Source organism: Anguilla anguilla, chromosome 4 (genome assembly GCF_013347855.1).
Source record: "Anguilla anguilla isolate fAngAng1 chromosome 4, fAngAng1.pri, whole genome shotgun sequence".
NCBI classification, from domain to species: domain Eukaryota; kingdom Metazoa; phylum Chordata; class Actinopteri; order Anguilliformes; family Anguillidae; genus Anguilla; species Anguilla anguilla.
In genome coordinates this window covers 4,365,241-4,430,015 of record NC_049204.1, presented here as the reverse complement: position 1 = coordinate 4,430,015, position 64,775 = coordinate 4,365,241, and the positions used below count along the sequence as shown (strand labels likewise).

Below are 64,775 nucleotides of genomic sequence, written 5' to 3'. Positions count from 1 at the left end.
GACACAGCAGGGACACGCTAGGGGACACAGCAGGGACATGGCAGGGACACGCTAGGGGACACAGCAGGGGACATGGCAGGGACACGCTAGGGGACACGGCAGGGACATGGCAGGGACACGCTAGGGGACATGGCAGGGACACGCTAGGGGACACAGCAGGGACACGCTAGGGGACACAGCAGGGACATGGCAGGGACACACTAGGGGACACTGCAGGGACATGGCAGGGGACACAGCAGGGACACACTAGGGGACGTGGCAGGGACACGCTAGAGGACACAGCAGGGACACACTAGGGGACGTGGCAGGGACACGCTAGAGGACACAGCAGGGACACACTAGGGGACGTGGCAGGGACACGCTAGAGGACACAGCAGGGACATGGCAGGGACACGCTAGGGGACACAGCAGGGACATGGCAGGGACACACTAGGGGACACAGCAGGGACATGGCAGGGACACGCTAGGGGACACAGCAGGGACATGGCAGGGGACACAGCAGGGACACACTAGGGGACACTGCAGGGACACGCTAGGGGACACGCCAGCATTCCAGAGTGTCAGTCACAGTTCATCTACAGGAAGGCCATGCTCTGGTTTTCCGTTAGGCCATCGCTCAACGCCACAGCTCCAGCCCAGCGAGAGCACAGATCAGCCTCCACCTTAACAGAGCTACACCTCTGCCGCCCCGTCCAGTAACAGGGTGTCCTGCAGGTTTCACCACAACTAATCTGGGAGAGTTAAGAAAAGCCATAGAAATGGGTATAAGGCATGGGGGGGGGGGGTGGGGGTATAGGGAGAGGGTAAGGGGGGGGGCACAGGGCATGGGTAAGGGGGCTATAGGGTATGGGTAAGGGGGAGGGGTATAGGGTGTGGGTAAGGGGGCTATAGGATGCGGGTAACGGTGGATATAGTGTGTGTACACACACACACACGCACACGTATGGTCACCCACAAACATTCACACAGGCACGTGCTCAGCGGTACATCGGAGGGGAGGGGAAAAAAAGATGTAATTGTAGAAAAGGACGATGTTTAGCGCTGACACGGGGAAAACCAGGCAGCACAAACTGTTTCATCACACACACACACACACACCTTCCGCTCACTCTTCTTTTATCTCACACACACACACACACACACTTTCCACTCACTCTTTTCTTTCATCTCTCACACACACACACACACACCTTCCACTGTTCTTTTCCCCTTGGAAAGAGTGGGCAATGCCTGGTGTCCTGACGGACTGGCCGGTATGCTAAACCCCACGTCTGCAGTCTGCATCGATTAGACAGGCGACTGATGTGATGAAGACGTCCTGAGACACACACACAACGCTGGGGCATTAAAACACAATCAGACGGCTGTTTCCCCCTGTTCTTTTCCCACATAATGCACATACTGAATGAGAGGGAAACATACAAAAACATTGGGAAAATTTTTTTATTAAAATCATAACCGCTATCATAACAATCATAACTGAAGCTGCTGGACTAAAGCACCACACATACAGGATAGCAGCTGAGCCAGTAGGTGTGGTACCATGGCAACTGGAGCTCAGGTTTGATGTCACGGCTGATCACCATAGCAACCGGCCCAGATTGCCTGTCACAGCATGAGGTCAGTGTTGCCATGGAGATCGACCAGCTGAGCCATAAGCTTTTTTTTTTTTTTTTTTTTGCTTGTGCATGTATGTGTGTGTGTGTGTGTGTGAAAGAGAGACAGAGGGGAAGGAGCGTGTCGTAGCTCTATATTTCAAACTGCCCCTCTGGGTCCCCAGTCTTCTTTAATGGCGCTCAAATCCCAACCGAAACGGGGACTCGCTCGGCAGTGCACGGGCAGTGTACGGCAACACAGAGCCCGTAAAAACATTCACAAAACGAGGCTGAGAAAAATGAACCGACCACCTCTCCGATGTTCTACACTCAGGGAACAGGAAGCAAAGAACATCCTCAGTGTGATTTACGAGAGTGCCAAATCAATGATTGCAGTTCTCTCTCTTTTTCTATTGTTTTTTTACCGAGCACACGCTGTTCCGTCTGCACCACACACGAAACATACGTGCCAGAACCACAAAGGCACACGGTGTTGGTTACACATTAGGACCAGCTCTCGCCCCAAAGCCCCTCTGCAGCAGAAGCAAGCTGCATTAGGCTCGATCTGAACGCTTTGAAGGGACGGACGCGCATCCTCTGTGCTGAGCTGCAGCAGCGTGCTGGCGGGTACAGGAGGGTGGGGGTGGGGTGGTTTGGGCGAGGGGGGGGGGGGGGTGAGCACTTTGTAACCCCCCCCCCATTCCAAGTGTGCTCTAGACAGCAGACGTGCGCCCCACCCTCATGAATATCCATAACACAGACCCCCCAAGCCCCGCCCCCCAGCCTGGCCGCATTCAGAACAGAGGATTATGCTGTGTGCCTGATGCAGCCCTTCACACTGTGAAAGCCACACACGCACGCACACGCACACACACACACACGCATGCACGCAAGCGCACACACACACACACACACGCATGCACGCAAACGCACACACACACACACACGCACGCATAAATGTACATGCACATCACAGACACACACACACACACAGGCACAAGTCACAGACTCTCTCACACCCACATACACACGTGCAGGCACGCACAGACTCATAAATATACATACACATCACAGACTCTCACAGAGGCGCACACACACACGCAAACACACACACACACACACACACACACACACACGCACGTACTCACTCTCAGACAAACACGTACGTACGCGCACGCACACACACACACACACACACACACAGGCACACAGACACATACACACAGACACATACAGACACGCACTCACTCTCAGACAAACACGCACCTCAAACACCTGACACAGCCACAGTACGGGTCAGGATTAAGGTTGTGTTGGCTGGTCTCGGATCAGTTGGTACCAGCTATCTATAGCCTACACAAACAACCCCCCAGCTCCCCCTCCCTCTGTGGGTCCTCTAAGAGTAGCAGGCTATAGCTTTGCATTTGGCGCCACCTAGTGGGAGACATCACGAATAGCTTCCTGAGTACAAACGAGCCCCTCCAAACAATTTATATACAGTGAATATAGCATATGTTTATTGTATTCATTTATTTGTTTAATAGAAATTGATTCTTGAACTAACATTTATATGAACTGAGGAACACTAATGTCTTGTGAGACATAATGGGATGGTGGGATTATGATCAAAACTGCACACACCAATATTTACATGCCATTGAGCAGATGGTCTCATTCAGAATGGCTTACATTTCGTACAAACATACACAGCTGAAGCGAAGCTGGCATTTGTTGCATTCTGGGATACAGAGCTAGCGGAAGGAGATGGCGTGGGCTGACTGGCCAGAGCACCCAGGGACTACTACTAATAAAGAGGCTGTATTATATATTGGTGTTATATTACCTTGCTTTTACGACTGGAAGCAGGGCAATATAATATATATATATATATATATGAGAAAATGGACTGCACAGACCCAGGAAACTACATGCCTGTCAGTTCTGCTTGCATCACAAGTATAATAAGCTAGAATTATTTCTTGGAAATAACAACATCCTAAGGGATAACCAACATGCTTTTCGCAAGGGAAGGTCATGGCTCACAAACATTTGGCATTCCTTGGGGAAGCTACCTTGGGGAAGTGTTTTGTTTGTAGCGAGGATGAGGATATTATATATTTATATTTCCAAAAAGCATCTGATAAGGTACCACATGAGAGACTCATTATCAAAATGAAGACAGTTGGAATTACAGGAGGTGTTTCAGAACTGGCTACAGAATAGAACACAAATAGTATTAGTAGGAGGGATCTTATCTGAGCAAAGTTGAGTCCCACAAGGATCTTTGCTGGGACCACTGCTCTTCCTCATTTACATAAGCAACAATGACAGGAACATTAAAAGCACATTAGTTAAATTTGCAGATGATGCAAAACTGGGAGGCCCAGCTAATAGTTTAGAATCTACTACAGCAATCCAAGAAGTTTTAAACAGAATCCCCAAGTGGGCGGAAAACTGGCAAATGACACTCGATATAGATAAATGTAAAGTTCTACTCGTGGGAAATAAAAACATAAGACAGGATTACTTTATGGGAAGAACAAAATTGGAATGTGCTCAGTTTAAAAAAGACTTGGGAGTAGTAGCTGATTAAAGCAGTTAAAAGGCAGCTGATTAAATGCACTGAGCTGCAGCAGTTTTAAAAGGCCAACAGGATGCAGAGGTATACAGCCAAAAGTACTGAGTATAAATCCAAGGAAGTTACACTTATAACAATACCTTTGCAGGACCAAATGTAAGAGTATTGGATGCAGTTCTGGGGACTCTACTACGACAACACAGATATAGAGGCTCTGGAAAAGGTTCAAAGAAGGGCAACTAAATTGCTTACTGGTATGAAAGATAAAAGTTACGAGGAAAAACTTAAGATGCTTAGGAAAAGGAGACTAATGGACAAATCGATTGAGGGTTTTAAATTTATTAAAAGGGATTTATAAAATTAACTACTGCAGAGACTTCAGGTTGAGTTATGTTAGTAGAACAAGGGGACATAAATGGAAATTGGTAAACTCCGCACATTAAGAATTATTTTTTCCACAGAGAGACCAGTTACCTGTGTCGAATATCTTTCCAGGTCATTTAGTCGAGACAGAAATTCTGGGGGGTTTTCAAGACCAGGCTCGATATGGCGCTAGATCCTATCTAGATTGTAACAGTAGGTACCCTTCAGTGGTAGGAAAATGGCAAGCCTTATTGGACTAAACGGCCTGTTTTCATCATCATGCCATGCAACGTTATGTATGCTGTGCTATTCATAAAGCATCTCCCAGCAGGAGAGCTAATCTTGTTTCAGTGGTCAAACTCAAAGCGCCTCAGAATAATCCTGCATACCAGGATGAGGACGAATGAGGTCAGGACGTGAACATCTACACCTTGATCCAAGATCAGCACCCAAGAAGCTTTATGAATACAACTGTGGGTTTCAACTGTCAGCACTGTAACCGATTATGTGCTGAAAGGCAACACACTGACCCAAGATCAGGATACTACTCTGAGACCATTCTGGAATATGTGGACCCAGTCTCTATAAATGCCAAGGACGTAAATTACATTTGGCTGGCTGTTTTACCAACCGTTTTACCAACATCGGGACGGAAGGAACAGTGGGAATGGACATGGAAATGGACATTTTTGTGCACACGCCTGAACAAACGAGGTACAAGCAAGCCCTCCCGAATCCTAATGATGCCCCCTCCCCCCCAGCCCCCCCCGAAATCCCACGTCCTGCTGAGGAAAAGAGCAGCTCAAACACTTCGGAAACTGGAAAAAAAAAACATTTTTATTGTGTTGTCCTTTTTGAAGCCACGTTTCACACAGAGAGAGAGAAGCCAAGCTAAAATGCTCAGCAGAACCTGTTTCTTCCCCTCCAATCAGACACCAGCTCTTATGTTTCCCGGATGACCTCAGTCCCACTGACTGTTCATAAATCGCTTGCGCCTGTGAGCTCATGCTGGTCTGCCCAACAGCAATGATAAATCAACATAAAAAAAAAAAACACATCTGGACCAATGCAAAGGTGGTTTACAGCGACTAATTGAGGCATTCAAGTCCGGACTTCAGATTTAAATTAAATTTTTAAAAAAAGGAAAAATATATATAGAAATTTTATGGTTTTCCACAATCTCTACAACATCTGGTACATTTCACTATCCTGATACAGCAACAAAAAGGGGAGTCTCAAATGCAAAATCGTAAAATTCCTTCAAATTAACATCGACTCAACAACTAGTTCATGGAGAAGGAACCAGGGAACTGCAGCCTAAACTCAAGAGTGAATCAGGGACTGTTTCACTCTTAAGTGAGTCTCAACTGAGTGTTAATTGAGTCTTAACTGAGATGGTACGTCATCCTCAAACAAAACCGGAAACTGGCACATAAGAGACAGAAACTTGTTTACGGTTGATGGATATATGTGTATACGTCTCAGAAACGTGGAATGAAAGAGCTGTCTGAAAAGGTTACTTCTTCATATCCCCCAGTGATAAACTGCAATGGAAAAAAAAAAAAAAAAAAGATTTATTCAGGCTGCACACACACACAACAGGAACCATTATCACATAATGAATAAGAACTGCACAAACGTGGTAAAACTTGAATGTTTCGGGGGGGGAAAAAAAGAACACTTGAGTCACGGTGACCCAGGAGACGATAGTCAGACAGAGTCAGAGCTCGACTGCTCCAAACACACTTTCATCGCTATGAGATGGCACCTCTGGCTCTCCGTAACCACGCTGGAAAAACTCTCAAACTGTCATCCTGCTCCCGGGATGTCCCAGCTCGCTCTGTATTAGCGATCGACCGACCGGTCGTGGAGCGAGCTCGTGGACCGGGCCGGGGCGCGGTCGGTTCGAGAGCGAGAGAAGGCCGGAAGGGTTCCGTCTCTCACCGACGCTCCTTTAAGCTCCGCCCCCTTCAGGGCGTGCGGTGCAGTGCCGTTAGGTGGCAGCGAGACACAGCCGCCCATCTCTCAGGCAACCGGCCCACTCACTCCATTCCAAATCAACGGCTAGACCCAGAAATCACGGACACCCCGAGATCAGGCTGACGTCGCGGACACCCCGAGATCAGGCTGACATCGCGGACACCCCAAAATCAGGCTGACATCAAGAGCAATGGAGGTGAGTACTGCATAGGGCTGCTGAAAGCCACCTCTCAGAGTTAAAGGACGTCCACTATTTTATAGTTTGGCAACAAAATCGTTTATTTCTTTTGTTCGAGTGCTTTTTTTTTTTTTTTAAGGCTTGGCAGCAATGAAGGAATTTAATTTTCTTGAGGGGATAATTTTGGCACAATTCACCATCTCGTTCACTTTTATACACACGTTGGGCTAAACGTCATCGGCGCAGAACATCGCTCATCGCGCATTAAAGAGTACGGCGCAGAGCGACCGCGTTTGCGCTTCACACGAGAGGACGTACAGTCAGAATCCTTCGCAGCGTTAAAGCAGAGAAAGAGAGAGACCGGTTTCAGTGGAGCGCACACATGAACGCTTCTTTAAAAAGCAGAAACAGGAAGCGCATGCAACTGCCACCGTATGTCACATCCTGTTTACCGCGCAAAAGGCACGCTTCGCCCCCCAGACCGCAGCAGGTGTCGCCGAACGAGCGCGAACGTGACTTCGCGCATCTGCTCGAGCCGAAGCTCTCTTTTCCCGCCAAAAATAAAAGCGAAGCCAATTACTGCGGAGTTTATTTCCAGAGGAAGCCCCTCAGGGCTCCGGCTAAATTAGCCAGCGTTTCCCCTGGAAACCGTAAGTTAATTTTCGGGGGGGGGGAGAAAAAAATCACTGACGGATTCTCGTCCTTGTCCTTAACGTGCAATAGGAGAAGGCCAGACTGAAAGTTGCTAATTTAAAATAAAAAATAAATAAATAAATAAAAACAGAACAGAAACAGAACAGGGACTTACTTGTTAAATGATTCGTCCTGGAGGTTCAGAACCAAACTGTCTGCGCTCAGGTACACCTTGTTCTGTGATGCCGCCACCTGGAATGTACACACACACACACACACACACACACTTAATACACCACCTGCTAGGGACATTAAACCAGGTCTGCAGTTCCAAGCACTGCCTGACACAAGCGGGACAAGACTAGCTCCAACAGCAACACAAACACGCCAAGTCTAATACATCCGGAGAGCAGGTGCAATCCCAAAATAAACAATGAATATGAAATGGGGTTCTGTCACACTGCCGCCTGCCTTCTTAAACGGAACTCGAGAGGCATTCATCCCGATTGCCTGGTTCCTTCGTCCTCATCGCCTCGATCCTCACGTGACCCAGAAAGCATTCGAGTCTCGCCATCTTCAAGGACTTTCCAAATCCTTTCCAAATCTTTCAAATGCTCCTTGGAGGAGCGAGGAGGCTCCTGGAGGATGCTTCAGTGAGGAAACACGAGCGGGAGTGTATTTTTGTCAGAACGCGTGACGTGTAAATGATCCACTTGTGGATCCGCCTGTCCACACATGCGACTGACGTTTCTTCAGACTGACACTCGACTAAGCAGGGACGTTCCATTTCACTAACACCCGTCGCCTCGATTCCACCGTCCTCTTCACATCTCGTCCTCCATTGGGCGGAGCGAAGGAGCGAAGGAACGAGGAGGAGACGCAACGAGGTAAAATAAGCGACGGGAACGAACCCAAGCGGGTCGAAAAGCTTTACAAAATGGCCGCCTTCCTCTGGGGCCCTCCAACGGCGTCAGCAAAGGGACTGCACTTGCAGGCGTCCCGTTCGCGTAGCTTCTCACCGCTTCAGAGAGGAGGACGAGGATGAGATTTACGGAAGAAAGGAATAGAGTCGTCCCTTTTTCCCCCTCCTCTTCCAGTACTCGCCTCCTTCGCCCTTTCGCTCTCTCCACATTGCTACACGCGGCCTCGTTTCCGCCGTGACGGGCGTCGTTGAAAGCCGTGTAATCCACTCCGCCGCGTCACGTCAAGGCCCGGTCATGAGGCCTTGAGTTACGGCCTTCCGACGCGCTTCACGCGCCAGCCGGCGCTGAGGACACCCGGGCCCTCGCAACAGAGCCGCGAAATTCCGCAGGGAATCGCATCGCAATCCCTCGCCCCTCGCCCCCCCCCCCCCGAAGAAGAAGAAAACAGCTGGAGAGAGCCGGAACAGCTGGAGAAAGGTTACGCCGACTCACCGTGCGCATTTCCGACGGGACTAGTTAAAGGGAAACGAACCGTGACGGAGAACGCTACCCCCCCCCTTGCGCAAAACTGCAGCCCGCTCAGGTCGACAACTTCACAGGGCCGAGAAAAAAGTGAAGGTTGGTATTTTAAGGAGCAAAAAATAAATAAATAAATAAATTTGAATGACAAAAGAACCGATCTGTTGACAGCACGAGCTCGGAAATAAAAAGACCCGTTTTCATAAATGCCTTTAAATAACAACAAAGCGTTCTGCGGATAAAAGAGGGAAAGAAAACGAGAGAAGGAGAGCCATGAAAGGAGAGAGAGGCCGGGTCTGAACAATGACACACACACACCCGGGGGCCGTCAAGCTTTCAGGCACCAAAGCAATTAATGAAAGTCATTTCAATCTAATCTCATCTCATCTAATTCAGCGCAGGCAGAGGGACAGCCCTCACACGCGTCCTCCTGTCTCTCGCTCTGCGGGAAACGCAGACGACAGCGGCCCCAGTTTCCAAACGAACGTTTGTTTGTTTTTTTTTTTACTGGCAGAGCCAGCGGAACTACATCCACACTTTAATTCGCCCACTTTTTACTTCTTAGCGGGACTGGCTTGAGGGGGAGCGAACAATCTACGGCTAAAGTCCCCCCCCCCCCCCCCCCCCCCCCACCACTCCCCGGATTCCTGCTCAAAATCAAACGGGCCCTGGAAAATGCAGCCCGGCTGGGATTAGTCCGGGCCAGCCGAAATTAAGCTGACCCTCGGCGTTCCTTACTGGCCAAGGAAGCCTGGCAGAGCGTCTTTCACCCGTACCTCAAACAGGAAGCTCAATTTGATTTCTAAATGTACATGCCCGCCCCGTAACTCCATCTGCGATTAACTCCACCGCTGAACTGCTGACTGCAGATTTAGATGCGCTGTTTGTTTAAGAGAAAATGCATTATAAAGAGTGATATATAAAAAAACAGCATGGACAACCTAAGCGACAACATTCAAATGCACTTCAGCAAGCAAAACACAACATACTGACTACAGCAAGAGAAATTTACACAGATCCACCCCAGCAATTGGTGAACTGCTCTGTCTTTGAGTAAAAATGATTGGACTGCTGCTCTGTCAGTCACTCTGCGATATCAGCGGATGTAAAGCAGAGTTGGAGGCCAGCTCCAGAGGCGGTCCCTACGTACCGTCTTGGCGATGTTCTGGGCCGCTCTGATTCGTCGGAGTTTCAGGTAGCCGGGGTTCTTGGTCACGGCCTCTCCCAACTGTCAGTCAAAAGAAGAAGAAAAAAAAAAAGAAGCTTTAATTAAACTCATTAACTCATTTCCACATCGAATATAAACCGTCAACGTCCAATAAGGGACCGGTGTTGGTAATGAGCCCTGTCTGTAAATACATAGACAATCGATATGTGCAATGACAAAAGCTTGTCTCAGACACATGAAATAATGATCAACATAATTTCTGAAAGTTATTGTTATTGACTGGAACAGCTCCGGGGGGGGGGTTGGTTTGGGGGGGTAGGGGCATTTACCATTTTGGCAGCTTCAGCCTCTCCCTCAGCCTGGATGATCTTCTGCCGCTGGTCCTGCTTGGCCTTCTCCACATAGAACTGAGCCCTCTGGGCCTCCTGCTGGGCTGTGGACACACAAACATGCAGTCTCACACAAAGACGAATGAGCGAACACACACACACACACACACGCATGTACACACACATGCATGCACACACACACACACACAAGCGCACGCACACAAGTAGACACGCGGACGTGTGCACGCACGCACACACAAACACACTCTCTCACACGCACGCATGCACACACAAACGCTCTCTCACACACGCACACACGCGCGCACACACGCACACACACACACAGCTGGGGGAAGCCTGGCGTGTGTGTGCCAGGTCTCTGAGCTCCAAGAGAGCTCCAATCACGCACCTTTCATCCTCTTCAGAATGCTGTGCAAAATCACTGGGCTAATCTGCCATACAAAACACCTGATTCAGTTATTATAGCGTTACAAAACCATTACTGTGCTCCTTTTACTGCTCGTTTTGCAACCCTTTTTGCTCAACCAAAACCTTCATTTTAAGGTTCCATTGTAATCTCCTTTTCAAAAGAAATTCTACAAAAAAAAAAAAAAAAAAAAAACCATTAAATTGCATGGTGCTAACAATGCCCTATCAAGGGCAAAGCTCTTTGTAAAGGCAACACAAGTTTACCTAAAATGACAGGAATCGAGGCAGAAATTTTACTCCCACCGATTAGCATTATCGTCAAAAAATACACAAAAGAAAAAGCCGCTGAAAGACGAGCCATCCTGAAGCTGCTGGGTGGCTCATTCGGTTAAGGTGCCATGCTGTGGCGCATGAACAAACCCCACAGATTCATATCTAAACCGGACTGCGCCAGAGCCGACTGCGGCCGGTAGATCCACAAGGGCAACCCGCAGTTGGCGACTGGCTTGCCTAAGGTACGGGAGGGTTCAGGTGGTTAGGGGGTCCACGTTTCGTTGCTCTCTAGCGACCCCCGCTGGTCGATGGGGCGCCTGTGGACTGCATGCTAGAGCAGCATATTGAAAGTCTTCCTCTGGCTCCACTCTGCGAGAGCTTAGCTGTAGTCTGCGATGTGCAAAGAAGCAGACTGACAACACCACGTGTTTCGGCAGAGAACCGCGAACGCCTACACTCTTCCAAATCGGGTGGGAACTGCACATACTCAGCCCTGCGTTGGCACCAAATCAATTTTTTTTTTTAAATTAATAAATCCAAGCCATCCAATTAAAATATATATTATAGACTGAGGACATGGCATACACACAAGTTCAGAGCACCTGATCACTGGACAAATCAACTTCTAACATAAATTTATGTTTGATGCATGCCTCCAACAAAGCACACCGTTTCAGAGAAACAGCGACCTCTACTGGTCAGAAATATTATCTGCACCCTAAATCTCAAGACCTGGTTTTCACAGTTACAATCAAACACAAACATATCTGTATTAATTCAACTTAATCGAAACATAAATAATTTAGTTTTAGTTCATTCTGGAATTAAATATTTTATGCTTCATATATTGCCCATTTCTTGTTAAAGGGGCGACATAGCTCAGGAGGTAAGACCGATTGTCTGGCAATCGGAGGGTTGCCGGTTCAAACCCCGCCCTGGGCATGTCGAAGTGTCCTTGAGCAAGACACCTAACCCCTAACTGCTCTGGCGAATGAGAGGCATCAATTGTAAAGCGCTTTGGATAAAAGCGCTATATAAATGCAGTCCATTTACCATTTACCATTTAAATAAGCCATTTGTTCACTGCAACACAACAGAAGGTGCACATGTAAACTATCTTTTTTCTTTTTGCATTTTTAATTGTTAAGGGGGTTGTTTTATAGCTTGTTTCAAAATGGATTGTTATTTTTTGCAAAGGAAATTAAAAATGGTGAGAATTCTTTGAAAACTCTTTCAAAGAATTCTCTTCTTGTAAATACTTTTACTTCTTGTAAAAAAAAAAAACCCCAAAAAACCTTTGCTATCAGTTTGTAAATATTTACATTGAAAAATACACAGACCAAGTCCAAAAAGAAGGAATGTCTTGTATTTTGCAGAGGAGAAGAGCACCTGCACTTCTACAGAAATGTTTTAACCCTTTTAAAGAATTTTCATTTGTACATGAATGCATTTGCATTTGTATATACGAATGCATCTGAGGCCAAGGCAGCTCTAGAGAGGAGCAGGTAGAGAGTACAGAACACTGCACCACTGATCTAATTTCACATGCTGTTCATGGCCTAAAGTAATCTGAAAAGAAACTTGATTTAACCTTGACTTAATAGATGCTTGAGTAAACTCCAGTAATTCTTACCAGATCTGTGTTAATCCACTCAGTAAAATTGTTTCATGTTCTTGTTTGAATTGATGACTATGAACTGATCACTATCTTGTGTTATAAACAGGAACAACAGGGCATCATCCAGGGCATCATCCTAGTATATGAATGTAGGGCTAGCAAGGTGCTAACAGAAACACTATTACATGAATGCAGGGCTAGCGAGGTGCTAACAGAAGCACAGTCCTATATGAATGCAGGGCTAGCGAGGGGCTAACAGTAGCACTGGTCCATATGAATGTAGGGCTAGCGAGGGGCTAACAGTAGCACTGGTCTATATGAATGTAGGGCTAGTGAGGTGCTAACAGTAGCACTGGTCTATATGAATGTAGGGCTAGCGAGGGGCTAACAGTAGCACCGTGCGCGGTTAGCATAAGCGAGAGAGAGAGAGAGAGACGCGGTCTCACACACCGACTTGCTTGGCCTCCACGGCGGCCGTGTACTCCCTGCTGAAGCTCAGCTCGGTGATGGCCACGTCGTCCAGGATGATGTTGAAGTCCTTGGCCCGCTCGAACAGCTCCCGGCGAATCAGCAAGGACACCTGGGGGGGGGGGGGGAGGGGGAGGAGGGAGAGTGAAGGACTGTGGGCCGGCCATACAAACCCAGCCCCGCGCCTCCACGGCTCGATAGAGCCGTCTGCAAGCGGGAAAACAGAACAGCGAAAATACAAACGCCAGGGACCAAACTGGGTGGATATCTGCCTTAGAAAACACCACCAACATTCGTCACCAGACAGACGAGCCTTACAAACATCAGGAGGATTAGGATGGGAGAGATCCAAGCAACACTTGTAAACCCCCTTTCTTCACATCTTTTAAGTATGATGCCACAGTACAGCACACTGTGGCTTTTCCATATTATACTCATGGCTTTTTTTTATTATTCTTTTTTTCACCTCTGTGGCTGGCTTTTTGGAGTTGTTCTTTTGCATTTCCACTGTAAAGCATCTTTGTGACAGTGCCTCTGTCAAATGAGCTATACAAATGAAGTTGGACTGAATTGAACTTAAGGCGCCTAGAGAAGGTATGCTAACACAAAGTTAGCGGATACATTTTTACTTTCACTTGCACACAATAAAGCCACTTTGGCTCCCCCCGAGCAACCTCCTACTACAGGCTACCACCTACACGTAACTCCAAGCTATCCTGAATTTAACTTTTTTCCCCCCCCTTTTACTTTCTAAGGGGACTGCACTTTGCTATTTTTAAATGTGTTTAACCAGCTCTGGTTGGACTTGAAACTGTGTGCTTGTGTCGTTATTGAGTAACAAGCATTGGCGGGTGCGGTTCGAGTAGACTCCATAATGTTTGCCGTCATTTCACAACACTCACTTGGCCCAACTACAATGGACCCTTGGGGGAAAAACAAATGTGTATTTTGTTGAGCTGAATTACACCACAGGGGCAGGATTGCTTGGACAGAAATCCAAGTTTTGCCAAAGTCCAGGAAAAACAGCAGCCTAAGATGGCGGCAGTGTGGCTGCATTTTCACAGTCAGGTCAGCCAGGTAGAGCAGACAGCTCTGGCAGGTCTGTGTATAAAACTGAGTGCCCAAAGCTCTTGACTCCTGGCCCAGTTTGGGCCTTGGAGGTGCCAGTCGGTCTAAATCCCTCCTGATGGTGCATTCTCTCAGCGAAACAGCCACGTCCCACAGTAAAACGGCAGCTAACTTACCCCACCCTTGGCCATAACCACGCCCCTTAAAACCCCGAATGGCCCGGAAGAGGACCCAGTGGATTAAAAAAAATGCCATGCATTTGCCGTGGTGGACCCACAGCTAGCCCTGGTGTTGCAGCCCAGCTAGCCTCACCCCCGCCCCCCCGCCCCCCCCCGTTTACCTGGGCTCTCTGCGTGATGAGCTGCGAGGCGTTGAACTTGGCCACCACGCTCTTCAGCACCTCGTTGACGATGGAGGGCAGCACGCGCTCGTCGTAGTCCTTCCCCAGCTGCTGGTACATGGCGGGCAGGTTGGAGGCCACCGGCCGGGACAGCACGCGGAGGGCGATGTTCACCATCTGCAGATCTGCGTCAAACACCGCCAGCGTTCAGCGCTCGGCGCCCGCGCTCGTCCCTCAACGCCCACACAACTTACATTTCTAACACAAGATCCGTCTGCACAGCTGGGTCAACCAGCAACCCCAAAACCCCCCCAGCTTTCTACATAACACCACATTACTTTTAGCACTTACTATTACCCGAACCCCTAACCATTATATTACACCACACTCACCTTTGCTTCCAGTGAGGGAGGAGATCTTCCTGGGCTTGGCCCTGATGTCATAAATGATGGGATACTGGAACCATGGTATCCTAACAGGCAAAAATAAAGCACAACACAAACACTTATCCCAAGTTATTTTGCCTGTGTACAGTCACTGCTGATGTGGCTGAAGTGTAATGTCAACCTATGTGAAACATACAGGCCTAAATCCTGCATCTCTCACCAACAAAATAATATATAACTTAAGGTTTTCAGAACAAATGTGTAGAAAAGATGGTTTACAGTCGGTAAATGCAATATTAATTTAAGTGAAATATTAATTTTATTTTGAATTTTCACGTGTGAAAATTTGAATTCTGCACTTAGGACCTCCACAGCCAATGCATGAGAAATCCAAATCCATACCTGAAGTGCAGCCCTTCAGCAAGGACAGTGTCCATCTGCATCCCGCCGATTCTGTTGAAGATAATCGCCCGCTGCCCACCTTCCACTGGGAACAAATCAAAAACAGCCGTCAGTATTCCAGACCCCACTGGGAACCAATCAAAAACAGCCGTCAGTATTCCAGACCCCAGAGCCAACGGTGGAGCGGCCCTACCGAGAGTCCACCCCCTGAACAACGCGTCTGTTTCAGCACATTACATTACATAAATGGTAAAATGGTAAATGGACTGCATTTATATAGCGCTTTTATCCAAAGCGCTTTACAATTGATGCCTCTCATTCGCCAGAGCAGTTAGGGGTTAGGTGTCTTGCTCAGGGACACTTCGACACGCCCAGGGCAGGGTTTGAACCGGCAACCCTCCGACTGCCAGACAATCGGTCTTACCTCCTGAGCTATGTCGCCCCCTTACATTACAGGCATTTAGCAGGCGCTCTTATCCAGAGCGACATGCGTTGTATCCAGTTATACAGCTGGATATATATACTGGAGCAATGCAGGTTAAGAACCTTTAGCTCACGGGTACAACGGCAGTGCCCTAACCGAGGGAATCGAACCTGCGACCTTTCGGTTACAAGACCAACTCCTTACCCATAATGCTACACTGCTGCCCACAGATTGGACTGGGGGGTCAATTCCTGTCCACTGACGTGGCTCAAGGGATTAAATAAAATCACTTTATACTGGGGGGGGGGGGGGGCAACCAGCAAGAGCGTCTCCACTACTTTGTGCTTCGTCCCCGAAAGTCATGATTTTGTGCCAGACCCTTCGGAGTCGGGAAAGTGAATTTAATTTAAGCAAAACTGGTTTCCTGCAATTTGATTGGTTCATGTGAGTCTCAGCCAGTGCTGCAATGTTAGGTCAATGGTTAGCCTCAACGGCTGTCTCCAGACAGATTTCCACCAACAGAGGATTCTGATTTGTCAAAACAGGTAACCAACGGATCGTTATTAAATAAGCACATCCCACATTTCTCTCTCAGCAATGTCAATAGTCAGGCTCATAATACCCAAGGTCAAGTAAAGGCAAGCAGGACCATTACTGGTGTACTTCCTCCCTTTAGAACAAGACTACGCTTTGTGTACCATTGTGTGCTCGGAACACTAGTGCCTTTTCTTTCACTGACAGCTGAACATCAGGTGCATGAAGTGGCAGCTGGCAGCATACTGCTTGCGCGGATGTTGCAAAGCAATAGTGTGCGCAATTAGCAATCATTTTATAACCTTATTTTATAACTTTACTTTTACCGTGCCAGGTCTGTCTGAGTCACAGAGAGCAGCTTTACACACGCACAATTTCCCTAAACCTGGATTTCTAAAATGTACTTTTTTTTTTTTTTTTTAATGCTTTACCCTCATCATCCTCCAAATTTGGAAAGCCCAGTTTGTGGGTCCTTGCCCTTTGCATTGCTCCTCTGCCGATGCGGGAACGGTCGGAAAATAAAGCTTTCGTCTCCCTTGACGACGAGACACTGCTTATTTTCAGTCTACGGTCCACCAGCTCAGCTCACACATACACTGAGGAAGAGGAAGGTACTACCCCCTGGCGTACCCAGGACAGGCCGACCGCGGGCGCCTAATCTACCAGAGGGGTGTCGCTGGTGTTTCACGAGATAAGGGCGTCTGGTGGACAGAGATCTCTCTGTTACCCGGGCGATGCCACAGCCAGCCGGCGGAACAGTCTGGATTCAATACCAGACCCTGGGCACCACCCACACACTACAACAGGGCCTTCAATCAATCAATCAAATTTTATTTATATAGTGTATTTCACAGCAATCGTCACAATATGCTTCACAGACAACCCCGACCTAGACCCCCACAGGAGCAAGCCTAAAGCAACAGAGGCAAGGACAAACTCCCATCTGTGGCAGATGGGGAAAAAACCTCTGAAGAAGGGCTACCCCAGAAACCACAACCTTTTTAATCTCCTGTAGAAAAAGAAATAAAATTTAATAACCAAAACCAAACGGCGCACTGGCCATTACCTGTATACGTGGCTTCTTTGACCCCATATGCAAGCGCGCCGGCCCCAATGAGCAGCTTGGCTCCAAGGCCAGCTCCCCGCGAGCCGGAGGACATCCTGCTGGCAATGTCCCGCAGGTGCTGCAAAAATCTCTAACAGGGAGGAAGAAGGTCTTTAGTCACCAATCCTTATACACTTGACATCTGTCCAATAATTAACTAAAGTGATCACAGTCCCTCCTATGCTCATTAATTTACCTCTAATTTACCTCTTTCACTAGACAGTACGGGGAAGCAATATTATTCCAATTCAATTAAGTATTCACTGATGAAATCAACGATTTCAATAAGTGATAAATCGTTCTATAAGGTTTTGTTTCAGCGATGACCTGGAACTATTACCGAACTACAAGAAACACTGGCGTGACCGAGTACCCCATCTTGCGGTCATTATTTATACTGAAGAACCAGTTGCTAGTGGCCATCTCGAACTTTCTGCTATCTGTCCTCTAACACTGGTTATGAAAATTTGGATTACATTATTAGAGGCACAGTAAAATATAAGTCAATATAAACGTCAGACACACAATTTAAGTCCGTTGGGTACGCTAATTCAAGTTAATACTAAGCCATTCTATGCTGTCACTGAAATGCGCCAGTTAGCTATGCGTTTTGTGCAGCTAGCTAAAGCTGATAAACACGCGTTCTCGGTCATACAGTAATCAATCACTATGAGACGAGGTACTGCTAAAGGCTGTCAACAACAGCTTGCTATGTTAATTATAATGTACAAACATCTACTCATCAGGTAATGAAAGATTACACAATGTCAGTCTGCCGGCTAGCAGTAGCTATCTTGCTAACGTTAGCTGTCTAGAAAGAAATGATTATTAGAGAAATAACGGGTCCCTCCAAACAACAGAACATGCCAGCACAGGTCCGTTTCTACATACACAGACAAATGTTTCCAAGAAGACCCCAGAACTAACATGTAATATTTCCAATTAGAGATCAATTTAAACACTTACACTGGGCTCCTTATTCGCCATGCTGGTCCATGCAGTAATGAAAAAAAGATCCAAGGTCGTAAAGGACTTCCTGTACTAGACGAAATGCTTCCTGGGACTTGTAGTTTCCACTTGTAACATCGTTCTCAAGTTCGCAACTAAAACCTTTCCGTGGTCCGCTTTCTCTAGATTGAAATATAAATACCGAGACATTTTACAATAGTTTGTGATTATTTTAGTGGAACATAATTTACCTTTTTTTTATGTGTATAGACATTTCCTACTCTAAATTCGACATTTAACTTCAAAAGGGAAACAAATACCTGGCTGCAATAGCAGGTTTGAAAGGTTTTGTATTTTTCAGGTAGTGATCTTAACTTCTTAACTTTCATGTCTATGAGGTTTTTCTCATGAGTGTTGAGCACCCATATGGTATCTGTATTCAGGGTGTGAATGATTAAAATTCAGCAGTTAAATTATCAATCCAATACCGATGCAATAAACTGCCAGATGCCTTCAGAAACATAGGGTCAAATTTAAACCATCAGTAATGCCACCTAGCATCATTAAATTTGTTTCCATTCTACCCTTACCTTACATCTGGCTGGCCAGCGGAGGACGGGCTCCCCCTCTGTAGCTGGGTTCCTCCTGAGATTTCGTCCCTTTGGGGTGTTGTTTTTCTCCTCACCGGGGGAGCTTTCATTTTTGGGGGTTCAGGCCAGTTATCTGCCAAGTTTTCCTTTAGTTTTTCTGCAAGGCGTCTTTATGACAGTTCTCTGTAGAACACGCTATACGGAGTAAATTGAACGGAATGAACTAAATTCAATCATTCAAACTGAATTGGATGATTGAATTTTATAGCTTCATTATAAGTTTTATATACTACGTTCATAGCAGTTGCATTCTCCATCTTGACCCAGCAATATTGGAACTTATCAAATAATCTCCAACCCATGGGTCTTCATGTATAACTAGCGTGAGACCCTACATCTCACCCTATGCAACACTAAAATGTGTATTAAATCAATGGGCAAACTTGCTGTTTCTAATCGTTAATTAGTAGGCATGCAAATCTAGAACCAGTTTGGTCTTCAAGCTCTTGGTCAAAGAAAGTTAGGATACGGACGAGGGAAAACCCGGTCCTAGATCAGCACTTCTGCTCTCAAATGCTTATAAACACAGTCCCTGATCTGGGATCAGTTTTTCCCTTTGATGTAATATGGATGAGGTGAGGATATGGACAATGGAAACCTGATGCCAAATCAGCACTCTTACTTACACGCATTTAAGAAACAAAGTCCCCTGATGTTTCATCAACGATCACCACTTAGACAAATGATGCACAGGCAACTCATAAACCCTATCCCTGAAGATTTACCATCCTGTCGGTTTTCACTCCAGCCCTAACAGAGCACACCTCATTCAACAGCTAGAGCCAGGCTGCCCAGCCCTGTTCCTGGAGATCTACTGTCTGGTACGCTTTCATTCCAAACCTTACAAAGCACACCTCACATTCAATAGCTCCAACCTTTGTTCAACAGCAAGAGGTCTCCTTGAGTTGCTGCTCATCAGTAGAATCAGGTGTGCGAAATTATGATTGAAATGAAAACCTACAGGGCGGCATATCTCCAGGAACTGGGTTGGGCAGCCCCGCCACAGATACACTCACCTTTATTAGCACGTGGCCTGATTGATATTAAGCTCAACACAGAGGATGAGGCTGGGTTTCAGCCGGCTAAGCTGGCCAGCTCAGGTGGCCGAATGCCACTGAGCCCCAATATGCTTTTGAAGTTGGTGACAACACTTGCTTTAAGACTGTGGGAGGCTAAAGTGACTATGCCACAAGACTAAAGGGACTTGCACAGCACACAGACTCAAAAGCAGAAGACAATAACCTCTGTAAGAACAATGAACAAAAACATTTTACTGTATGGGAGCTTCAAATTTAGGGCGCTGAACAATATTATTTGATTTTTAATGTTAGGTTTGTTTTTTTGTTTGTTTTTCTTTTTTTAAAGATCTTTAATCTGTAATAGTGCATTTGGAGTGCATGAAAATAAAACAATAATAATTCCCCCACATTAGATTCATTGCTTTTCCTTCCCTATTTAACTGGGGGAAAAATAGGCAGTAATCAGAAAGAAACGCTGAAATTGCTTTTTCAACCAGACCTGCGTTATCATGAGAGATGCAGTGAGATTCAGATGATGAAAAAACTACCTGTTTCCTTTCAAGTAAATATCAGTCAGTAGGTAACCACAAAATGTCATCAAAAGCATGATGTCCCAAGGAAAAGGATAATTTAACTGTTATAGAGGAAATGACCAAAAACAACACCTAGACAAGATCACATCTGAGAAGGTCCAAATTTATCTACAATAACGCACATCAACTCGTGTGTTGGAAATATTTGCAAACAAAATACAAATAAACAGTACTGCTTTGAACTCGCATTGGTGGCTATGAATATTTTAATTCATAAGTACATTCAGTATTAAACACAACCTATTTTACAGTTTAGTTACAGCTAAGGGCAAAACAAACAAACAAAAAAAATAACAACAGCATCCACAACGACGACGACAACAACGACGACAAAAACTGCAAGCAGACGAATATTTAAAAAATACGGGCTGCCAATGAAGCAGTGTACATTGCGAGCTGAGATTGAGGAGAAAAAGGGGAATGTACAGTTAAATAATTTACAAGGTTGGAAGCAAGGAGCAGCGTCGCTCGTTTATATACAAAGTCTTTGCCTGCGGAGAGCCGGTGATATCTTCAGAACTCGCCTCGAGATTAGGGTTTCTGGCGTCGTTTCCTTTCAGCGCGACGTCGTCACGGTAACAGAAAAATTAAAAACTATTCGTGGACGGTCCTCTCTGACCAGGTATAAAGTCTTGCAGCTGTGAGAGACTTGTTCTTTTCCCCTTCAAAAAAAAAAAAAAAAAAAAAAAAAATAGGATAAAAAAAAAAAATTAAATTAAAAAAAAAAAACATAATAATAATAATTAAAACGTGTTCGACTTCAGACGTAGAAAAGTCGTACTCGGGAAGTGCTGACGAGAAGATCGTCGTCGTAGAACTTGGTCTCTATCACGACATTGCCGCTGTAACGAAGGAAAGGGACGACAGTTAGTTACGTCAGTTAGAAGCTCTCGTGCATTCCAGAACAAGCTTGCCCAGAAAAGGCTGCTTGTCGTTCGCTCGGTCACGTCAGCGAGTAGCGGATCTGAGACGACGGCTTGAACGAATCGCTGGTTCAGAAAGCGAAAGTCCACCTCAGTATTTTGTTCCAGTCGTCACCTGGATTCGCTAATTGGCCCAATTCTTCAGCCAGGAGGAGGAACAAATCAGTGAAATCACCTGGCTGAGTTCATGGGTGGAATAAACACGACACTTTTACTTTTTTTTTTTTTTTTACCCCTGGATTGTCTACCTGTGATGAGAACCGGCAGACACCGCAGCCCCCTCAGGCTGGACTGCAGAGACGCACGTTTCAGACTGACCAGGTTCACCGCAGGAGAAGTGAGGAAAAGCGAACTCACGTTAAAACGTTGGCGGGCATCATCTGGGACTCCGGAGCCGCCTCTATCAAGGACTGCCACGTGTTCGTGGAATTAGGAATCACGAAACCGAACTCAAAGAACCATTCTGCAGGGGGGGTAGACGAAAGACTCAGTAACACTCACACAACATTTCTGCAATGAATGAATTTAGAAAAAAGAAAAAAAAAAGTTCCAAAATGACATATGTTGCCCGGCACTACGACACCAGATTCAACTAATTAAATTATTGTGGTCTTCTCTCCCTTCGAAGAGTAGGTATATTAGAATATTTTTTCAAAATTCAAGTCAGTGTTCTTTTGTTCTAAAACAATTTAATCATGTATTTGTGATCTTGCAGCTTTAGATTTTCACATGTTAAAAAACATTTAATTCAATCTTTTGACATGTGCAAGGCAGACTGTTAATTTGTGTCACAGACTGCATTCGCTCACTAAGTTGGCTGAGAGTTAATTTAATGAACCACTGGTGTGAATCACTCTAATCCCCCAATATAAACACTCTTTTCAGGCAGGAAGAGCGCCACCATGTGGACACGACAGGCAGCACCACCTGCTTCCTGAAATAAACTTTAGTCTTCATCCTGCATGGCACAATTATCTCAGAAATATGAGATCCATCCAGAAAAAATGGTTAACCCTTAAGTCAGTGTTCTGGAACGTCGCTTTCAGTTACCAGTAGTGATTATCACATCAGCATTAGAATGCTCAGTTACCAGTAGTGATTATCACATCAGCATTAGAATGCTCAGTTACCAGTAGTGATTGTGACATCAGCATTAGAATGTTCAGTTAAGAACATTCTAATCACACATTTGTGACCTCACAGCTTAAAGGGTTGAAAGAAGACGAGACAAAGAGGAGGAAGGGGAAGTGGTACCTTCTAAACACTGCCCCTTGAAGAAAACCTTTTGTTCAAGTCGGAACTTCTCCAGCTTTTCTAGAGAGGAAAAATTCAGCTCTCTGGACACAGCCTTGCACTTCAAGATCTTTTTGGGAACTCGAGCTGCAAATAACAGAACAATCCGGTCAACCCGGTTGCTTTTGGTGTGAACACACAGACACACAGGACAGAGTATTTTGAAAAGAACCTTGGGTTTAAAACAACCTGTCGCTCACTCCAGACATACAAATCAAACAAACATATATTCAAAACACGCATCCATTATTCCCCTCCAGTGTACAATGGCAGCATACGCAGATTCACGCTCTTAAGACAGGCTGTGACGTCATCGTTGGGAGGTCTGAATGGGACTGGCGCAATCCCCCATTCAGAGTAATTCAAGAGAAGCACACGCGCGCACGCGCACACACACACACACACACACACGGCTCAGTCGGCGAGCTCTCGCACGTAATACCGGGAACATTAAGCGAATGGAGTTTCGATGAAAACCGCGGAGGAGGAAAGCGTACTTTTTGAAATGATGCTCATTTTCATCGGACGCGTCGTGCGTCACCACCCCGCCATCACCACACCGCGCGGCCGCAGAAATTAAGATCGTAACCGGTTTTCACCGTAATCGTAACGGACCAATTCTCACAGTCAAGGACGTAGATTGCCTGGCGTCGAGAGAGCCTCCTGACGGCGAGGGGTAATCTTTTACCCGAAACGGAAATTCACTCGCGGCGCATTTCGCAGCCTGTGCCCATACGCGTGAAACACTCAAGCCTAATTGGGTGACGTTGGCCTGGCCCCTCCCCTCCCTCACTCGCTCGCTCGCTTGCAGGGGAGGACAGGTGAGCCTGGAAAAATCATCGGCAAGAGACCGGCGAACACATCCAAGGGTTGCTGCATTAGGCTAGAAAAACGCACCTGGATAATTAAAAACAGTTGCGGCGCGTAGCGAGACAACAAGTGATGCAATCATCAGGACGGCGTCTTCTTCGCGACATGGTTGACTTGTTCCAATTAGCTTAAGGCTCTTTACCTTTAAACACTTCCCTCTCATCTGGTGTTCAGCAGGGCTCCTGATTGTTCAACTGAACCATCTACTCGTGATGAGTAACAAACTTTAAGAAGAAAATCGATACGTTTGCAGCCCGCAATAAAACAGATAGTGATACCACAATAAGTCATGAAAATAAAATAAGTCCGGGCGATCCAGCCGCGAGCGGGCCTGTTACCTTCGTGCTCCACCCCGGGTAGAGAGAGGTCTTCCGTCCCCTGCCACAGGACCTTCCCGGTCTCCGCGTCCCGCAAGTTCATCCAGTTTCTGATTCAGCGCAACTTAAGGGAAATGGATTACAGGCTGGAGGGACGAGCTGGCTGAGCAGGCCGAAATCCTGAAGCGAATGAAAGCCTGTAAATGCAACAACCCCCCACCCCCCACCACCCCCCCCCCCTTCCCAAAAAACCAACAATCCAAGCTTGAAGCTGCCCCCACACTCACCCCCACCCACCCCCCTCCTGGGGTTTGATACGTGCTGGACACAAGTACCCCCGCACAGCTAAAAGATTAAAACGCGCCACCATTTCATTGTGTCTATTATTAGGTATGAATCTATTTTTAGGTACAGCTTTTGTGTTACGAATCAACTTTTAAAACATTCAATTGTGAAAGTTCTCGTCTCAAAACTAGACGGGGTGTAATGAACTGAAACAATAAATCAAAATGCCGTAGCCAGGCCTACTTGAAAGGAATAAAAATGGGAGCACTGTAAAGGAAAAGAAATTACTGTGGAGAGGGTTTGTGACCTTCAGTGAGCGGGGGGGCCTACGATGGCGGTTTCATTTCTGACCTCACGGTGAACACAGCACGGACCGCAGCGGCTGACGCAGGCCAATCAAAGGTATACGCACTCATAATAAGCAGCCGCATACACACACACGCGCACGCGCACGCACCCACACACTAGATTGTGTCAAAAAGGATAAATTAAGGTGGCTTTGTGATGCTTCTGGAAGTAGAGGGATGTGTGAAGCCATTATAAAATGGCAAGCCCAAAAAAGAGGAGAAATCTACCAATTAGACGACTTCTCCAACCCCCCCCCCCCCCCATCCTTTTTTTGGGGCCCAGAGTAATTTGTGCTCATTCGCCTCCCCCTTTCACGGGCCATTTCTATAGCCACTGTGAAACATCAGCACTTTCTTTTTTACACCTTTTCCCAAAGTACCTGATCCAGGTTTGCGTTTCTAATTGTGTTCTCATGCACTTCTGCTCAGATCTATTTTGGACTTGCACCTGGCGTATCTACTTGACCTGGACGTGACTGAGAAGCAGCCCCTTTGACTCCTTCTCCGTTTTCAAACCAGGCACACCAGACACAATTCACGGAAGGTTTAAATTTCACCCCCACCACCCTTTTTAGCTATATCATGGTTGTCAGTCAGTTTTTTGGAGCAAGGCAAGTGCTGAAAAAAAAAATATTCCTGTTATAGGACACCGGGTATAGGTCAGGGATGGGCTTTTTTCCTGATTGGACACGATTAATCAGTAAATACTGATGGGCCTGAGTGGCCTGTATCACAAAGCAGGATTATTGAGTTAGCTGGATAACTGCACCAAATAAAACCTGGAACACGCCTAAATCTGGAACATGGACTGTAATGTAAAAACAGCTGTTCGGCGCAGTTATCCTGCTAACTCCGTAATCCTGCTTTGTGATAGGCCCCTGGACTCTAAACGCCTCAAGCAGAGGCAGAGGTCAGGGGTCATAAGCACACACACACGAACAGCTTTTTCACTCAGACAACTGAGAGCAGGGGGGGTTCAGCTATAAAGCTAAACGCTAGTGGCCCCCCAGACATTTCACAACTGGGGGAGGAAAGAAAAAAAAAATCATTGTTTCCAGATTAATGAGGAGACGGGCTGCATCCCTGACGGAGTGACACGCCCACACAGACCAGCCCCCGCCCCCCCCCCACCCCTCAAAAGGGGAGAACAAAAGCCAGTGACAAGCCCAGGTACTTCGTGTCAGCAACACCTGAAGCCCTGGCTCCCCCCCCCACCCCACCTACCCCACCTCATCCCTGATCCCCACCCTCCCCCCACGTTAGCCCGCCCCCCCAAGCTAGACAACACCACCACCCCCCCCATATGGCCCGTGCACAACAGAGCTCAGCATGTCAGCGTCAGCCTTCGCAAAAAAGCACCTGACACACCCCCACCCCGACCCCCCACACCATGGCCCCCCCAACCATCACCCCCCGTGCCCCCCCCCACACCGAGCCTGCTGTTTCTGAAGGAACCGTGCCACGCCTGAAAAGGGCTCTCTCCGTTGCCGTGGAAGCCCTGCTCCGTTCGGCTTCTGCCGACCACAGCGCCGTGAGAAAGTATTTGCCCCCCTTCCTGATTTCCTCCGTTATACGGCACATTCTGTCACACGCTGAATGGTTTCAGATATTTTGACCAAATGTAATATTACATAAAAAGAAAGCGAGTAAACACAAACACGCATTTATAATAATTTTTTTTTTTTTTTTAATTTCATTTTTTTTAATGAAAAAGTTAAAAAAAAAAAAAAAAAAACACCAAAATACTTTTTCACGGCACTGTAAACACACAAAAACATACCAGCCTGGTGCCGCAAGCACAGGGAGTGAGCGTTAAGAGTCCCGATTGCTTCTCACGGATATCTTGTGTCAAGCACAGCCAAGGTAGCATTACCGCAGCCGAATAACAAAACGATAAAAGGCTGGCGAAGCAATACAATGACAGCAATAACAAAACGGTCATGTTTTTAACGCATGTACGCACACTCACCCCTCCTCAGAACAAGAGTAACACGCCCTGATGAAGACCTCTGTGTCAAATCCGTAACCACGACTGAACTAAATACAACTATTGTTTTGGTGAATAGCGGGCAAGTTTTCATTTAGTCTAATGTCGCACTACATTTCCCATGATGCAAGTGGGCAAGCCTTCAGAGGGACTGACACCATCACAAATGGGGGGGGGGGGGGGGCATTTGAGTAAAAAAAATCTCACCCCGGTTTGGGAGTCCCGCCAGGAGGAATAAGGACATGCAAGAGTCAGAGGAAACTGCGCAAGCCTCATTTAGGGCTCATTAGGACGGAGTGCAGCACAGTGGGTAAGGAACTGGACTTGTAACCGAAAGGTCGCAGGTTCGATTCCCGGGTAGGACACTGCCGTTGTACCCTTGAGCAAGGTACTTAACCGAAATTGCTTCAGTATATATCCAGCTGTATAAATGGATACAATGTAAAATGCAATGTAAAAAAGTTGTGTAAGTCGCTCTGGATAAGAGCGTCTGCTAAATGCCTGTAATGTAATGTAATGCCTGGATACTGAAACTCGATACCACTACGGCACTGGTTCCCATAGAACAGGCACCTACTGAACCGAATCGCAACGCAGATTTCGGTCCCACGCGCCTTCACCAGCAAATGTCACACCTGCCTCTGTCGTCAGGAAGTTAGGCAAAGTTAAACTCTGTGAAAATGCCAAAAACAAAAAACGGTATACATTATGAATATGAAGTATAATTTAAGCAAATTCTTTTTTTTCTTCCTACATCAATTACCAATATTACGGTCTCTACGTGTTGATGGGAGTATGACCTCAGCTAAAAGAGATTTTACACAACACTCACAGCACTAATACTGGCAACGGTAACGCCTGGCCTCGATGACTACAAGGTCTCCGGGTGGATCTTTCTTTCTGGAATGTTCCATGAGCTCTTCCCCCTCGCGGGAACTCAGTTGCCAGGGCCTCCCTCTTGGTGCCAGTCACGCAAATCAGATTACCGTCGTATTCCAACCCACCAGTCCAAATATGCATTAAAAAAAACCCCACAACCAACCCACTCAAATCTACATCAAAACCCACAACCCACCAGCTCACATGCAGATCAAAACCCACAACCCAACAACCCACCAGCTCAAATCTACATCAAAACCCACAATTCACCTGCTCAAATCTACACCGAACCCCATTACATGTCAGTCCTAATGTTTACTGTCCTTTCAACACCTCTGCTTGTTCTTACTTTGAGCCAGTCAATTCCTTGTTCTCTCCCTCTGGAGATAAATCATTATAAGCATAATAACCACCACCATCATCATCATCATCACAATCAGTTCTTGACCAATTCTTTCATCTCTTTGGTCCTAAACTAAGCTCTAACAAAGTGGTTCAGCGTGATGGTATCAGGATTCTTCATCTCCAGTCTTTCATTATAAAGACTTGTCGAAGCTTGGTGGTAGAAAGCACTGTGCACAAACACCAACAGTAAGGCTTTACAGCCTTACTCCTTTCCAGGGCTTCCTCCCGACGGGACAGGTTTTGGGCTTGTCCTGGTTTTTCGATTTAACTGGTGGCATGTGGTGCACCAGCCTACACTGGTGCAATTGTCTCCACATCGGCAATATTTGGTAATTACGGAATCGTGCACATTTTATCGACATTATTTAAAATTATGGACACATGTACTCTTCCTTCTCCACACTCACACCCAGAAAAAATACATGGCAAAAATTGGAAATGCAAAGATTGTGTCGTTTTTAATTTATCTTGATATTCGCTTTTTGGATGCTATTGCTCTTGCACCGTTTATTGTAGGACAGTCCACCCTCCTTCTGTATTTCACCCCTACTTTATAGAGACAGGGGAAATGCAGAGGGGGGGTTAAAGAGAGAGAGAGAAAGTCGGTTGTCTTATGAACCGAGCGCTGCAGTCCACCCTCACAGCTTCACGGTACACATTCATTTACACAGCTGCACGCTTACTGAAGCATGTCACGCCAGGTACCTCGGTCAGGGTACAACGGCAATGCCCCAAATGGGATCTGAGCCTGCAACCTCCCAATTTGAGTTGAAAACCCCGTACCCATAACCAGTTTAGAAATACCACTGGAGTTGCACTGTCCCCTTCTATTCTATCCAGGATTCAGCAAAGATGTCAGCTATGATAATGGCCGGAACAATCATGAGAGAACAGGCCAATAGCAGTAACCTGCTCTCCCATTGAAACTCCTCCCATTTGCCCACTTAAAGGGACATGCCATTAAAAAATGATGTCACTGAAACCACCCAGTTCAAAGTAACGCAGACAAGCCTCCAGCCATAATATTTAAACAGATTAATTGTAGAAGTCGCATACACTCTCCCTTCACACAGAAAACACACACTGGCCCTGCAGGATCAGAGCCCTAACTGACAATCAAAATCCATCGTGTAAAAATACACTGAAAAACAGAAACAAATTATTATGGTACAGCGATACTGAAAGGAAAAACAAAGATCTTGTTCAAAAACCTGGGGCAACTTGATTCTTCAAAACCGGAGCAGTCCGTCCAAGTCTCCTCCAGGCATTCACCAAAATATTATGGAACCCAATTTAGACCCATCCCTGCTTCTTCCACCTTCCAGAACATTCTGGTGCCCCAGAGCACTCAATCACCTTAATTGGGTAGGATTAGCAAGCTAATAGCAATTAGACGAGCACATTTCCAGCATGTTCTCCCTGGTGCATTCTACGCACCATGCAGTCTAGATGACTAATCAACTAAATGACATTTAAAGACAAATGAGCACATTAAACGCTAGGAGTTAATCTGGATCCATCTGAGCTTTAAAATCAGGGTTTCCATTGATAAAGACAGCATTGCAGACCTATACTGTACTTACAATAGTTAATTTCTCACATGACGAGTATACAAAATGCTTTGCTTGAATTGCAGTCTTAAAGTGAGCAGAGTTGTACAACTCCACATGTAGATCATGGACAGTCTCTGTGTCCGGTATAAAAATAGCTGGGGGAAAAAAAAAAAAAAAAAAACGTATTCTTAAAAGACATGCAGAGCAAGAACAAATTAATGTTAAGTGTGCCAACTCATTTATTACAAATTATCTTAGCGCACACTCACTAATAATAATGGGTTAAGGTGTGGTCTGTAACTGACACAGGTGAAATGTCCAGGGGTCAGACAGTAAAAGCCCTGCCATACGTTTCCTCCACCCATGACCTCAGCCAGCCGATTTCTCGAATTAACTCTACCTCCTGACTGAAGAACCGTGCCAGTTAGCATATCTAGGTGACTGGAACAAAATATTAAGGAGGCCTGTTACTTGCAGAACCTGAATTTTCCACCTCTGGTAACCGATAAAACCTAAAACAAAGTTTATCTTTTTTTATTCCTTGAACCCCCTCCCTCCGACCCCACCACCCCCCCCCCCCCCCCCAATCACACCTGTACTTCAGCCGCTGATTTCCCCACTAAGTTACATCTGCACATTTCCAGCGACAGACCGCGCAGCACAGACAGGCAGCGAAGTCACCTGAAATGCTTCTGCCGGCTACGCTTGGTTTCTGATGCTCAGTTTGAGATTCGCAGTGACAGATGGCTGTAGGATCACACCTGCTGACAGGAGGGGGGGGGGGGGGGCAGGGCGGGGGGCGAGGCGGGGGGGCAGGAGGGGGGGGCGGGGCAGGGGGGCAGCCACAGGGGGCGGGACACTTCAGCTGACGGACACAGAGAGCATCTCCTTAATTAGCACACCGAGCACCTGCTTCGTGCCAAAGCCAGGCTTGGCACATGCATTTTTAAAAAGGCTGCCCATTGTTCAGGAAAGCGGGCGTCCTCTGTCACAAAGTCCCGCGTACGTTATCTCTGCAACGCACTTCGTCTCCCAAAGTTCAAATGGACCAAATCAAACTTTGTTGGATATTTTAAAGCACAACTTCACAGCCGTGTTGGTGTGCATTAAACTAAAATTTCAGGCAAGAAAAAAAACTGAAACATACCTTCATATTTGACAGATAAAGATGGTGAGGACAAGGTGAGGTCAAACTGATGCAAAACTAGAGCTCCCTTGAGCCTCATCTTCAATGTCATTATCAACAGTATATCAAAAAAACAACTTCATTAAAAAGCAATAACAGCACATCTACTCAAAATTTGGTACTATCTTTGCCACAGTTCCCATCACAACACTGAGTGCCTAACATATACTATTACTAGTAGTGGCAATCATTTAGGACAGATTATCTGACATCTAAGCAAGTGCCCGTCTCTCTTGAAAAACGTCTCTCTTGAGACGTTTCTCACTAGCACCAGTGCGGTCAGATCCAGTATAGCTCTTTCAGCCACCTTCTTCAATGCAAGTCAATGGTACCAATACAGTAAAAATACTAAGTCAATCATTTTTCCCCCCATTTTTCACAACTGTTTTTTTTGTTTTCTTCGTTTAATGTCTCCTCATGTGCTGATTTGTCAACCTATTGTGTCTTTTGGACAATATTTGGACAATATCTTGAGGACGACTCGGGGACAGCTTGCGTCACTACAGAGTGACGCGTTTAGTGGACGACCCGGACCCAGCCCGGACTTTACGATCATACAAGAGTCCTCTTTTCCCTACAGCGCACCCTCTGGCTCTGATTTGAACAACATGGCAATGTGAAAACCACGCTTTCCGCAGTGTCAAAACGCTTTTCACAAGCGAATGCAAAGTCAATGGGTGATATCACAATGACTTTCTCTTGATTTCTTTCTACAGTCTATGGTCTCAACAAACTCCATAATGTGTACTGTAGTGCATTTTACAGTGCATAAAAACTGCAGGAATCAACAGTTATTAATGACAGGTTTGGCCCTGTCACAACAATAAAGGAAAGCCTTTAGAACACAGTGTAAGGTCAAAGTTCACACGGTTTGCACTGGCCAGCGTTTATGCTCAGCTGTCTCATTGCATGTATTCCGTGGGCAGCTGTGAGGTCACAACTGCCATAAAGGAATTTTAAACAGCTCCATTCCAAACTAGTACGGAAGAGTTTTGCAAGCTAATTTGTAACAATAGCATCCTGGTCAGCACAGAAAGTACTCATTACAGGAAAAAAGGAAAATCTAAAATAAATAATCCCTCAAAAAGTTGAGCGAGAGCTCTACTGTGGCAACGTCGCAACTTCAAGTGAGAGTTACGCAGACACTCTCGCAAACAGAAACCACGCAGCAGACGCAAACGGGATTCTTGAGTCGCTCGTCCTCGGCATCCGTTGCTGTTGCCTGAGCCCCTGCACCAACAGCATGCTTCAGAGATCCCGTTTCCAAGGGACAGACGGAGGAGAGGCTCCGCTCCACCCAACGGAGGAGTCTCAGCACATCATATTCACCCCTGGGGTCCCGCAGAGAGAGAGAGCAGTCACCAAGGACCGGGGGGGGGGGGGGGATAGACAGAGAGAGAGGGACAAAGAGAGATGGAGGGGGAGGGAGAGAGAGAGAGGAGGAAGAGAGATATACATAGAGAAGAAAGAGACAGAGACAGATAGGGGGACAGAGAAAAAATGAGAGAGCCAAAGAGAGAGAGAGATAGAGACAGGGACAGGGACAGAGAGGGAGGGAGGGAGGGAGGAAGAGAGAGAGACAGAGACAGACAGAGATAGTGAGATAGAGAGACAGAGACAAAGAGAGAGGAGAGAGTCTGAAGCGCAGTGCTTTTCTCACTCGAAACCCTTAAAATCACTGGAAACACCAATGTGCCAAAAATGTTGCTGCACTGCATTTATGGATTTCCGATGTCAACAGAACTGATGTCACCTCTTGCAAACAAGGGTCCAAAGTTAACATGCACCATACGGAGTCACTACACCGTCAAAGCTGTAATGATAAAAACAATAACAATAATAATAGCGGTGCAGTTTTATTGCAATGAACCTTATTTGTATAGCACCGTTCATAAAATGTTCACCAGCCACCACTGCTGTCAATGGAAATAAATTACACGTATTATATGACATTACAGGACATGAAATGAACAAGCAGTACATTCTATGGTATGCCTTGTCCCTGCCATAATAGTTCAGCGATGAGCCTCCTCTGGAATGTACAAAAAAAAAAGAACATCTTGAGACGGCAATCAGTGCCAGAAGCTTACACCAATACTAATCGGCAACATTGCAATATAGGCCACAAGAAGCATAATGTTTGGTGCGATGCATTGATACTTATGTGAAGATCTAGAACTTAAGTTTGAACTCTGTACAGAATAATGGCATCTGTCATATTACACTAGGCATCTGTCATATTACACTAGACACAAGTGGAATTGAATGAATCATCCACATTTTTTCATTGAACCAGGTCATTAAAACCAACACTGCATTAATCTTTGTGTATGTTTTTTGGAAATGCTAAATCCATCTACATAGCTGAATGCCCAGTGAGACTTGGAGTTATATTATGCCTTCATAACCCTAACCCAAAAAATCGTCAACACATACATTCCTTCAGATCACATGGGACCGGTACAATTCACCTGACTGAATGTACCGAAAAAACTCGTACCTGCAACAGTAAATTATCGCCATTCCTTAATATCCCCCCCCCCCTCCCCCATCATTTCCCACTAAACTAATTTTTCAATAGGTGCTGTCAGCGTGAGTAAGACCTGGGCTCGCCAATTTAATTTAAAATATGGACAAAATCCAAGGAAAGGAAGTATTTTCAGCTGCATTAACAGACTCAAGAGGCATGTGCAATTCCTCGAAACTAAATTCAATCTCTTGGGTATAAAACGAGTACAGTCTGAGGGAAAACACATTCCTTTCGTGACCCCGGTCACCGGTCAATCCGTTTCTTACAGCCACTCGCAACTACTTCTGGAACATACTATGTTTATCCGCATTACGTAACGGGTCAATAACCTGCTCGTGCACGAAAAGGTAAGAAGGCACCTTACTTAACGGGACAGTGCGTCAGAGAGTCGCTGACACAACCCGCTGGCATTAAAATACCACAAGCCGCCGGAAGGAGAACATCATCTACAGTGGCTCAATTTACTCTGAGTACAACACACGCAGATAAGATGACCTGCGGCTGGGCCGTGGCCATTCTTACGTTTCTGTGTAGGCTTGGTCATTGCTTTATAATATAAAAAACCGTTGTACTATAATAAAATGTTTGTTAATTAAATTAACACTTATTAATGTTCCGTCTACCACCATCTTATTCCAAATTAGAAAAAAAGAAAGAAAAAAAAGAGAGAATTATTGGCCATTCGCTGCGGGCCCTTGAGGATTTCAGCTACTCGGTCTTCACGCCACGCAAACTGACGGAGCAGCGAGTTTCTGCACACAGACAGCTCCCTTTGCCCGCGATTAGCATATAAAAGCGAGCCAAAGCGCTACTAGAAAGGCACAAACGCGGACTTTTCACGCGTTGTCCCGGGTGCTGAAATGCACCAGTCTCGCCTACCAGACCAAGGAAAGCCGTAGAGCAGCAAATCCCTGTCCGTGTAAATCAAGGATTTAAGAATTACCAGCCTAGAGAGAAAAAAACTCCCTCGTCTTCTCCAACAAGGTCATACACAAAACCAGCAAGAATTGCCGAGAGACAATATCAACATAGCCATGCTTAGGGATGGCAGATCAAATGTCCAGGAAAAGTTGTTCGGCTTATTGTAAAGCCATATGATAAATCAGTTACAGCATTGCAGGTGTGATAACTCCACTTCGTATGACCGGGACCTATTTTAAGCACAGGAGCCCGCATTATGTAAAGGGAGCAGACGTAACTCACGGGGTTTGGTGAAACTGGTACTTTTAAGTGCACTTTTCTCTCAAACTGTCCCGTCACCTTTCTATGTCTCATATTCGCCTTTATAATAACAAAATCAACCCACGTAACATCACTAAATGCCAAAAACAAAACGTATTGATAGTAAATGTTAATAAACGATTAGAAGAAAATTGTATGGTTACACCTACATTTTAAACAAAACAGTTTGTAAATCCTGTAAAAAATAAATTGCAAGCTGCACCAATGGCATCACGTTCTTTAACGTTACTCACCCGTTAGACAATCCAGCATCTGTATTAACGGCTCAAACTTTTTGCTACACGCCTAGTAACGTTAGATATAACATTTCACCAGTAGTGATGCTGTCTATATTGCCAGCATTGGTCAATATAAATACAGTTAGTCCTTGCTAACGTTAACTTCTAACGTTATACCACAACGTACACTCTTTATCTTAGCTAATAACAGCTCTGTGTTGCTCAGGTATTGTGATTAATATATTTGACATTGGCAATTCTGAAAGCAGGCCCCATCAAACCAGTTGTTTGTTGTATGAAAAATGGTGGCGTCCCATACAATAAATGTGATGGTTAGACTAGCCGACTAATGTTGGCAGGCTAACACTGCACTAATCTCAAAAGGTAGGTGGCTAGTTGGCTACAAGAGTGCACTGCAGAATTGTTTTTGTCGTTAGCTCCCTGGCTAACGTGAAGACCCTAGCCAGCCATGTTAGCTAGCTTGCTTATTCAGTACATCTACGACAAAAGATCAACTCAAATAACTAACTTGGTTTAAGTTACTTGTGTCAGCCACGTCTGGGCGCTTGCTAGTTACGATAGCTACCTATCATGCCAGTAAGATAACACTTTAAAAGACACGCTGTGAAGCTAATTATCCTTCTCGACATCTAACTAGCAAGCCATCCATAAGATTTTTTAAAATTATAACAGAGTTAGCAAGACTGCAAGCTAGTAGACTGCACGGTCACACTTAGACATTGCCTGGGTAGCTTGGAAGCGAATGCATTTGACTAGATTTGCTCGATATACTCAAGATAGTTCTAGCTACATGTTGAATTATCAGCTCAAACGGCTAGCTAGTTGACAACTAGTCAAATCCCCATCCACTGCAAAGGATACAATTTAAACCCTTTCAGAATCTCCTTGGCTCTGTCTTCGCTTGAAGACATTATTTCGGAAATCTTCAGCTTTCTTGACTGGGGAAAAAAGCAAACAAAACAATCCAAAAGCTTAACCTGAAGGGTGGCTGGACCTTAAAACGCCTTGGACCCAAACCACAATATGCGAAAGGGTAATTGATGCAGGTTTAATCTCAACACCAATGCTTCTCTTGAGCCTTTAATCAACCTACCCTAAATAGATTTGTTTTTGATTGAAAGCACATTCACCCTAACACGTTGCAAAGAAGCGAAGGCTAACACGAAATAAACCAATCAGAGACATGGACTGGATATCTGGGCGGGAAATTTGTGAGAAGGGACGCGTCACCGGTGGCAACCCCCAGCAACGTGACGTCCCCTAGATACCGCTGTATGGAAGCCTAACTGAGTCAAACGTAGCTCCCACGTTTCGTCTTTCTTTCATCGACATTTATTTTCTAGAATGGCATTGGTTATTTTACTGTCAAATGAAGCTTCTACCATTTGTCTTAAGCATTTATTCAAATAATACTATATTTATAGTTCCAGAATGAATTTGTTAAACGTGGTAAAAGCAACATTTTATCATTGATGGTTATAGTTCATGGAAACATAGAACACAATTGGAAGGACAGAAAAACAGTGGATAAAATGTATCTAATCTAAATGATTAATCACATAAATATTACATTTACTTGGAATGAATTAAATGTGAAAATATGTCAGATCAGTTCAGCGAAAATCTATTTTATAATCTGCAAACCACAATAAAGATATTTTCAAACAGGCTCCAAACAGCATATGCAAAACATTAATGCATCTTATTTCTCCTCCATTGGACTCAACGGTGATTAAAAAAAGAGGAATATTTTTCTACTTAAACACAATGACATTGGCAGCCAAACATGTAAAAATCCAGCAAATGACCAGTGATTACAGCTGCAAACCACAGGCAATTTTTTTTTCATGCCAAATTTTCATTAAACAGAAAACATTCAGGAAAGGCTGATGTCATACATTATCTGACAATTATAACACAGACTCACATCATTACAGCTATAAAAAAAGGGAAAACCTTTAAAATTATGTCTCAAATGAAACCCAAACTAATTCATAACATATTCCTGCGTGTTTGTGCAAGAAAAGCAGGTATGTGCTAATATAAGCAAATGCATAAGCAAAATTTATGTATTAGAATTACTGCCTTGAAATCCCTGGAGAAAACTAGTGTCTAGCTTTGGTTGTTTAGCGTGAAGAATTGGTGAGCATGGGTAAGTGTTGCTTAATTATGACAGAGGGCATGATGAGTATTTTCGAACATTGGATATGTGCAAGATGTAAAACACTTTGCAACTTTAAGCCACCATTCACCTTGTGCACTACATTTACTGTAAACTGTTTGCAACATTCTGGAATAATCCTTGAGATAGGTTTGCTTCTTTTTGGTGTGTGCGCGCTGGGGCGCTTTGGTTAAACCATTTGTGTAAACCAGCTGTTCTTAAACTATGGGTCACGGAAATGTATGTAGTGGGTCCCAGAATGAGTCTGTAGTCCGCTGCTAGGCTATGCGGGTATGTGTATTTAATGGGTCCCTGAAAGATACTAACTTTCTAACTTGGGTCCCGAAATGAAAAAGTATTTCCAATTTGAGTCCCAGTAGTAAAACGTTGAAGAAGCAGTGATGTAAACAGAAGGGGAAAGTGACATTTCTAAGAGGTAGTGTCACACTGTAGTGTGGCAGTGACAACTGCACTGCACTGCAACAGACTCATAGTTACACCATCGTATCAGTTTATAAAACAGTTTGTTTGCAATGGCTTTCTTATCTTGAACATAGACATGGAGACAAGGTTCCTGTTAGTCAGAGAGACAGAGAATGTGCGCGTGTGTGTGTGTGTGTGTGTGTGTGCGTGCAAGTGTGCGTATTGAATATGCGTGTGTGTGCATGTTGAATGTGTGTGTGTGTGTGTGTGTGTTGAATATGTGCGTGTGTCTGTTTGTGCGTTGAATATCTGTATGTGTGTGTGGGTGTGTGTGCATGTGAATGTGTGTGTTGAATAAATGTGTGCATATGTGTCTGTGTGCATGTTGAATATGTGTGTGCGTGCGCGTGTGTATGCATGTGTGTGTTAAATATGTGTGTGTGTGTGAGTGTGTGCGTGTGTGCATGTGTGTGTTGAATATGTGTGTGTGTGTGTGTCCATGTGTGTGTTGAATATGTGTGTGTGTGTGTGTGTGTGTGCATGTGTGTGTTGAATATGTGTATGTGTGTGTGTGCACGTGTGTGTTGAATATGTGTGTGTATGTGTGTGTGTGCACGTGTGTGTTGAATATGTGTATGTGTGTGTGTGTGTGCACGTGTGTGTTGAATGTGTGTACATGTGTGTGTGTGCGTGTGCATGTGTGTTGAATATGTGTATGTGTGTGTGCATGTGTGTGTGTGTGCATGTGTGTGTTGAATATGTGTACATGTGTGTGTGTGTGCATGTGTGTGTTGAATATGTGTGTGTGTGTGTGTGCATGTGTGTGTTGAATATGTGTGTGTGTGTGTGTGTGTGTGTGTGTGTGCATGTGTGTGTGTGTGTTGTCCCAGTCAGGCTTTGACTCGACTGAGACAGAAAGCCTGCCTCACCATGAGTGGCTGAGAGATGTCCAGAACACATGCTGATCCCTAAAGAGCCCTGTGGATTAGGACACACACACACACACACACACGCACACACACACACACACACACACACGCACGCGCACAACACACACACACACACACACACACACACACACACGCACGCACGCGCACAACACACACACACACACACGCACACACGCACGCACGCACCCACGCACACACGCACGCACGCACGCACGCACGCACGCACCCACACACACACACACACAAGGACTACAGAACCACCGACATTACAGCGGAAATATTCATACAAAACAACACGTCACCCAAACGGTATTTCTCACCTGCTGCAGATGAAGTGCTTATGTAAAATAGGTGCATAATATTCATTTTATTCATTTCACCCTACATCCACCCCCCCCCCCAAATAAATGTGTTTATATCACCAATAACAAATGTACTTATTAGAATCATGAAAAAAAGAAAGAATCGTAAATGTTTTAAATAAGTGACTGGAAAGCAAGGTTTTCTGTGACTGAGAATGGGCGGAGCTACCACATGAGCCAATCATTGCGGTTTGCTGTGGAGAGCAAAACTTTTCGGTGATTGACGCGTCATTATGGCTCCACTCATTATTGTTCATGGAGCCTTACTCTTACGTCACTGTTATAAACCCTCAAATCCGATTGGCACGTACACTGAATTGTGTTGGTGTCCCCTTGACAGAAATACACGATGGAATTAAAGATTGGCTCATTAATCAACCACCCTGCTCTATTTTTTTTCCTCCCGACTCCTTCCGCACCATGCTGTGCAATCAGGAATAAGGATGATGAACTATGCGAGGAGCAAGCGTGTGGTTATGAGCGAACCCAAACACGCTGCGTCTTTAACTAGGAAAGCACACTTCCTCATACACGGAGGAAAGGATGCTTATTTTTACGATGCCTTACACACAAAGACACTACTGTCGCACCCGAGACATGATGATGTAGTTTTTCCTTGCTGTAAAAAAATATATTTCCTGTCCATAAACATTTATCATAACCACTGCCCTTGAATAACCCTTACTGGCGGCTTGGGTTATGAATACTGCTGTACGTAATGTCGCAGAAAAAATGGCAGTAAAAATTAATTGCCAACAGTTTCTGTGGAGGCACTCATTAGAGAAAGTCCCACACTGAGAAATATTCTGGTTTAGCGATGTATGTTTGTAATCAAAGGTCGCCTGTTACTTCTCAGGTGTAGCTCTGCCTTCTTCTCAACATCTGCAGCCATTTTCGAGTTTCAGTTACACGATTTCTGCTCTAATAATATTTAGACAGCATGGAATTAGACCGAGGCCTTTCAACACACGCAAGTTCTTGGAAAGCAGGGAACGTTTTTGTTTGGGTAAGGATACAAAGGGAACATTGACAGGCCAGTCACACTACGGTTCCTCACCGCCGTCATACACTCTGCATGAGAGTTTTGGCTTGTATTTCTGTGTGCTGATGGCCACAGTACATTTCATTACACTACACTACAATATCTTAGCAGACGCTCTTATCCAGAGCGATGTACACAACATAGCATCGACATTGCATCCATTTATACTGCTGGATATATAGGGAGGATCCCGGCCCGCTCGAACCCAGAAACTCCTTCTTGCGAGGCGACGGTGCTGACCACCGCGTACCCGTGCCAGCCCTACATTACATTACATTACAGTTGTTTAGCAGACGCTCTTATCCAGAGCGACTTACACAACTTTTTACACAGCATTTACACTGCATCCATTTATACAGCCGGATATATACTGAAGCAATGCAGGTTAAGCACCTTTGCTCAAGGGTACAACGGCAGTGTCCTACCCGGGAGTCAAACCTGCGATCTTTAGGTTACAAGACCGGCTCCTTCCCCATTACACCACACTGCCGCCCAGTACATTACATTGCATTCTCTTAGCAGACGCTCTTATCCAGAGTGACTTAAAAAAAAGTGCAGAATGTCAAGTGCTGGTCTCAGAAACACAAAAGTGCAACTTGAAAAGCCAGGTGAGGTGAGGTACTGTACTAATATAATCAACTACTTTAATTAGGCAATTAGATGCTCTCCAGGACGAGGGTTGCAGACCCCTGCCACAGACTATTCCTGAATGTCTGATAACGAGGTCTGTTCTCTTCCCACTGCTTCCCCAAAAAGTATTTTGTGTTATTTTAACAAATGTGTTTTTTGGTCAAGGCTCTTTTCCGTCTTGGGAGTCATGCAAAATTCATCCACCTGGGACTCAAAGCTTTATGTAACTTCAGCTTGAGTTGCCTACCAAGGCACCACAGATCTCCGTAGAATATGCTCCAAACATCAAAGGAAAACAGACTGGCAAAACAAAATAAAATTATTCCTTCATTTATTTACAGCGGTGTCTCCTTATTTTTAGCAATGTCTCCTGCAGGAGAGCTGGACGTACTTTCACGTAATTCTCGCTGGGAGTTTTGACGGCAGACGATTTAAAGCACGCGCAAGGGTACAGTGCCCGTCAAGAGATCACTAAAACTATTTTTAACTCTCAGAAGACATTATTTTTTTTTCCAGAAAATGGCTGAGCTGTTTCCTCGCTCTCCCTGGGGGTTGATGTCTTTTAATATGCAAATGATCCTGTCGCTCTGGCCCAGGGGTGGTTTTTCAGATTTGATTTGGGCACTGTTTCATGATAATCTGCGGGCTAAAAATAGCCTCGGCGTGTGGAAATTAATCAATGCTTGAGATCCAGTAACCGGGGGCCTGCAGGGGGAAGTCGTGTGGCGTTTGTGCGGGCCTACAAAGGACGACACGCTGGCTCACAGTCGATGCAGACGCACTCCATTTATCCAAGTCACAAGCTCACGCACAGCCCATTTTACAGCGCAGGGCCCCTGCCCACCTTTCGCCCAATCAGCAGCAGCTTTACCCTGGGAGGAGGAGCAAGAGTAAATATGTTAATTTAATGTAATTTCCCTTTTCATGTTTTTAAAATTTATTTATTTATTTTTATTTTTTTACATAGCTTGGGATGGTGCAAGATTTTGAAAGCAATCTTTTAAACAGAGACAGCCAGAACCCCTTTTTTTTTGTTAAATAAACAATATATAAAATTTCTCCCATTCTATCTCCAGTAGCAGTCTCTACCTCTGTACATCCTCTTACAAGTGAGCGGAACGATTTATTTGGTGTTATACGAAACTGTGCACTTTTAAAGCAGGTATTGACCCACTATCTTCAGAGTAGCCATCATTTCATGGAGTGAAAAAAACAAAAACACACAGTACCCATTTTTTATATTTGTATTGTGTTTATATATTCACTGGAGCCACAAACTTCATATTTTCTTTTCACTGGAAACATTTCAGTATAACAGCACATATTTATGGTTATGTGTAAAATGAATAATTACAGTGGATATTTGAACAGCATGGAAGCATCCTTACTGTTCAATATATTATCAGTTCAATTAGTCTTGTTAATCAATGGTCCTGCATGTCTGTATCCTTCACAGTGACAAAACTACTTGCTGTAAGCATGTTCACATCACCCATTTTTGTCTAGATCACTTCCTGCCTGATCATTCATGAACTGACCTCAAGTCTCCTCTTTATGACGAACCATCATGAGACTGGCAGATGGTTCTACAACTGGCAGAGTCAACATAGCACACATAATCCCACATCTGTAGTGGCACCAAGCCAAATCTGAATGTGATTCTGCAAGCTTCTTCCCTACCCTACGGAGGATGTGCTGCAGTGACCCTTCCACTGTGTGGGATTGTGAGTGAACACCCTATTTTAGTCCTGCTACATTACATTACATTACATGTTACTGTACGGTTGGATACATACTGAAGCAATGCAGGTTAAGTACCCTGCTCAAGGGTACAATGGCATTGTCCTAACCAGGAATAAAACCAGGATTCAAGACCAGGTCCTAATCCATTGCACTACACCGCTGCCTACTATCCCATGATGCAGTCAAAAAATAATGAAGTAAGGATAAATCGTACAAACCAAAACTTCAATGACCAAGTATCACCAGGAGAGGGCGATATGCTACTTGATTTAGCACAGCTATTAGCCGTTAGCAGCACAGATCACAACGCGGGATTCAGCAGAGAAAAGGTGAACATTATGCAGCACAAGGCCTTTGACATGAAGAACATGCGGCTAAATATAGCTGTAATTATTCCTATTACGGAAAAAAAAAAAAAAAAACGACAACTATTTGTTTAATAAATGCAGAGTAGAGTAGTTGGCAACTGTGGTACATTGCATAATTCATTATTCACGCATATTGGAACTACAGGGCGTAATTAAAGTTTTAATCATTAAACAACCCCCTGATGAAGTAGAGTTGTTACTGAATGAGCTGAACTGAAAAGAAAAAAAACTGAGTGAGAAGGTCTCTTTGCATCTAATTTGGGACGTCTGTGGGTGTGACTATGCCAGGCAACTGATAACATAAATTCTACTGTCAGTGCCTTTTCAACTCTGGGTGACGCAGTCCAGATCTCTGCCTGGGGTGTTGGCATTCAGTCTATCTTAAGTTTAAATATAATCTGAGGTTGATAGGCTGCTGATTCTTTCCTTTGATTACCGTCAGAGGGGAAGGTTTTTTTGGCTGTAAATGCCAGTGACTTCAGGCTATACTTTATATATCTGAATGCTGTATCTATATCTGAAATAGAATGAAGCACTCTGAGAAATTTTAGCTTGGATGTCAGACACATTTATGAAGATCTCAGCTTTTCCCTTCTCTGGACAATGTCATAATTTATTTAAGATTTTTAAACTCTAAATAGTTTTGGACTCAACAATATTCAAAAAGTAATACATTCTAAAATGAGCCTAAAATAATTATGAGCTGCTTCTCAAAATTCAGTAGCAAAGAAAAATGCGGTTGAGAGACACTGCATTAAGCGTAAAACTTTTCTCGGTTCAAATCTAAAATTTATTTTCTCTTTCACATATGGGAGCATCCCAGTGGAAATCGGTCAGATGTGTTTGTGTAATTAAGCGTTTCTTTGTCGTTCACTTAATGAAGGATAAACACAGCGGAACGTTGGTAAAATGGAACATCTTAAAAATAGCTCACATCTCATTTTTTTATTTTTTTATTTGTCAGAGGCCGATAGAAGCGATGAAATCCCGATGGACTCTGAGTGGACGAAATCAATGGCATTGGAAAAGTGGAGACTACTGATTGGCAAGGTACCCGCAACATATCATCACTCTCTCATCACCCCCACCCCCCCCCCCCCCCCCCCCCCCCCCCAACACCGTTTTCAAGTCAGGTTAACTAGCCAGCAGGGGGCGCTGGTGTGTGATGAGATGCTCCCATTCCTGCTGACCGAAACCCTCCCGTCCTTAGGAGGCGCTATAGCTAATTGTGCATTGCCCTGCAGGGGCTGCCAGTCACAGTCAACACTGGCACGGAGACAGACAAGCACCCCGAGTTGATCGTTCAGCCAAGCAGATCGTAAACCAACACCGGATCCACCAACAGACCGTAGGCCCATTCAGGCAATGGAGTGGTGCCTTAACAGGGTGAGCCACCCAGCACCCCTCCCTGCCACCCTCTCCATTCGTGAGTCAGACTTAATGACAGCACAGACCCAGGTAATGGTCTCCTTTCGTGGATTTCGGCAGTGAGGAATTCGGATAACAACGGCACATTATTACGGCAGGAGCGCTATCTGCCACCGGCTTTTTTTGGAGTCTTAATGGATTTTCCATTGCCAGCACCGGTACTTGGGTTTAGGCACAACCGGCGTAAAACAGACTTTGTGTAAACACATCTCTGTGCTGAGTCTCACAATGCCCTGATACTCAGCAAAAAAAAAAAAAAATATTCACTGATTGTTCATCTATTACGTAAAAAAAAAAAAAACACACACAGTTGCTTTCACTTTGAAGAAAATCTCAGAATTTTCCGTTACCGAAAGCAGTATCCGTCTGGCCTCTTTCTCCAAATCAGAAAAAAAAAAGAAGCAAAGCAACGCACTGGCTCTAAAGCCTGCTAAAACAACAGCATTTTTCTTGGTTTAGCGTTTGAAAAAAGATTTGAAAAAGCCTACTGTGTTTGTGTCCATTTTTTAGAGGAAAGAAAGAAATAAAGAAAGAAACAAAGAAAGAACCCAGTCCCTTCGCTCTTCTCCTTTCGCAGTGACATTCAGTGATCAGGGTCACCTTTAATTTTACAATGTAATATAAAGCATGCAACGCTAAACACGTTACAGTACAAAAACACAACTCTGCTTCTCTACGGTGAAGTGCCCGAATGAGTTTCCTGCCTCTTGTTGCGACAGTTGTAATTCCCTTTCTTTTTCGGCCTTCGTGCATTCAACAAGACTGGCGGCACTGACCTGTCAGTCGAAAAAGGAAGAACAGTGTCATGGCATAACACGTGCTCGCCGCTGTATCGACGACAGTCCACAGTACTGAAAAGAGAGCTATCGTTTCAAAGGACACGGAATATCATGAATCAGTATCCACGGATGCGGCAGCACTGCAACCTAAGGAGCATGAGGTGGGTATTCCGATAGTGAACAAAACACCAAGGCGCATGTACCACTTATGCAGTGTTCACCCAAGAATTCTAAACCACTTTAAGCTGGTTTTAAACTGTGTTTTAGACACTTCTATCTGGTCACAGCTGGTCTGCGGCTGGTCAAAGTGGGTCAAAGCTGGTTAAGATGGTCGGCTAGAACAAGCTGGTGATCAAACGGGTTTGGACTAGCAGACTATATAGGCTGGTCAGATGGTGATCAGTTGGTTGACCAGCTAAAAATGTTGAAAACACAAGCTTTGACCAGCTTATTAGTGAGGTTTAAGATGGAATTTTCACCAGGGCACCTGGATCACGGTAGATGACAAACTGGATGGCATTGTAATGGATGAGAGCAAAAGGGTACAATTTGGTCAGGACGGCAAAGAATCCCATCGATTGCAATGGCAGGTGGCACTTGCCGTCAAAGTTAAAACCAGATGTGGCGTAACACAACACAATGTGGACATGGAAAACGAAAAAAAAATCATTGTTACCCTTTTTCCTAACATAGACAAAGACCAGTAACAAGCTGTACCAATCATCCTTTTACTATCCACTGTTCCTCAAGACAGGAAATGAAATCGGACATAGCTGATGGAAAAGGAAAAACCCTGTCGCAGGCTTTGGATCACAATAAATAAACGCTCGGCTACGTCCCGATCCGGTGACCGAGAAAGGCCATGATATATATACGGATAATGCCGGCGCCGCGTTCATCAAGCCAGCAAGCGGATACTCGCGCTCTGAAGACCCGGGGAATTGCAATCACGAAAAACACCCGTCTCTGCAGGGAAGGAGATGATTTAACATGGAGAGAAGACGATCATTCAGTACCAATGATGCTGACCGTCAAATTATATGAGCGCACGAGGTAGCCGCCCTTCACCGTTATGGAACCCCCCAGAAACCTTCACTGTCAGAACACTCTCGTGTTTCTACTTTTTTGTTTATTGCCAGTGTCAACCAGCCACTCTCAGGCCTGTATTCAATCAATCGTTGTCCTTAACTTTTCTCCCCAGACCACAGTTTGAATAGTACGCGGAACTAGCCAAACTGCGTTTTGTGTCTGTGAGAAATTCTTGCTTCTAACTCATAATTAACAAGTGTTTATTGAATCCCAGCCTGCCTGACCACTGATTAGCTCAAGCTAATCAAGATTCCTTGGTTTTTAGAGTTATTACAAAAGCCTGATACAAGGAAAAAGCAGCACTCTTAGAAAAAAAACCCACTGAATACATTAGATATAGCCTACGTGATCAAACTTACTGAAAGCGGATTATGACGAACTGAAACCAGTGGGTGACTGGCCAACCCTGTGTTACTGTGAAAATTATCACTTGAAAAAAGGTTCAAATAAGCGACAAAGCATTCCATTACTACCAGCCACTGTCGTAAGCTGATGTGAATGTGTGACTATGATGGAAAAACTTTTGAATTCCAAGACTCAGTGATGTGTGCGGAGGTGTTCGCTTCTTTTTTTTTTTTTGTCGGCTAGTGAACCTTTATTTTATATTTATTTATATTTATTTACCGTGGTAGGTCAACTGAAAAATCACTACACATAGTTGATGGTTCATAAATGTATTGTGTATAATTTATTGTTGATATGCCATTTATGGTGATTGATACGATAAACAGAGCAGGCCCTTGCAGGTTTATGGCCCCTGTTACAGTGCCGTTTCCACAGCAACGTCAGATTTGATTGACAAGCGGAGTTTGGATGTACTGCTCATTTCCCTGAGATGCTACTGACTGTACGTGGGAGGCTTGTCAGTCTAGTACCTTGGGGGGGTTTGAAAATCATCTTGACTCAGCAATGCCTGAAGACAGGCAGACATACTGCTCTGTCAGTGTGTGCCGGTGTGTGTGAGAGTATTTATGTGTGTGTGTGCGTGTGCCTGTGCACGTGCGTGTGCGTGCGTGCGTTTGAGTGTGTGTGTGTGTGGCCTTATTAACTGCTTCATGCACTTAAACCTCAAGCTAAAAATCACACAATAGTCTAGTTAGTTCTGATCCAGTGTCAGTTCATGTCAAGTGATACCTTATTCCCATGTAGGGAATCCAGTGTAGTGGCTGTTTTCATGGCCTAAAAAAGCAATCACAAAATACCAATTCAAAATATAAAAATAGTACATCAACACAGCACTACTAATTTAATTCTCACTGTAAAACTTTGAGGGTGAAAAAGTGAATGAGTCCCCACATACTCTTTTCGCTTTGTTTTTTTAAATTATCATTATGTTGCTCTGTGGCTAAGATCACCAGGGATTTGTCTGTCCTTAATGCTTATTAGACGTTGCTTTAGCAAAGCCGCAGTAACTTTGTGGTAATTATCTTACTCGCTGTCCAAACAGCCCTGTCTAGTTCGTTTGCGTCTTGTTTTCACACATTATCAAAAACACAAGCGAGGCAGAAGGGCAATGATGCTTTGCAATGCACTTTTATATAAGACCTCCTTCAAAACCCCATGAGAATTTAAGTAGATTAGCTGCCTTATAAAGTAAAATCATTCCTTGAATTTTGACTCACAGGTCCTCAAATTCAGATTACTTGATGTCTCATCTATATCTATCACCCCCCCCCCCCCCCCCCCCCCCATGTTCCAATCAATATAATAATAAGCGACAGTAAAAAAAAGAAAGAAAAAAATATGAATTATTATATAATAATAAAATATTTAAAAACATAAATGAAAAAATACTTTTAGCCGGAGGATATTAATATTGTGCAGATGCATTACCCTGTAGAAGCAGGTGAGATGAATCAGAGTCTGTCTCCAACAACTCCCACATAATGGCTCCGCTTTCGGCTTGCTTCTCCTTTTTCAATGCTCTGAGTCACAACACAGAAGCCCTCAGGGTTGGAGCTAACTCACACAGGAAGCCCAGCACAATCGCCAAACACAGCTGGACTTTGATTGTGCGGCACTAGCGTGCGTCCCAGGCGTGACTTCATACGTCGTAATTCAAGTGTCAATAAAGTTCAAAAATCTTTTAATAAAAAATGTAGGCTATACAGAAGAAATGCCTGCCTTTGTTTAGTCTTCTATTTTTTTTATACACTGTAATTCAAACTACCTTATTTTCTGAATGGAGCGTAATGGGTAATTGTGTGTGTAGAAAAAGTCTTAAATGGAAAAAAACACGGGAAAGTGAAAAAATTAAGCGAAGCTCGTTAAATGTAGGTGTCGCTGCCGTGAGATAAGGGGGACTGTGACCGATCTGTTCGACAGCTCGTTAGCTGGAGTTATAGAGCCGCATTGGGCCGATAATATTGAAGATTCTAGTGAAGATAGATTAGCGCTGCGATAGGCCGGAGCTCTGAAGCTTTGAACTCCCTCGTGACGAGGAAGGAAGAGTTCGGTTTCCGTTATTAGCTGAAACGCAAGTGACAGGGATTGCACGGTAGATTCTCTCGCTAGCCCTTGTTGGCTTTATTACCTGATGCCCGTTCATATCGGCGAACAGCGACTGAATGAAGTGGCCTAGGATTATTGACCAAAACAAAATAATTAAAAAATTTTTTTTTTAAAACTCCATTAAATCAACTCAAAGTGATCAATAATTGTGACCCTTATAAGAACACTGTAAGGGATTATAAGGACATTTGTCCCCATAAGGACAATTAGGTCAACATTTGTCACAGTTGATTTTACACTGAACGGTCTCTTCCTGTCTCCTGTCAGACTGAACATGCATTCCTCTTTGCCGGTGAAACAAAAACAACCGCGGGAGACTGGCCGGTAGCATGGCAACGTTTTGTCCGGCGTTTTTGTATTGTTTCCTTTAGCCAGCTGATTTAGGACTGAAAGCACCTAACTAGTAGTATGGCTGCCTGAGGTGAGATGATTGGCTGAATATGATTGGGAACGCACCCACTGTCCTCTGGTTGGGTGTAAACAGGTGGTGAGAGGATAGAATGATGGGACATCCCTCTTCTGTGCCTCTTTTGAAGGCACTTGCTTTTAAAATTTTTATTTTTGGCTTTATTTTTGTGTTCTTGCTTCTGTTGTTGTTATCGCTTGTTGTTTCAGTTAATTGATTAGTCCTAGGTGAGAGTACTATGAGCCCTGTTGGGTTTTTTTTTTCTCACCTGCACAATCAGTGGGTGCCCGCTGATGTGTCTGTCTGTTTGTTCGTTTTCCTCGTGAAAATAAATAAAAAAAACAAAAACAAAATATGGAGGGAGACGTGAGCTGTGCGGGCACATGCGTTTGGGCCTGGAGTGTTCTTCCCTTCTCTTCTGTCTTATAACCCCTGATCTTTAAATTTGGAACTAATTTATGGTTTTAAAGGATTTAAAGGATTAATTTTACTGAGAGCTATGGCCGCGTTAAGAGGAAGTAGACCCAAGCTAGTATCTAGTAGCAGCCTTGGTCCAGCTGACAACGGGAGCTTTAAAAAAAATGATACATATTTTGATTTGCATGAAGAAAGGAAGATAAAAACAGACCAGTCAGGCAATGAATTTTGCTTGTTTTTTTTGTCTTATCTTCTAATTAGTGACAGTCGCTAAGCTGTACACAGCATGACAATTGCAAACGGCCCTACTGCAAATACTAAAAAGGCTTTATGGCAAGGTCACTGCACTTATGAGTTAAAAATAAATCTGAATCAGACTGTCAACAACCACTCACGACTGAAATCACAGATCCACTTAGATGGCAAATCAAATTAGATTTTCGTTTGATTTCGAGTTGAAAATAGTGGTTGAAAGTAATCCCCCATTGCATTCAGAAGAACAAAATACTGTTCAAAATGCTGACAAACAAAGCAGTGGTGCTATTGGATGTTTAACAATGAATTTAGCATTTACTGGCATTCACTTCAAAAAAGACTTACCTTATTGATTTATCTGTCCATCTATCCTTCCATCCATCTATCTATGTCACCCCCAAATATTTTCATATGGATTAATTGCCTCTCCCCCCCCCCCCCCCCCCCCCCCCCCCCCCCCCCCATTTTTAGAGACTGTATGGTCCAGTAGTGTGTCTCCCCCAAAAGCTGAAATGAAACCTACGCCTGTGCGTAGACTCACCTCTCAGCGACACCCTGCCTAAAAACCTGGCTTCTGAGGAGAAGCCGCAAACACCTCCTCGGTCACGTGTCTGGAGATGAGAGCGGGTGATTTTCGGGGAGACGGGGGTCCCCACGATGCGACGCCGCCTCTAAATGTCACCGCGAGAAATCACGTCTTTATCTCTGGGAACAGGAAGATTTGACAGTTGTAATGGGCAAAAGCAGGCCAGGGTAAAACACGTACGGGTTTTCACATATTTGAAAAACCGTTTGTGTTTAGTTTGCCAGTGACAAGAGGATTACAGAAAAGGGATTGTCCTGCAGTTTATATTGCAAAAAAATTTACTTCTTGGAAAACATGACAGTAATATATGCGGGTATTTCACAGCAATGTACCAATAATATGTATAGTTGCCAATATACTGATAGCATTCTATTGTAATATATTGCATTATTGTCTACTTCCCTGAGAATTTAAAATTTTAAACATTTAACTAGCCAAAACGTCCGGGCATATGAAATATATGTATATATTTTTTACATTGAATATTCGTAAGAATGGATGTTTCTTTCAAAATTGTCAGTAATCTGCTGGAATTTCACCAGAAAGTTTTTTAAATTATTTTATTAGCCAATAAAGTAGCCTATTTGATCCAGGTCTTGGCACCAAGGCAGATTTTAATGCATTAGCGAGTGAAGAATGTCATTTTTAAAAGACAAAATTGGCTTTCGTTGTTAACTTCGTGTGCCAGTAGTGTTAGGTCTCAACATCAATCAAGATCGCTGTTCCTGTCATTTCAGCACTACCCCCCCAGGCATGTCTCAGATAATGTCTCAACCCCCTTCAGAAACCCCATCTCCAGAGTTACGCAGTAAAATAGTATTTATTAAATCAGCTCTCATAGAGAAAAACTTTACTCAGATTTTTTTTTTACTGTGTTTTAAATTCTACTGTGTAGGAAACAATTATGTGACCAAAACCAAAACAAAAAAAATCAGCATCAAACAAACTCCAAATTAACGGAGTCAGAAAAGTTCTTTTAAACCCTTTTCATTTTCACCCCGTTGCACTTTCGAAGAAACCCTTCATTAAACAAGCAAATTAGAAATTCGATTCTCTTAATGAGCTGGAAAAGAAGTAAACGCAGGGGTTTCATATTTAAAGTAAGGACACACCGCACGCACGCGAGGTGTGTTATTTGTGTAAGTGACGTACGGACCTTACCTGACCCCGGTGCTGGAGCGAACATTAAAGATACCTGTGGGGGTTGGGGGTGGGGGGGGGGGGTGAGGGCAGGTGAGGTAGCTATGGGGCATAGCTGCCTTCACTGTGTCACCTGGCCTCATTCACTGAGAGTTTTATATTAGTTGATTTAAAATTTTTAAAAATTGACAGGGACAACGCACATTAATAACATTACTGTAAATGTGCCCGTGAGGCTAACTTCCATGTGCAGGCTATGAGCTTTTTTTGGTCTGAGGGATAGGAGCACCCAGTGGAAACACAGGGAGGCTCCAGGCGGGGAGGATCCCGGTCCGCTCGAACCCCCTTCCAGCGAGGCGACGGTGCTGACCACAGTGTCACCGTGACAACCGTACTTTACATTACATTACAGGCATTTAGCTCTTATCCACAGTGACTTACACAGCCTTTCACACAGCATTTACACTGCGTCCATTTATACAGCCGGATATATACTGAAGCAATGCAGGTTAAGTACCTTTGCGGCAACCTTCCTACCCGGGAATCGAACCTGTGATCTTTAGGTTACAAGACCAATTCCTTACCCATTATACCACACTGCCGCCCAACCTGGGTTCGAGTAGAAAAAGAAAATCCAGGCAGAGAAGCTGATCGAAAAAGCATATTGGTTCTTTGCCTTCGGGGGCCAATGTCCAACTGATTTTATCTATTTACAAAACATTTCTCATTTTTACACAGTATCCATTTACACCAGCTGGATATGTATATGGAGCGGCACAGTGGTGCAGTGGGCAGCACGGTCGCCTCACAGCAAGAAGGTCCCAGGATTTTCTGTGTGGAGTTTGCATGTTCTCCCTGTGTCCGGGTACTATGGATATCCTCCCACAGTCCAAAGACATGCAGGTAGGCCAACTAGAGACTCTTAATTGCCTGTGTGTGTGAGTGAATGGCGTGTGTGCCCTGCGATAGATTGGCGGCCTCTCAAAGGTGTATTCCTGCCTCTGGCCCAGTGCACCCTGGGATAGGCTCCAGCACCTGCCTGCAACCCTGCCCAGGATAAGCGGGGTATACCACTTGCTCAAGGGTACAACAGCAGTGTCCTATCAAAACAGCAACCTTCAGGTTACAAGCTAATTATACCACACTGTTTTGCATTTGTTAGAATGCCGGAATTTGTATTGCTAAAGAAAACAAACACTTAAACATAACATATTAAAGTCCAGAATTTCCAGTATATGTTCTTATTTTGTTTCTTGTTTTCCTTAATTGGGAAGAGATACATCCTGAATACAGCGCACCACTGAGCCTCTGTGTGAAAGGGATCCTGTGTAACTTTGTATACTTTGTTGGACATATTGGGCATGGGCGGTTGAAGCGATTTTCTTGTCAGCGTTTATTGTCCTCCGAGGAGCAATTTTATTTTCAGGGTGGAAGCGGCCTGTAATGTGACATTCACCGGGCCTGAGATGTAAATGGTGCAGCCCTGTGGGGTCTAAAATGCGACGTTCCAGCAGTTCCACTATCTGAACCACTGAGAAAATGCGTCAGTGTAGTATAATGGCTATTAGGCGCAGATGTACTGTATGCCGCAAACTTTTAATTTCCTTTTAATTGTTTTCCGGGCTTGTTTCTGGACTTAACCATGTCAGCCCATCCTTACTATATTTCTGTCATATCACGATTGTCATTAGTTTACGTTGCCAACATCCTTTGACGTGTGTATCTTATTAGCTGGGAACTGAATAATTTTTATGCTCTGAATTTACATTTTTAGAATACTTACAAAAAACAACCACAGCAAGTAACTGTGCGTGGAGACAAAAGTAGTGACACTTGCAGGAAAATATACATTTATTATTAAAATAACCGCAGGGATCCTCCAGGCACAGTATGCTAAAAAAAATTTGCTGCTGGGATTATTTTTCCGCCAGTTTCCGTGGGTAACGAGGGCCCGCCATGCGCCGGTGAACAGGTTTCTGGGGCAACCGGAGGCGCGGGGCGAAGAGAAGACCCGCGGTCGCGTTTCGGTCACGTGACGCCAGGAACGCCGTGCGCCATGCTACATGGTCTGTGGGGGGGGGGGGGGCAGCTGGTTAACCCCATATGTTCCCCCCCGCTGTTGACCTGGCTACCGCTCCACACCTCCACCAAACCTCCAAACTGTCTCCACCCCCCCTCCCCAAACCAAGACCAGCCTTACCTGTCAAACAGCCAAATACACACTTTCCACAGACCCCCCCACCCCCCAGGCCCTACTTCTCTAGGCCAAGTCAAACTGTTTAGATTTCAATGACAACCCCACAGAACCATGTGACGAATCCTTTAAGGTATGTGTGTGTGTGTGTGTGTGGCTTAGATCTTTATCCCAGAGTAACAGTTCACAACAAGCTATAAAAAAAATACTAAAACAACCATAATACCGCTCTGTTTTTTGGAGTCTTGCCAAAGGCCCACCTTCTCATTGGAAGCGCAGGTGCGCAGGTGGGTGCGGCAGGTGCTGTAGGGGTCAGCCAGGCAGTTCGGCCCAAGGAAACAACTGCTGGAGAAAGACATGGAAGTGCGATTAGTCAGCGTTAGCAGGACGCTCACTGTGCTCCGTCCCTGATTTAAGGCCCCCCCCGACAGATATAATTCACCCGTGTCGTCGGCCCCGCCCCGTTTTATGGGGATAGCTCGCAGGAAACAAACAAATCGCCTGTCCAGAGGCCAGGTTTAAAGTCAAATTAAACGGAAACCGTGAAAGTTTGAGAGCCTCTTCACTCTTAATGTATCATAATTTATAACGTACGGTGCGACGGGAAGTCTGAAGCTTTCGAAAGCACCGACTGCCTCACGCGCCGCGGAGGACGCAGCTAGCGCGTTTTTAAAACGGAATGGATGGCGAAACTAATTCACGGAAACTTTTACTATAAATACCCGTTAGAAGATAAATGGTTTCTCAGCGTACCAATTTAAGAACCTCCTTAAATTGCATTACAAAGGGCTAATTTAATTAACGAGAAACTCTAGCGGATGTACGCTGGCGTTAATGAGGCTATAGGGGTGGACTGGCCGTGAGCAAAGCTTAAAAAACTCAGAGTTGCCTTAACTTGCCTTTCAATTTTCTTTCATAATTATTAAATTAGCGTTTGCTCATCTTCTTTTTCCACAGTTCCTTCGTTCACGGCACTTTAAAATAATCTCAGTCATAACAGAGAGATCGGCTTGCATTTCATTATCCTGATTACAACAGAAGAGATTGGAAACCGGTTTTAACTTGCATGGCTTGCCTCTTCATCGCTATTAAAAATTCATATTTCACATGATGGGAACATAAATAATGACGCCGCAATAGATAGCATTGCAATAAAAAGAAATCGTCTGTCGATGAACACTGTTTTTTGTCCGCTGAAAATCAGCTTGACTGCCTGTGATGGTTATCAAACAGAGCAGAGTTATCTGGCACACTCTCTATTTGTAAGGACGCTACCACTCAGTAGTGCCATAAGAATCTTTCACATTTTACCACTCATATGCAAAATCACATAAGATATGTACCCGGATATTAAATTACAGACCCCCCCCCCCACATTCATTTTTTAAATTGTTCAACGTGCAAACATGACTCCTGAGTTGGGACGCCAAGTTGCCTCCCTAAATCGTCTGTGTGAAAACGCTGCACTGTGGATATTGTCACTGAATTAAGAGGGCAACGTAACGGATCCCCGTAACAGACAATAGGACTGGGCTCCAGCGGGTAAAGCTATCCTTCTGTCGTCGTTGCATCTCGCCAAGGGACAACGAAACTAATTACGATCGACGAAAAAACCCCGGCCTGTATGGAAGGAGAGAGAGAGAGAGAAAGAGAGCACAGCTACTGTCAGTCTGAGGACCAGAGCTGAGCAGAAGCTGAGTCTTTGAAGAGTCAGGGTTATTTTTTATTTTTTTTAGAATGTTTTTCAGAGTTTTAGAAGCCAGTGTTCTAGAACTCACTTGTTTGCAATTGCCAACAGTGACTGTTACTGCTACATCAGCAGTAGAATGTTCCGTTCAGAACATTCTAATCACCATGAACTGTTCTTGCATTATTTTCTCTTTACATCCATTATTGTACATTAATGTGCTGCTTCCCAATCACTGACTTCTAGCTTAGGATGCTGAGGCACAGTTTGATAGTGTACAGCTGCTGACCAGACCTGAATTAAATACCTAAACCCTTTAAACAGCTGCAATATGTCAGGAGGTTATGTCTGACAATTTCAAAAGAGCCAACCATCTTCGCAAATATTCAGAAAAAAAGTGATTTGGTTTTATTGTTAGTAGCATACATAATAGTAAGTATTGTTTTAACGAAAATTCCCTGGGGTATTTTCAAATTTTACTAGCACGAAAATGGTTAAGGTATTTAAAATAATTATTTGACCCCAGGCTAATGCTAATGCGCCATTAGATTACTCAGTGTAAGTACGTCTCCTCCAGTCTGATTTGCTCCATTGTTGCTGAGGGGATTTCTAATTTGTGCACTGTTGCATAGGGTTACCATAGTGACCCCGACAGCACATCAAAGCTGGAATATTTGTGAATACACACAGCCCACAAACCACGACTGCACAAACGAAAGATTAACACTGGTGACGTCAGAGCTCGAAACAAGCCGTGGTCCTCACAAAGTAAAAAAAAAAAAAATCCTTTCTTTTGCATCCCTGGTACCATGACAACGGCCTGCATAATTTTTTTTTTTTTTTAAACACAAAAAATGGCAGTTTAAGTTGGCAGAAGCGAAGAATAACCGCCGACGTTCCGAAAAGTAAGCACAGACGGTCTGCGGCATTTTGCGCGGAAACGTTTTGCCGGAACATTAGTTTCCGCGCACGCATTTTACGACAAAATGGCTGAATGCAATTTGCACTGTCAAGTCAAGCAGTGTTCTCATCTCCAGCGACAGAAATCATCCCTGTGGTCCTTGGGGGAGGGGAGGGGAGGGTAGGGGGGTTGGAGGGGGGGGGTCATGGGTGAGGGCGGGGGCGGGGGGGGGTGGGGGGGGGGGGGGCGGTGATACAAACACAGCCAGAAATACAGGCAGTTTGCCCAAGTGCCCCCGGTGATCCAGGGCCAGACAGTGCAATCACTGCTGCATGGTAGTTTGCCTTGACCGTGGGGCACACAGGTGGGGTTGAGAGGGGAAGGGGGGAGGGTCTACAAAAACATATTGCTGGAGAGAGACCCTTTCAGCCAGCTCGCTCTCTCTCTCTCTCTCTTGCTCTCATCTTTCTCTTCCTCATTCTGTCTTTTTCTCTCTTTTGCTTTTATTCTGCAAAGAATAAAGGACCTTCCCTTCCCTTTCCCCTCTCTTCCTCTCTGTGCTCTCTCTCACATAGTCTGTCTCCAAAATCAAAAGGGAACATTACATTACATTACATTACAGGCATTTGGCAGACGCTCTTATCCAGAGCGACGTACAACAAAGTGTATAACCATAACCAGGAACAAGTATGACGAAAACCCTAGAGAGAAGTACCGGTCCAAGTACAGGGAACAACCGCATAGTTCAACTTGGACCCTGATGGTTAAACTGATTAACACTAACAACGAGAACGGCAACCAATCTATGGAAAAATAAAAATAAATAAAAATACAATTAGTCGTTAAGACAGGCGCATCGACTAAGTCACCTATGAAACAGCTGCCTAGTTACAACCCTAAGTTTTAGTCATTTACAGGGGGGAAGGGAGGGATGGGGAGAGGTGCAGCCTGAAGAGGTGGGTCTTCAGTCGTCGTTTGAAATGGGTCAGTGTCTCAGCTGTTCTGACCTCCACAGGGAGGTCATTCCACCATCGTGGGGCCAGAACAGACAGGAGACGTGTTCTGGAAGTGCAGGTGCGAAGAGGGGGAGGTGCTAGGCGTCCTGAGGTAGCAGAATGGAGGGATCTGGCTGGCATGTAGGGTTGAACATAACATAACATACTGTAGTATAACATGAGATGCAAAGAATCATATATTTTTTATTGCTATACAAAAAAATGGTTTCCAGATGCCATAACAATTATGCATATTTCATTCATTTGAGATTTTAAATGGTTCAGTTTTTAACGCAGACAGCGGCAAAGATCTTAAAATGGCCACTGGAAGAGAATTTGTTGTTGTTGGTCCTTTGGAGACTATGTTGGTTACTGAAGAGACATTTCATCCAATCAGCCATCTGTTTAGTGGGCGGCCAATCAGAAGTGAACTTCATGTTGGAATAATAGCTGTTAATAGTTTTTTTTTCCTTTGCAGTTAGGGATGCTCCTGTAGATACATCATTAAAAAACATTAAGTTTGAATATATTTGCCATTTACAACATCACATTTATTAACAGTGTATTACCAGTGTATTAACAGTGTATTAACTGTTTTAATTGCACAGCACACACAGAACACAGCAAAATCAATGGGAACATCCAACAGGGTGATTATGGTTTAGGTGCACTAAAATGACATTTGTCACGGTCATACAATAACAACAACACAAAAATGAATGGGCTCAATGGAATGGAACATATGGAGCCATTCGAGACCAATGGCAAGCGTTCATCCTTAACTTTAACTAAACAATTAAAATCCAGAGTTATTATTTTTCCTTCGCAAACACACATTTGCGAGATAGCGATTGCCAAAAATGACTTGCCAGTGTGAGTCTTAAGGCTTGCATTTGCTCAAAATTAAGGGCAAACGCTGGTTGATATACAGGCCTCCATTTCCCCACCTTTTTCCAGTAAGATATTCCTAAAACAGATGTGCATGCCCGAGGGCCAAAGAGGAGCTTTGGACCCCTAATCACGTTTCCTAATTTCATTATGGAAACATGCTGTTGCAAAAAATTCAATTAATTTAGTTTGTAATAACAGCTTACTGTACTCAGCAGAAAGATTTTCTGTGGCTACACTGCACACATAAGACACAAGAAAAGGAGAGCAAGAAATTGTACGAAGAAGATATATCACTGTTATTTTTATGGGTTTGGAGCAAGTAAGTACAAAATCTGTTTATATGAAGTTTGCAGGAACTGTTTTGATAAATATTTCTACAGACTGCTGACCAAGTCTTACAGCCTGGTCCACAGCTGTTGCACTGAAAAAAACATCCTTTACCGAGATTGCAGCCACAAAACGCACAACTGTGCAAATTTCTGCTTGGATCTGAATGTGAAAATAAATCACCACAACCCCTTTAAGTCACGTTGGTTAAAAAAAGGATGAGAAATTTGCCACCATCACACATTCAAGCCTACACCTCACACTTACAAATAGAACATATGCAAAACTGGCAAAAAATAAGCTTAAATACAGTAAATTCATATATTTATAGATTAGATACTGTACAATCCAGTCATATAATGAAATATAAAATTAAACGAACTATATTAATGCTACCAATATACAACCAATGGTACTATAAATACATGAAACTGTGTATTCAGTGTTGTTAAAATCTTGTTAGAAAATTTGCATTTATTGATGTTTCATGATATATTATCCTCACACAAAGCTATATATTTACAAAGATTTTCAAGACTTGGCTTGGTACGGTGTTAGATTCTATCTAGTCTGGAGGTAATCAGAGCACTAATTTAGTCAGGAAAATGGCGAGCATTGTTGGGCTGAATGGCCTGTTCTCGTCATTATGTTATGTTATGTTATGTTATGCTATGCTATGCTATGCTATGTTATGTTATGCTATGCTATGCTATGCTATGCTATGCTATGCTATGCTATGTTATGTTATGTTATGCTATGCTATGCTATGCTATGTTATGTTATGTTATGTTATGTTATGTTATGTTATGTTATGTTATGTTATGCTATGTTAAAGACTATCTGCATTCGGTCCTTTGCTAACTGCTACAATGGCAGAGCCCCTCCCCATGCTTTCAGCCTCCAGTTCATGAGTTCAGGTGCCTGTTACCTGTTACCTGTGACCACACACCGATGCTTCAAAGGTGCCTGCTATTGGAATGTTGGGCGGAAGTGGGTTCAGCGTAACGGTTCCAAGGCAGGAAGTTCGTGTTGCTGGCGTGAACGTGATTGGCCGTTCCAAATCGGGAGGGAAAAAAAGGGGGGAATGCATTTTTTTAAATGAAAAAAAGGTAAGGATGCCAACAGCAGCTTTTGAACGGATATTAAATATTAGTGACAAAAAGTGGCTCTCTAAACGAGGTGCACAGAGAGATTCCGCATTAGAAATCCATCAGCGCAGATTACGAGCGCACTCTGGGGCTAATTGTGCCTTCGTGAAAAATATTACAGGCCCTCGAAATTCATTAAAGGAGCCAAAGAGGACCAAAAAAAAAAAAAAGAGATAAAAAAACGAGAGCGTTGCGTAACCTTTTTTGGAAATGACTCCTGAAAATAAACCCGCGGCCGTGTGACTGTGAGAAATGTGAAAAGGCCCCCACCCCCCCCACCCCCCCACCCCCCCACGGTCGGATTAAGTCTGCCTTAATGAGCACAGGGCCTTTTTGGGCAGGGAACCAAAAGACCGCTCGCTCTCGTCCTCGCCGAAACGGTGACGGGGGCATTCATCATGGCGACAAGACCGTCATCGGAGGCAATCCCTCATTGTCACAGGATGGGGGGGGGCTTGGGGGGTGGGAGGCGTCCTTGCTCGAACCCTCTCCATTATTGATGTTACCTCCTGTAAGGAAAGGCACAGGGGAGATTTTTTTTTCCTTTACATATGTCTTGACGTAGAAATGGATTTTTGTAGGCATGTCATGTCATACAGTAGGTATGGGCAACTTCATCATCGTGCAAAGAGGATGGATCAACATTATCCTGCATATTTGACGATACAGATTTACGCTTAGGCTTCTACCAGACGCTCTTATCCAGAACGATATACACAGTTCACATATAATCCATTAATACAGCTGAATATTTACTTCTCAGTGACTGCCTTGCTAAATGGAACAATGGCTGTGCCCCGCTTAGGATTTGAGCACCGCAACCTCTGCAAGCCCTGTTCCCTCATTTCCATGCTGCCACTTGATGATGCCTTATAGACATACCTGACTTGTCTTATCAGAACACCACTGTAAGAAAACGTTAATATTAGAAACAGAACAAGTGAATATAAATGATTAGGCATTAAGGTCAAAGTTAACACAGGTGTGATACAAATCAGAGCTAACTGGTTACCTGTGAAGTGTGTAGTCAGAATTCCTTACAGATCCCTCGCATTGGCTTCCATCATCGACTGTAGGGATCTCAGACTCCTCTCCTGGCACTACAGTGTCTGCAGGTATCGGTTTAGGCCCTGGAAATGAGGCGCTGTGGACTCTTCGGCCAATCAATGGCTTCAATTGATACTGAGTGCCAAAAGACGCCAAACCCAACAGACCCTAAGGCCCACCAGGACTGGGGTTTAAGATCCTGCTGTACAGTAAGATATACTTTTATCGAACCCCGTGGGGTAATTTGTCCTCTGCGTTTGACCCATCCCAGTTACTTAGGAACTCCAGTTCTGAGGCCAGTGCCTTAGTCAAGGGGCAGTAGCAGGAGTGTCCTGTACCTAACCTGACATGCATGTATTTCGGTGTGGGAGGAAACCGGAGTACCCCAAGGAAACCCACGTGAAAGCAGGGAGAACATGCAAACTCCACACAAGGAGGATCCGGCCGGCCAGGCTGGGACTCGAACCCAGAACCTCCTTCACTCCTCTTGCTGCCGTCACGCTTCACACACGACGTTTGCTCATTTTTTCTTTTGAATCTCAGGCGTGATAATAACTGCAGCTCAGGAAGCGTTCGCGGTTGTGACGGACGATTGACCTTTTACCTCTGATAACATGCAGTACCGTGTGCGCTGAAAAAAGTTGAATAATTGAGCAGAACATCATCTCCACAGCACAGCCCGTGTAGAAAAAAAACATCTTTGCTCCAGCAAGTTTCAATCAAAAGAGCACGCTCCTTTTTTAAGCTTGGTTGCCCCCCCCCCCCCCCCCCCCCAAGAGACCCTAATGAGTCATGAAAATGAGAGGATTTTAAAAAAAAAACGTGTCAACAAACCTTCGACGGCGCATGACAGTCACAGAATATTCAACAGCCTTCCCTGTTACCCTCGTCTGATAAATTAGCTTTGATCTGTTAAACATCGCAAAATCCGAGTGATTATGCGGCGAGGCGGGGGGGGCGCGGTATGATTTTGAAAAGCTTGGCTGCCCCCCCCCCCCCCCCAAACCCCCCCACCACCCCGAAAAGCTGATGAAGACATTTGAAGCCTAGTCTATAATTCATATCGTCACTCCGCATCTGTCTCTGTGAAGTCCCGCGGAGCGGGATAAAGGGAGGGCAGGTGGCGGGACTCCAAACGCCAAAACCGCCATTAAACGCCTTTCTGAGGATCACAACAGGAAACACAAACGCCAAAACTGCCATTAAACGCCTTTCTGAGGATCACAACAGGAAACACAAACGCTAACGGTATTCATAAAACATTTCAGTCTAGGAGTGCTGATCTAGGATCAAGGCTTGTATTCATAAAGCATCTCAGTCTAGGAGTGCTGATCTAGGATCAAGGCTTGTATTCATAAAGCATCTCAGTCTAGGAGTGCTGATCTAGAATCAAGGCTTGTATTCATAAAGCATCTCAGTCTAGGAGTGCTGATCTAGGATCAAGGCTTTCTATTCATAAAGCATCTCAGTCTAGGAGTGCTGATCTAGGATCAAGGCTTGTATTCATAAAGCATCTCAGTCTAGGAGTGCTGATCTAGGATCAAGGCTTGTATTCATAAAGCATCTCAGTCTAGGAGTGCTGATCTAGGATCAGGGCATGTATTCATAAAGCATGTCCGTCTAGGAGTGCTGATCTAGGATCAGGGCATGTATTCATAAAGCATGTCCATCTAGGAGTGCTGATCTAGGATCAGGGCATGTATTCATAAAGCATGTCCGTCTAGGAGTGCTGATCTAGGATCAGGGCATGTATTCATAAAGCATGTCCGTCTAGGAGTGCTGATCTAGGAACAATTAGTTTTATCCTCCATTTCATCCACTATTAAAGACAGATCGAAATAAGTTCCTGTCTGACTGTGCTGGAGGTGTTTATTAGCTGTCCACCCAGTCTGTGAGAGCTAAGTGTCCTTCGAAATGAGAAAAGGGAGGTTCCTGTCTGACACTCCGTCCTCTCTGACATGACATTTTACATTTTCCCATTTAGCAAACACTTACAGAGTGTGCTGTTTGTTCTGGCTTGCTGTGTGGACACTTCTGACAATTACAGCCAACGACCGAAAGCCATTATTCATTATATATTTGTTTCCGGGTCGGAACTAGGGATGAGTTCGTGCGTGAGTTAATGGAGTGTGTGTGTGTGTGTGCCTGTGTGCCTGTGTGTGGGTCTACGATGGACTGGCGATCTGTCCTGGGCGTATTCCTGCGTCTCTCCCAATGCATGCTGGGATAGGCTCACAGCACCCACCGCGACCTCGACCAGAAATAAGATATGTTAGATAATGGACGGATGGATATTTGTTTCTGGTGCGGACATTTCACAGACATTATTCATCATGCGTGTTTAAGCTGCTGTTTCAATGGCACTTCATAACTGACTAATTCAACTACTTTCAAAGCTGAGGGACGATTTTTCAGCGTGTTACTGTCCCCAAAAAAAGATGTCATGTGACGTATCACGTTAGCTGACATGACAGGCCTGCAAAAAAATAACAATAATAAAAAATCCACCGTTAAAATGTCTTGCCTCCCACATGGCATGACAGAATTCAGCCATTTCATTGGGAACCAGGGTACCCATGTAACCTTTGAGAACTGAAACCACAGCAAAATATAATATTTAAATTCTACTCTACTTTAGTTGTTCCAGATTTCAGACCACTGGTGCGCAGTATAACAGTATAAAATATACATCTGGGAATCAGTGGTGTATTCCTGCCACTGCCTCAAACTTTCTTCCATGGACAGGGTAATATTCTTGCCTAATGATTTCATCAGATGGCAGATGTTTCTGTGAGCTGTATCTCAGTTTTTAAACAGCAGATGCTCATCAGAGATTCCTTTTTTTTAATGACAAGCGTGACAGAATGGCAAAGGGAAAAAAAGACACTTACTGCCTGCAAATAAAGCAGTATAAACACACCAAGAGCAAACAGAGAGTTCTTAAATGTTGGCTGTGGAAACTTTGTGGACTGACAGTACATTTTTAACAAACTTTTCTCAGCTCAAATCTATTCATACACCTTGGATTTTAAAATAAGAAGCCTTCATTCCATGAATAACCTCAGCTGGCCTTTAATTAGAATTTTAGCATTTCCTGAGCTTCAAACAGTATTCTAAATGTGTCTTTTATAGGACTTTATTCAACACTTTTTATATGGTGCTCCATCATTCTTACAAAAAAACAAAAAACAAACTGCTGTTGTCATTTCTGAATGTACTGGATACTTCCGACTAAGAGCATAAGAGAGAGAGGCTGCTAATATAATTGAGACCTTTCATTCTGCACTCTGAAAAGGGCCCCAGTAAGGCCAACAGTAATATAATACATTTTTTTGTCCGCAAGAAAAAATATGAGCCAGGACATGCCTCGCTATAAAAAAGGTCTTGTTCGTGGGAGACCTTTCGTTGTTATTCAAAAATAGTTTGGCACAGGTAAATTTAGCTCTGCGTGGGGACTTGTGCAGGCTTGTTCTATAAATTACGCTGTGATTTGTTTTCAGTGTTTACAGACATGCACGAGGATCCTTTTTTTTGTGAGATCTCAAGCAATTCTATACACAGGTACCTGTTTTTTTTTTTGGGTTGCGTTGGCTTCTTTCATTGGCTGACAAGGGTCATGTCATGTCAGAAGACAATGCGCCAAACTCCCATCTGAAATCATGTCACAGGGGAGATTGCTCTTGAGGGGGTTTATTGAGTTAACACAAATGGGCAACATCTGTCCAGCATTACCCAGCAGCCTTGAGCTGCAGTCGCTCGCTCTGTTTTCTCATTAAAATCTGCTGTGATGCCAAAAATACTGCTGTCAGAATTCCGTGTTGTCGTACCCGGGGAGGCATTTTGGAATTTGTTTACTTAAAGCTTCCTTTCAAACTTTTTGTTTTATTTATTTATTTATTTTTAGCAGTAAGAACCTGTGCCTTCCAGGTTAGTAAGTGAAATTTAACGTGAAATCTGTGCCTGAAAGTTTCAGCATGGAAAAAGTGGACTTTTTACGGCGACGTTTATTATCGAAGTTAAACAAGAGCTTGGCCTGGACACTGGGGAGCATCAGTTTGTCAGGCTCCTTGCTTTTACCTCAGGGGTGTCAAGACTCCAGAGCCATAATGGCTGCCGGTTTTTTATGTGTTTCCGCACTCGAGCACTTAATTTAAGGCACTTATTGCCTAAAGAAGTCTGCACACCTCGTTCCCGGGGCCTAAATTGGCTGTTGATTGAAAGGAAACTACAAAAGCACTAAACACCGCGGCTCTCCCGAAATTGAGGCTGACACCCCCCTGGATTTACATCCGTACCTTGTCTGGGTCGGTACACTGCCCACCCCCCCCCACCCCCTCATCCCCCACCACCAACTCACCTCCACCAGGAGGATGATGTAAGGTCTCAGGTCTTTCTGTCACTCAACTTTACTGTTGACGCTGTAGTAAAAAGGGGAGGCGGGGGATTGAGATAAGCAATCACATGTACTTTTTCACTCAGTGCAATCCGACTGGCAACCCAGCCCCTCTCAGTTCCAATCACAAATTTCATCAAGCTGGATGTTTTTTTTCTCTATCTCTCTCTCTCTCTCTCTCTCTCTCTCTCTCTCTCCCCCTCTTCCTCTTTCTCTCTCTGTCTCCTCACTCCCAACTCCTCTCCCACTAACTCTCCTCTCTCTCTCAGTTTCTGTCTCTCTTCTCTCCTTCTATCGCATTTCCTCTTTCTCTCTCTCCATCT

At 44.5% G+C, this 64,775-nt stretch overlaps 2 protein-coding genes across 2 annotated transcripts; both read right to left on the bottom strand.

Moving 5' to 3' along the window:
• Positions 1–5,352: 5,352 nt before the first annotated feature.
• phb2b (prohibitin 2b) lies at positions 5,353–18,375 on the bottom strand. Its single transcript, XM_035416419.1, has 10 exons — positions 18,280–18,375; positions 17,275–17,404; positions 15,251–15,335; positions 14,855–14,934; positions 14,463–14,647; positions 13,037–13,166; positions 10,267–10,370; positions 9,920–9,997; positions 7,503–7,579; positions 5,353–6,080 (listed from the first exon to the last, which is right to left on the bottom strand). Exons 1-10 carry the CDS (start codon positions 18,298–18,300, stop codon positions 6,053–6,055), a joined length of 918 nt encoding a protein of 305 aa, XP_035272310.1. The 5' UTR covers positions 18,301–18,375; the 3' UTR covers positions 5,353–6,052.
• Positions 18,376–20,610: 2,235 nt separating this feature from the next.
• Positions 20,611–35,675, bottom strand: pde6d (phosphodiesterase 6D, cGMP-specific, rod, delta). The gene is made up of 5 exons (XM_035412466.1): positions 35,441–35,675; positions 23,948–24,036; positions 22,701–22,826; positions 21,804–21,909; positions 20,611–21,365 (listed from the first exon to the last, which is right to left on the bottom strand). Exons 1-5 carry the CDS (start codon positions 35,488–35,490, stop codon positions 21,284–21,286), a joined length of 453 nt encoding a protein of 150 aa, XP_035268357.1. The 5' UTR covers positions 35,491–35,675; the 3' UTR covers positions 20,611–21,283.
• Between the last annotated feature and the right edge of the window lie 29,100 nt (positions 35,676–64,775).

Coding starts and splice junctions, on each gene's coding strand:
- phb2b (XM_035416419.1), bottom strand. CDS start 18,300: ATGGCGAATAAGGAGCCCAGT. Junction 14,648..14,854: donor CTCCCTCACTGGAAGCAAAG/GTGAGTGTGGTG, acceptor TGTTTGACGCAG/ATCTGCAGATGGTGAACATC. Junction 10,371..13,036: donor CGTGGAGGCCAAGCAAGTCG/GTGTGTGAGACC, acceptor GTGTGTCCACAG/CCCAGCAGGAGGCCCAGAGG.
- pde6d (XM_035412466.1), bottom strand. CDS start 35,490: ATGTCTTCAAGCGAAGACAGAGCCAAGGAGATTCTGAAAGGGTTTAAA. Junction 22,827..23,947: donor ACCCGGGGTGGAGCACGAAG/GTAACAGGCCCG, acceptor TGTTATTTGCAG/CTCGAGTTCCCAAAAAGATC. Junction 21,910..22,700: donor CAAGGGGCAGTGTTTAGAAG/GTACCACTTCCC, acceptor CCCCCCCTGCAG/AATGGTTCTTTGAGTTCGGT.